Source organism: Cryptomeria japonica, chromosome 1, assembly GCF_030272615.1.
Source record: "Cryptomeria japonica chromosome 1, Sugi_1.0, whole genome shotgun sequence".
NCBI classification, from domain to species: domain Eukaryota; kingdom Viridiplantae; phylum Streptophyta; class Pinopsida; order Cupressales; family Cupressaceae; genus Cryptomeria; species Cryptomeria japonica.
Window position 1 is genome coordinate 658,785,406 of NC_081405.1, and position 60,948 is coordinate 658,846,353.

Sequence of the window (60,948 nt, forward strand, 5' to 3'; positions counted from 1 at the left end):
GATTAAACAGTTGTTGACTTTAGGATTCAGAAAAAAACAAGTTACCTTTAGTCTGCTTGTTGGTTGCAATCAGTTCACCTTTGCTCCCATAGATTTTGCACATACCATTCTTAAACTCCAATGGATATCCTCTGTCATCGAGTTGTGCAACACTCAAAAGATTGTGCTTTAGACCTTCAACCCAGTAGAAATCATCTACACTGCTCTTTCCATTAAAGGTTATAGTTACTTTACCTTTAACCATGCAGGGTGAGTCATTACCAAATCTTACAACACCGCCATCAAATTCCTTCAAAGAAAGAAATTTGCTCCATTCACCGATCATGTGATATGAACAACCACTATCAATGATCCAATCATCAGAATTATCCATGCGTGAAACTAAACCTTTTTGATAAGATGTTTCCTCTTTAATGGCTACAAACACAATGTCTTCATTAGCATCACCATCAAATTCCTCATCAGTGATACCACCATCAATTGCAATAAGACAATCTCTTTTGCATTTTCCCTTGTACTTCTTGAATTTCTCTCGCTTGTGCTCATTATCACCATTAGGATAGTTAGTTGCAATGTGTCCAATCATGTTGCATGCAAAATATTTCAGATGTAATTTACCTCTATATTTACCAGTACCTCTGGGCAACCACTTGGCCAACAATGCTTCAAGCTCAACCAAACTGTCTTCATCATCAACTTCTTTGCTAGATCTAGATTCATAACTGTGACTGACATCTCTACTTTTCCTCATAGATGGGTTAGAAACTAAAGCTCTAAATGTAGATTCAGATTTTTGAACACTACCATCATAACCATTTAATTCAAAAGCAGTAAGCTTACCAATGATGGAGTCAAGGGTTACCTGAGTTTTATCAATAGATTTTAGCTCCTGAATGGCTGCAACTCGGATAGCATAGATCGGTAGTAGGGTTCTCAACACCCTACTAACTACTGTGGCATCTTCCACTTTACCACCTGCACTCTTGATCTCACCAACTATCTCTTTTATCCTCTGACCATACTATTGCATATTCTCACCTTTAGCCATCCGCATGTCATCAAACTTTCCTCTTAGACTCTCTTCCTTGGCAATCTTCACATGTTCATCAGTGCTATAAATCTATTAAAGTTTCTGTTAAGGCTCAAATTTGCACCCTACTAAACTACAAGTTTAGTAATTTGGCCTAACATGGGATTCACTTCTGCATGTGGGCAATGCGCAACTTGAAATGAAACCTCCGATTCCTAGGCCGGTTCCTATTGGATAATCACCTGATATTCTCTAATATTGGACTAACTTTGCAGGGTAAAGGGTAAGAAATTACAGAAATGGTACTTAAAACTGAACTAAAATTAACTAAAACCTGGTGATACACCAAAATGTGAGAGATAAATAATAAGAAAATGATCTCAGTCTGCAATATTCTTCTTCAATTGATAAACACTTCTTTCCTGTTATACGTTTGCATAAGTATTTCATAATAATGTCTTGAGACGAACCAATGAGGAAATAATAATGTTTCACTCAAAAATTTTGAACTTTAAAACACATACTATGACCTGCAAACATACATACATTCCTATATTAAGGTACTGACTGAGACAAGTAAACAAGGAGTAATATAACTCACAAATTTGGCTTCATCAATCATGCTTGTACACAAAAAAAAATGGAAGGATAACAAGGTTTGATTCCATTGAAAATTGCTCCAAAAGATGCTGTTTCATATATCATATCTCCAAATCTGAGTTACAGAATCTGTACAAAAGAAAATGCTAAGGACAAGAAAAAAGTCTCTCAAAACACTATTCTTGCATAAATCTGAACTCCTTTCAAATGAAGTGTCTTTAGGCACTAAGTACAAAAACCCCCAACTGATTTGGGTCGGATACAAGAAAAGTGCCTCAAAAAGAGGAGTCTAGAAGACACCAAAAAAGGCTATAAACCTGGAAAAGTCTTCCTTAATAAATAATCAACCCAAAAGATCACCAGAAACAACCTCAAAACACTTAACCAAGTAATAAAAGCCCCCCAAAATGGTGGAAAAGTCCAACTTCGACCCTTTACCTAAAAATGCTCCAACCTCCCTAGATTTGCTCCATTTGGTTTCAAACAAACTCATGTTCCTATAAAAACGTTCTTGTCTCCAAAAATATCTCAACTCCTTTTGAATGTTTCCCAAGTGGTTATGCGTGATCCTATATGCTCTCCTTATGTCTCCAAACTGAAAAGACTTCTTCAATGAGAGCCTTATCTCTCCTGAATTAACTCCTCCTTCAAAACTAAGTCAAAAGACTTAGTCTCTTTCTTGCATATGGATAAACCTTTGATATTTCGAATAATAATATTCAATTACAATTTATAATTGCATTGTAATTAAATATCTTTTACAAATAAATACCAGCTTTGGACCAAAATGAAAACAAAAATATAATAAAAGTAAAACATATTTGATATATTAAAAAACATCTATTTATCAAATATGTTTGATTTTTATTATGTTGAACAAAATAAAGCCCAGCAGACTTGAGGGAGAATATGAAAAATGATAAAGGATTTTTATAACCCTAAAAGTTTTGCATTCCCATCGCATTTTTCATTTTGCAAAGTGCGAATAGCGAAGAAAGTTCTGGAGGGTTTGGTGCCGCCATTGACAAAGAATGCTGGGCTTTCAATGGGCTTCTCTCTAAATGCAAATCTTTTTCTCTACAGGTATGCTCGCACCACATTTACCAGGAAACTTACTGTGTTCGTTTTTTTACAACTTGCATACACTGCATTTTGCATATATTTTTACCAGAAAAATAACGTGCTGTGTCTGTTTTTTTACATCTTTACCATATATATTGTTTCCTCCTCCTTCACGCTGTGGCTTAAGAACAAATGCTTCTGGCATTGTGATTGCATCCTGTATAATTTTTGCATTGGAATGCAAGCTCCATAATCCAGCAAAGCATTTCCGAAGTTTGAGTGCATCATCTTTATTATTGATAAATCTCTCAGTATAAGTGTTTGTGTGTTTTCTTCAACCATTTGATAAGGACACTCCTCTTTTTGTGTTGTCCACCTGTGTCCAATCATCAGTCCTTTTCAAAGGATTTCTTCTAGTCCTTAGACCATCATATAGTCTATGCTTGGCAGTGTCAACAAATGAGGGAGACTCACCCAAAAGAGAGGAACTATTGTCACCCTTGATAACCAATGTATGATTAGAAGAAAGTTTATGTACACATGTATTGAACCTTTCAAGAACATTGGGTTTAGCCAACTCCTGCTGAACCTTTTTTCGAGCCAGCAAGATGATATGAAATTGATGGGCATTTGATGGCAGAAGACATCTCCAACATCAGCCTGCCCCTCCACTCTGCTTCAGAGGGATAATCAATGGGTGTATAACCAGCCCTGAAGTAAACAACAGCAACAACTCGCTGTCCTATTTGTAGACTTCCATTTGATAAAATTTCTCCCTCAGCATCAATTTCAGCTAAAGTCTTCCGGACCGTTGACACCCCATATAATTCTTTTAGGAGCATACAAATCCAATGTTGATCATACATATTGCGCTCTTCTGGCTGCACAACTACCAGCACAATAGAACTTAAGTCATTAAACTCTTTCCAGGCATGGGCTAATGCCTCTACATATCTCTTCATTGTAGTATTTTCAGGCACTCTTTTCAAATCCAAGCAATGTTGATCCCCAAAATGTTTGATCAAATACCTGTGAAGCTGACTAACAAGGCATCCAAGTCCAGCAAAAGATGATGAAATCGTATTTAGCTCTATCTGTAGTAATGATCCTGTTTCAGTATCTAGCATATAATCTGAACGGTGTAGACCAAGGCGTATTTCCTATCTTATGTTATCTTGCAATGTTTTAGAATGGATATCTAACAGTTGAGCAATGAAGTCGTCAACCTTCCGTGTCCCGGATAGTGACTCTTGCAAGAAAATTCCATCCATGCTTACTCTATCCATGAGTTCGTTGAATAAGGGAACTAAATCACAGGCCTGACTCCAACAAGTTTCAGGAAAAGGTGCTGGAAAGAGAGAAAATGGAGCATGTGTCAAGCCAACACCTGGTATATGTCCAGATCTCTGTACAGCCTTGTCCCCAACAACAAAGCCATGTAGAGAAGCCCACACAAGGGCATTTGGAAGGAGCTCTTTTGCTACCTCGAAAGAAGGAATAACATTGTTTGGATCAACTTCTGACTGCTTCTCATTGCCCTTTGTCGCCATTATCTGGGGCTTGAGTTGTTCCATAGCTGGAATGACAGTCCGCCTCCCACGAGTGTAAGGATCGCGCAGTCTAGCAATCCCCTCTCTCTTTATGTTGCAAATTGGATAAAATTTGTGAGACCCGATAGAATGCCCTATACGCCCATAATCCACTAAACCAGCATTCATTCCTTATTCGTTACTATGTGTCTGCCTACCGCTTTGTGTTGACAGCGAAACTCCCTTATATAAACTTTAGCTTCACTGCAGAGTAGAGCCAGCATAATACACCAAGTGACACCTTCGACTAGCAAACTTACAACCTTTTGATGAGATTGTGTTTTATCCTTATTAAATTTCTGACTTTGGCACATGCTGTGATTGATCTTATGTAGAAATGAAGTTCGAGCACGGGCTCGTGACACTCATTTCATTACCAGTTGATTCTGATTTCATTGAAGTTCACTGTTTGAACATGCATTTAAAACTCAAATACTCTGTTTCTTTACCAACTTGCTGCATTGAATTGTTTATCTTCACGATGTGGTATTGACCCTTTTTAAATACTGTAAGGTTTCACATTGAAATAATATGTCCCTTAAAACAGTTTATTCATTAATATCTTCTTTTATGCACATCATGGATAGTAAAGTAAAAGGTTTCATATTTAAAACAAACATGTCCCTTTGATACTTCAGTTGTTTTCTTCATCATTCCACTTGATATTCTGAGATTAGTTACTCTAAAGGGTATGTCGGGCTCATACCCGAAGGGAGCCTCGGTCAGGGGCACATGCCAATTAGAGTAACTAATTATCTGCACATGAAACAAACACATTAGCATAAGTGTTTGTTTTTCCTGAAGCAGTGATTTGTCTTTATCTTTCCCGCCCTCTCAAAACAGAAATATGATAGGCTATAATAAATGATATGTTGTAGGATAATCTTTCATTGCTTAGATCGGTTGGATCTAACACCTCTTCTTGTTTGTGCAGGAAAGTAGGAGTTTTTCAAAGTCTGAAGATCGAGAAAACATTCATAAGGGCAACGGAGCAGCCAATAACCAGTCAAAGCAACCCAAGGCAATGACTGGTTATCCTCACACTCATTATTTGATTCTATCCTTTTTTGTTTTGGATATGTAGGAAAGATAGAAATGCTAAGCTCACGGCTTGTGTGAGGTTTTAAGAAACTCAGTGTATATAAATATGCTTCAGATGCATGAACTCAATTTGTAATCTATCATTGTTCAATACAAATGAAAAATACGCCCTTTCTTCCTTTTAAACACTGCAATGTACCTTTTGTAAATGCAATCATTTGATAAATATGCATCCTTTGGCTTTCATTACATGGGTAATGAAATTTTAGATAACAATTTGGCGACTTCTACTATATGTATGCCTGCTATACAGGACCCAGTAGCCTTAGAAATCCATTGGGCAGTGAGTCTTTTAGGAACAACTTTGGACTAAGGTAAATAGCTGAGATAAAATAGTGTAAGATAGAATTCTGAGTGCAGATTTATGGCTCTGAATAGCTTGGCTCCCCTATCCTGAGGGATAGGTGTACATTCATAATCTTATATTGGACTATTTTGTCTCAGTTATCTATCAGATTTGAATATTTAACAGCAACTTTTGTTCAAAACACTTATTGAAAACAGGGAAACTAAAAGTTAGCTAGACATTACAGATACTAATAATAGGCAAGGTAGTATTAGGTGAGAGGGCTGTGTAATGAAGTTCTTCATGATGTATGCATGTTGAGTATACTCCAGCATATAGAATGCAGGATTTGATTACACAACCCCCTTAGTTGATATGAGCCTACTATTATTAGTATTCCTACTGCCTAGCTAACTTTTAACTGTGCAACAACACTTAGGAACACCAAAACTGAAAGTAAATAGTGCAGCAGCACTTTATTCCTCCACTAATCTATTACTTATAAAATAGGACAGACCTCAAAACAAGGTTTGAGGTAAATACCGTTTACCGGTAATGGCAAATTTTCCCCTTCCAGCGTGGCCAGCTGAAAAGCATTGTGTTCCTTGCATTTTGTTATGACAAACGAACCTCCCCAAAATGAATCAAACTTGGTGTGCTTGCCTGGTCTGCTCTTGAGCTCATCCCACTTGAGTACAACATCTCCCACATTGAATTCTCTGGCTTTAGCTTTCCTATCAAAACTCTTCTTCACCTGCAACTGTTGAAACTCCATTGTTTGTCCCGCTTTTCTCCTACTTTCCTCCAATTCCATTAACTGTGCATAACGCACTTGCATAGGATCTTCTTCTTCAAATAACACCATCTGAGCAGCCATATCTAGTGCTGGAAATTCTGTTTCTATTGATAACCTTGCTTCCTTCCCATAAACCAACCGATAAGGTGAGTTTCCAATAATTTGCTTTGGTGTGATTCTGTCCACCCACAAGGCTGCCTTCAGCTTTGAATGCCAATCACGCTGATTCTCTTGTAAAGTCCGTTTGATGATTCTGATTAAGTTCTTATTTGTGGACTCTGCCAATCCGTTGTCTTGAGGATAATAATTTGAGCTAGTATTGAGATATATGTTGTGTTTAATAGCCCAATCAGTCACCCTTAAGCCTACAAAAGCTAGTGCATTGTCTGACACTATGGAGTCGGGAACTCCAAACCTGTTCACAATATCATCATAAAAATTAAGAACGGCTGTCTCATTAGCATCCTTCAGTGCTGCAGCCTCAGTCCATCTAGTAAAATAATCGGTTGCAGTAATGATCCACCGGTGGCCTGCACTTGACGGTGGGTTAATAGGACCAATGAAATCAACACCCCACCTGTCAAAAGGTTGTTCTCCTTTTATAGGATGTAACGGTAATGCTGGCAGCCGTTCTTTCCCTGCAAACATAACACACTTAACACACTTCCTTACATATGCATGACAGTCCTTGAAAACATCTGGCCAATAGTAACCAGCCCTTAGGATTTTATATGCAGTAGTCTTGGGAGAGAAATGACCTCCCGAATGGCCATCATGGAATTCATGCAAGATTTTTGTAATCTGATTTGAATCAATACATCGAAGGAGGACACCATTGTGATCTTTCCTATACAATATATCATTAATCAAGACAAAAGGAACTGATTGTAACCGATAGTACCTTCTTTTTGCCTTATCTAGGTTTGCTGGACACTCACTAGTCCTTAGAAAGTGAACCATATCCTACAACCAGCTTGATGTACTGTTATCATCAGCCATCAAATCAATCACCAGAGCTGTTTCTACTCCTTCTTCTTTTCTTGAAATTTCATTTGTAACAATCTGTTCACACAAGCCTCTTCCTCTAACCAATTTGGTGACCTGGATGTCTAAGTCATATTCCATAACCCGTGTTATCCAACCAGCTCTTTTCTCATTGAGATCTTTACTGAGGAGAAACTCTTTTACACTTGGATGAGCAACCTTCAGGTGTACCCTATTATGAGACAACAAGTGCCGAAACTTTTTAAGGCTCTTTACAACAGCAAGGATGTGCTTTTCAACAAAGCTATACCTCTGCTCATAATCTTCCAATCCTTTGCTAAAAAATGCAATAGGCTGTTCCAATCCTTCTGTGTTTTTCTGGACTAGCATTGCAGAAATAGCCTCATAACCACCATATGCATACAAAATGAAATCCTTGCTAAAGTCTGGATTTACTAGAGCAGGTGCTGTTGCAAGTGATTCCTTGATAGTTTGAAAATTTAACTTTGCTTCTTTTGTCCAGTGGAAAACAACATTTTTCTTCAGCATGGCTGTAAGTGGTTTCAATAAATCTGCAATATTAGGCAAGAAACGCCTAACAAAATTAATCCTCCCAATGAAAGATTGTAATCCCTTCTTATGATACGGCAGGGGTATCTCCAAGATTGCTGCTATTCTTTCCAGATCCACTGTGACACCTTGCTTAGAGACAACATAACCCAACAAGTTTCCTTCATGAACAACAAACATGCATTTCTTAGGGTTGAGTGAAACACCAAACTCCTTGCAGCGCTCAAAAATCTGCCTTAAGTGCCCAAGATGATCTACGGCCTTCTTAGAATAAACTGTGATATCATCAAGATAAACCAAAACAAACTGGTACATCGGATTACTAAATGCCATATCCATGGCTTTCTGGAATGTTGCCCCTGCATTGGATAAACCAAAAGGCATTCTTTTGTAGGCCATGGTACCCCATTTAGTGGTAAAAGCTATTTTATATTGGTCTTCATTTCTGACCAGAATTTGGTTATATCCCGAATAACCATCTAGAAGTGAGAATCTTTCCGAACCAGCCACATACTGCAATATTTGTTCCATTGAAGGAAGGGGATGCTCTATTCAGGTCTCTAAAATCGACACATAATCTAAGCTCTCCATTCTTTTTCCTAACAGGTACAAGATTGGACACCCAGCTGGTGTGTTTGATGGGAAAGATAATGCCACTTTCAATCAGCCTAAAAACTTCCTTTTGCATTAATGGCTCTATCTTTGGGTTGATAGGACGCTGCCTTTGTCTCACTGGCTTAGCATTTGGTTCTAACTCGATGGTATGCTGTGCTAATTCAGGATTGAAACCTTTCAAATCACCATATTCCCATGCAAAAATGTCTGCAAACTCTTGAAAAAGCTGAACATAGGACTCCTTTTCAGTAGGGGAATTCACTTTACCTATCTTTAAGCTCTTCCCAGGTGCAACCTCCAACTCTTCATAATGCTCTTGCGGAATCACCAAATTGGTCTTATTCTTTTTAGCTTGATCATCTGAATTAAAAATTGACTCCAAGGTAACAAGACCCTTAGGCAATTTATTTGACTTCAATTGAATGACTTGATCCCCATATTGTTGCTGAATTCTGTTTTGATTTGAGGCAGCAAACACATCTTCCTCCAGTAGGAATTGTAAAATTTGTTCATCCGATTCAAACACTTGCCAATTAATATTATTATCCAGAATTGAGGGCCGGATAATAATCTTGATATGCTGCTGATCACAGGTCCCTTTTATACTGTTTGGTATATCATATTGGGCTCCAACTGTAGCTAACCGATCAACATGCTGATTTCTACTTCTTGGAACAGCTATAATGTTAAATGCATCAAAAACTTCAATGGAATCCCAAACCCTGAGCTTGTATGCTTTTAAAGTATCATTTTTTACTGCATTCAAACCTCTAACTTGGTTAACAATTAGCTCACTATCACCATGCACCTTCAGGTTTTTAATTCCACGTTTCCTTGCCCACTCTAAACCTTGAATCAGCCCTTCATACTCTGCTGTATTATTGGTACAGGCAAAACCAAACTTGAAAGCTGCATAATATTTTTCACCCTTAGGTGAAACAAGCATAACCCCACCTCCTGAACCATTCCTGCTTCGTGACCCGTCAAAGAACATCTCCAAAACATCATTCTGGGATTCAATATTAGCTTCTTGTCCTTTAACCAGATTAGGCATAATTAAACCAGCTTCTTGAAACATATAATTTCCCAAACCAGCATCCACAAGGATGCTAGTTTCATCTTCCAAAACATTCTTTGCTGCCCATTCATCTAACAGGACATCCGGTATTTCACTGACCTGAGTTACAGGCTCATGAACAACTGCATACTCATCATGCTCAAAAATCATACAATTAGCATTAATGATGTTAGGCGTATAAGGCTCTATATGATTCTTAGACAACAGTTCAGATTTGATAGTCACTTTGGTTCCATATCTAGTTCGGAACAGCATGTGTGACCAATCGGATGATAAATATCCTCCTATTTTGGCAGTAAATTCTCTTGACAAACACAGGGCAAAATATGGGGGCAAATCTATGACATAAATATCTTGAGATATAGAGAAGTTAGGACAAGCATGTAAGGTTAAACTAGCATCTTTGATAAAGCCTGTAGTCCTAACAGCCGAACCATCAAGTTGTACTACGCCTTTCTCTAATAAATCATATTTTAGACCAAGTTGGTCAGCTATCTTTTTAGGCATAACAGAGCATGTAGCTCCGCTATCCACCATGCAGTTGTGTACCAAATTATCACCAATAATAAGAGAAACGTAAAATGAGGGAGGTTTCACGCTCTTACCTTGGACTGAAGTTGCTTCTTTATTGCTGTTCCCCTTTTCATCATTCTGGACAACAGTATTAGTCAACACAGCCTCCTTACCAGCATCAGCAAATGTCACCTTAGGAGGAATTTCTTCGTTCAATGCCTTCTTCAAACTATTGACTTGTCCAGGAATAGCTAAAGAATCCCACATGCTCATGGTAACATTCATCTTTTTCATGGTGTCCACAATGCTGTAAGGTACAGCTGAGTGTACTTTCTATTGTGTCTTGACAACAGACGTATCTGCATCCTTTTGAAACTGCTCCTTAGCTGCTGCAACAGGTACTTTCTTCAGAATGCTTGGTATTTGCGTGGTTTTGAATGACGATTCTTCGGTTGCAGGTCCTTTACCTTTCTCTGATGTTTGGCCTATGTCAAGAGCTCTTTTCTTAGCTCGAGTATTGGCTGCAATCGGTGAATCGCCATTCATGCCATTAAATTCTTCATCTTGCCAGTTAAGTAAACCAGTTTCCATAGTATGCATATCCTGCTGTTGTTCAGGCACAGTTGGAGGTATATCCGGTTGTGAGCTTGCAGCATTTTGTACCATGAGAGCTTGATTTATCATGCCGTTAGAGCATGTAGACTGATTATGAGCTTGGTTGCAAGGATAACACCAGTCTACCTCTGATATTAAATTGTTTTGAGCAGGTACAATGTCTCTTACTGCATTTGTGGCATTCAAAGGTGCTGGATTGTAAGGCTGATAAGACCTTTGATTAATATTTTGCCTCGCACCTTGATAATTATTTTGATAAGGCTGTCTATTCTGCTGATACTGCTGATTGTAGCCTTGACTTGGTTGCTGAAAAGTTGGCCTTGGAGCTTGGTAATGCTTCTTGAGACTTGTCAACTCATTTCCCAGAGTCTGCAAAATATTTTCTATCTTTTGCTGGCTGCTCCTTATCTCATGTATTTCATTTGACGTGCCTGCTACCGTTGTCTCTTGAGGAGCAGCAATAGGCATTGCTGGTATAACAGGCAAAGAGGCAAGAGGTGGTATATTGATTGGCATGTCAGGTTGAATAGCCGGAAAATAAGGCATTGGAGGCCTAGGTGCTATCTTACCAGCCTGTATAAGGCTATTTTCTGCTCTAATAGCAATGCCAAAAGCTTGGGGCAGCGAAGTACCACCCATTGATTGAATCATAACTGAGATATCGCTATTCAAACTTTTTAGAAAATACAAAAATGCATGATCTGCACTTGGTCTTACTGCTGCTGGTATTCGTTTCCATGTTTTTTGAAAACGAGAGTTGAAATCTGTCATCTGCTCTTGAGGAGCATGCTTGATAGTTGTGAGCTGTTCCACCAGGGACAAGTGATCAGACTTGTCTTCAAAAAACTTGGTTAACAGATCCCCAAGCTCATCCCATGAGTTAACTGACCCCACAGCCAAAGTTCTGAACCATTCTAAAGCTTTTCCTTTCAAGGATGCTGCTAACAATTTCACAGCAACATCTTCTTCTGTAACGTGGTGCACATTACATAAACTTGCCACATCACGGATGTGGTCTATTGCCAGTGTTTGGCCTTCTCCAGTGAAATCAGGTAAGCCTTTTAGTGCTGCCAAAGGCACGTCATGATGCTGGGCGAAATTCAATGGGCTTCCTTGATCGAAAGGCACGAAAGCAAAGGCTCTTGGTAAGGCCATAGCACTAAGCTGAACTGATGTATTTGTTGCAGCAACTCTACAAGTAGGCGAGGCTGAATGTCTATTTCTTCGATTCTTGTTTTCAGCTTTACCTTTTCTTTGATAAACTCTTGTAGGAGGTAATGACTTGCCTCTTTTTGTATATATGGTTCTTTTGGCTGATCTTCCTTGTCTTTTTGGTGAAGAAAGCTGTAAGTATTCAAAGTCTTTGGAACTTCTAGTTTCAATTCTTCTCATAAGGCAAAAAAATTATGCTCACTTGATCTTTTCACCAGGGAGTCGCCAGATACACAAATTTACAACCTCTTACAGGTCTTTATTATGCTGATAGTGCATCAAAATCAGCATAAAATATGAAAATGAACCTCCTTTAAGGTCCCACCAGGCGTGCCAAAACTGTTAAGGCTCAAATTTGCACCCTACTAAACTACAAGTTTAGTAATTTGGCCTAACATGGGATTCACTTCTGCATGTGGGCAATGCGCAACTTGAAATGAAACCTCCGGTTCCTAGGCCGGTTCCTATTGGATAATCACCTGATATTCTCTAATATTGGACTAACTTTGTAGGGTAAAGGGTAAGAAATTACAGAAATGGTACTTAAAACTGAACTAAAATTAACTAAACCCTGGTGATACACCAAAATGTGAGAGATAAATAATAAGAAAATGATCTCAGTCTGCAATATTCTTCTTCAATTGATAAACACTTCTTTCCTGTTATACGTTTGCATAAGTATTTCATAATAAAGTCTTGAGACGAACCAATGAGGAAATAATAATGTTTCACTCAAAAATTTTGAACTTTAAAACACATACTATGACCTGCAAACATACATACATTCCTATATTAAGGTACTGACTGAGACAAGTAAACAAGGAGTAATATAACTCACAAATTTGGCTTCATCAATCATGCTTGTACACAAAAAAAAATGGAAGGATAACAAGGTTTGATTCCATCGAAAATTGCTCCAAAAGATGTTGTTTCATATATCATATCTCCAAATCTGAGTTACAGAATCTGTGCAAAAGAAAATGCTAAGGACAAGAAAAAAGTCTCTCAAAACACTATTCTTGCATAAATCTGAACTCCTTTCAAATGAAGTGTCTTTAGGCACTAAGTACAAAAACCCCCAACTGATTTGGGTCGGATACAAGAAAAGTGCCTCAAAAAGAGGAGTCTAGAAGACACCAAAAAAGGCTATAAACCTGGAAAAGTCTTCCTTAATAAATAATCAACCCAAAAGATCACCAGAAACAGCCTCAAAACACTTAACCAAGTAATAAAAGCCCCCCAAAATGGTGGAAAAGTCCAACTTCGACCCTTTACCTAAAAATGCTCCAACCTCCCTAGATTTGCTCCATTTGGTTTCAAACAAACTCATGTTCCTATAAAAATGTTCTTGTCTCCAAAAATATCTCAACTCCTTTTGAATGTTTCCCAAGTGGTTATGCGTGATCCTATATGCTCTCCTTATGTCTCCAAACTGAAAAGACTTCTTCAATGAGAGCCTTATCTCTCCTGAATTAACTCCTCCTTCAAAACTAAGTCAAAAGACTTAGTCTCTTTCTTGCATATGGATAAACCTTTGATATTTCAAATAATAATATTCAATTACAATTTATAATTGCATTGTAATTAAATATCTTTTACAAATAAATACCAGCTTTGGACCAAAATGAAAACAAAAATATAATAAAAGTAAAACATATTTGATATATTAAAAAACATCTATTTATCAAATATGTTTGATTTTTATTATGTTGAACAAAATAAAGCCCAGCGGACTTGAGGGAGAATATGAAAAATGATAAAGGATTTTTATAACCCTAAAAGTTTTGCATTCCCATCGCATTTTTCATTTTGCAAAGTGCGAATAGCGAAGAAAGTTCTGGAGGGTTTGGTGCCGCCATTGACAAAGAATGCTGGGCTTTCAATGGGCTTCTCTCTAAATGCAAATCTTTTTCTCTACAAGTATGCTCGCACCACATTTACCAGGAAACTTACTGTGTTCATTTTTTTACAACTTGCATACACTGCATTTTGCATATATTTTTACCAGAAAAATAACGTGCTGTGTCTGTTTTTTTACATCTTTACCATATATATTGTTTCCTCCTCCTTCACGCTATGGCTTAAGAACAAATGCTTCTGGCATTGTGATTGCATCCTGTATAATTTTTGCATTGGAATGCAAGCTCCATAATCCAGCAAAGCATTTCCGAAGTTTGAGTGCATCATCTTTATTATTGATAAATCTCTCAGTATAAGTGTTTGTGTGTTTTCTTCAACCATTTGATAAGGACACTCCTCTTTTTGTGTTGTCCACCTGTGTCCAATCATCAGTCCTTTTCAAAGGATTTCTTCTAGTCCTTAGACCATCATATAGTCTATGCTTGGCAGTGTCAACAAATGAGGGAGACTCACCCAAAAGAGAGGAACTATTGTCACCCTTGATAACCAATGTATGATTAGAAGAAAGTTTATGTACACATGTATTGAACCTTTCAAGAACATTGGGTTTAGCCAACTCCTGCTGAACCTTTTTTCGAGCCAGCAAGATGATATGAAATTGATGGGCATTTGATGGCAGAAGACATCTCCAACATCAGCCTGCCCCTCCACTCTGCTTCAGAGGGATAATCAATGGGTGTACAACCAGCTCTGAAGTAAACAACAGCAACAACTCGCTGTCCTATTTGTAGACTTCCATTTGATAAAATTTCTCCCTTAGCATCAATTTCAGCTAAAGTCTTCCGGACCGTTGACACCCCATATAATTCTTTTAGGAGCATACAAATCCAATGTTGATCATACATATTGCGCTCTTCTGGCTGCACAACTACCAGCACAATAGAACTTAAGTCATTAAACTCTTTCCAGGCATGGGCTAATGCCTCTACATATCTCTTCATTGTAGTATTTTCAGGCACTCTTTTCAAATCCAAGCAATGTTGATCCCCAAAATGTTTGATCAAATACCTGTGAAGCTGACTAACAAGGCATCCAAGTCCAGCAAAAGATGATGAAATCGTATTTAGCTCTATCTGTAGTAATGATCCTGTTTCAGTATCTAGCATATAATCTGAACGGTGTAGACCAAGGCGTATTTCCTGTCTTATGTTATCTTGCAATGTTTTAGAATGGATATCTAACAGTCGAGCAGTGAAGTCGTCAACCTTCCGTGTCCCGGATAGTGACTCTTGCAAGAAAATTCCATCCATGCTTACTCTATCCACGAGTTCGTTGAATAAGGGAACTAAATCACAGGCCTGACTCCAACAAGTTTCAGGAAAAGGTGCTGGAAAGAGAGAAAATGGAGCATGTGTCAAGCCAACACCTGGTATATGTCCAGATCTCTGTACAGCCCTGTCCCCAACAACAAAGCCATGTAGAGAAGCCCACACAAGGGCATTTGGAAGGAGCTCTTTTGCTACCTCGAAAGAAGGAATAACATTGTTTGGATCAACTTCTGACTGCTTCTCATTGCCCTTTGTCGCCATTATCTGGGGCTTGAGTTGTTCCATAGCTGGAATGACAGTCCGCCTCCCACGAGTGTAAGGATCGCGCAGTCAAGCAATCCCCTCTCTCTTTATGTTGCAAATCGGATAAAATTTGTGAGACCCGATAGAATGCCCTATACGCCCATAATCCACTAAACCAGCATTCATTCGTTATTCGTTACTATGCGTCTGCCTACCGCTTTGTGTTGACAGCGAAACTCCCTTATATAAACTTTAGCTTCACTGCAGAGTAGAGCCAGCATAATACACCAAGTGACACCTTCGACTAGCAAATTTACAACCTTTTGATGAGATTGTGTTTTATCCTTATTAAATTTCTGACTTTGGCACATGCTGTGATTGATCTTATGTAGAAATGAAGTTCGAGCACGGGCTCGTGACACTCATTTCATTACCAGTTGATTCTGATTTCATTGAAGTTCACTGTTTGAACATGCATTTAAAACTCAAATACTCTATTTCTTTACCAACTTGCTGCATTGAATTGTTTATCTTCACGATGTGGTATTGACCCTTTTTAAATACTGTAAGGTTTCACATTGAAATAATATGTCCCTTAAAACAGTTTATTCATTAATATCTTCTTTTATGCACATCATGGATAGTAAAGTAAAAGGTTTCATATTTAAAACAAACATGTCCCTTTGATACTTCAGTTGTTTTCTTCATCATTCCACTTGATATTCTGAGATTAGTTACTCTAAAGGGTATGTCGGGCTCATACCCGAAGGGAGCCTCGGTCAGGGGCACATGCTAATTAGAGTAACTAATTATCTGCACATGAAACAAACACATTAGCATAAGTGTTTGTTTTTCCTGAAGCAGTGATTTGTCTTTATCTTTCCCGCCCTCTCAAAACAGAAATATGATAGGCTATAATAAATGATATGTTGTAGGATAATCTTTCATTCCTTAGATCGGTTGGATCTAACACCTCTTCTTGTTTGTGCAGGAAAGTAGGAGTTTTTCAAAGTCTGAAGATCGAGAAAACATTCATAAGGGCAACGGAGCAGCCAATAACTAGTCAAAGCAACCCAAGGCAATGACTGGTTATCCTCACACTCATTATTTGATTCTATCCTTTTTTGTTTTGGATATGTAGGAAAGATAGAAATGCTAAGCTCACGACTTGTGTGAGGTTTTAAGAAACTCAGTGTATATAAATATGCTTCAGATGCATGAACTCAATTTGTAATCTATCATTGTTCAATACAAATGAAAAATACGCCCTTTCTTCCTTTTAAACACTGCAATGTACCTTTTGTAAATGCAATCATTTGATAAATATGCATCCTTTGGCTTTCATTACATGGGTAATGAAATTTTAGATAACAGTTTCTTCCATACCTCATATGTAGTCTCTAGACCATGGACATCTACATACTCTGAATCAGACAAAGAACCGATAATAGCCTCTAGTGCTTGATTGTTTTCTTGTTGGTATTTCTTTTGATCATCAGTCATAATCCCACTAGGTGCAACATATTGAGTACCAACATGTTCCCATTATTGATTTCCTAGACTCTTGACATAAATTTTCATTCTATCACTCCATATTCTATAATTCTCTCTATTAAACTTCAGACCTTCCTTCTTCATCATGTTCTACAAGATCTTTACCTCAAGCTGTTAGGCTTAGACCTTAGAGGACCTGAGATGCTCTTATACCAATTGATGGTATGATGAAAGAATAAGGATCCAATCAGCTATTGAGAGGGGGGGGGGGCGTGAATCAGTAGATAGGAAAACTGATATAAACTTTCACCAATCTCAAAAACAACCTCTCAAAGCAAACTCTAAACTGACAAGTTAAACCACTGAACTATAAATGCAATTTATCACTGTCAAGTTTAACCAGTTGACTGTTACAATAGATTAACAGTAAACAACTTGAAACTCACAAACATCCAAATACTTTTACTAACATAAGTAAAACCTCATTTCATATTGCTGCCGGTTATCATGACTTATCAAAGTGGATTAAGTAGTTAAGTAAATCAACCATAGCAAAAAAAACCACAAAAACATTCACCACTTAACACAATATTTTGACGTGGAAACCCAAATGGGAAAAACCATGGTGAGATGAGACTCACAAGATAACTATTTGAAGTTCATCTTGTTAGGAGCCAAGCATGTTAAAGCTTTACAAAAAGTCCTATTAAGAATAGATCCTGTTAGGGACCACCCGGTTAAGGGATTGATTGTAATGCCTTGTTAGAAGCAATACCCTATGAGGAGTAACCTTGGAAGAGGATTTGAAATCCAAGCTAATGGACCACCTGGTTAGAGGATTTGAATAACACTAATCTTGTTAGAGCGTACCCAGTTAGGGGATTTCAATTTGCTGTAATTGTTAGAAAACAATAGGGGTTTTGATATGTTTGAATAGCACTACACTTGCTTGTTCAAATCCTTTTCATGCTCCTATCTGCCTTTACTCAAACTGCAGATACATCATCTGGTTCGACAACCACACACTTAACTGAAACTTTGCCAACTCTTAAACAAAACAACTCATCAACCTTATAAACAAATCATTAGGTCGGTAACACAACAAAAGCCTAATTATCTCATAGAGATTACAAACAAGTCGGTTCAAGTATGACCGTTGGATTACATAACAATCTCTACACATCATTCAAGAAAGCCTCGACCGATTCTTGATCACCGCTCCATCGAACTTAGTAATTCATCACGCGCTTTGCATTACATGCAATATACTTGCTCATTCCCAAGATAAAAACCGTTATCTCAATGCACCAAAATCACTTTGAAACTCTCTTTATACAATATGCATACGTGTCATAATCATTACCGCTCATCATCAGATCATAAACCAATACAACCAATTCACCAAACTTAATCGGTTAGGGTTTATCAAATCAACAGGTAGGATTTACCGGTTCAAGTCTCCAATACTTAGCAATACCGGTTCACTCCACAAACTTACCTATCGGTTACAGTTCCCTTCACTAGCTCTTCCTACCGGTTACAAAAGAACATTATAACAATATCAGTACCAGTTAATTGACATCAATGACAACATAACATTTAATTAATGCAATCTTCATACAAATGCCAGATACATTGCACCTAGGAAATTGTCGAAATGCATTCTAGTAGGAAGGTCATACTAGTTAGGAGGTACCTATTGTGTGTGATCAACTAGAGTTGTGTAGGTTTCTAAACACTAGGCTTAGATGACAATTAGACCTATTCTTGTGTATGTACCCTCGTGAATGGTAAGGCCACTTTTGTAAGGAAGATGTGTGGGGGATTGCCAGGTCTACATGGTTGGAGGAAAAGTACCTTGATGATGCTCTCCCTCATGCAAATTAAGCCAAGACTTGAAAGAATTCAAGATTGGAAAGCACACTTCTGCAAACTATATACCCTTCTTGCTTAATTATTGTATGATGTTTATGATAGAATAAAGAGTAAGTTAGCTTCTTTGTTTCATGTAATTTTCATTTAGTTGATACGTATAATTACTTGATATCTTTTGTTTAAATAATTTAAAATGTTAAAAGAAAATTGTTCATGCAATGTTTAGCATTTTTTTATATGCGAGTTGTAAGTTGTATTATATTTTCTTAAAATTTCCTTCATTGAAAGCTTGTTACATTAATTTTCTAATCAACATGAACTTTTTACACCACACAAAGACCTATGTTTGAAAGACATGGAAAAATAAAAAAGTATGGAAAAAATTAGAAAATATAATTGCATCGATAACGATGTTCTTATTGAAAAACATATGGATGTATAAAAAAATGTATTATTATTTTGATTCATAATAATTATCAATTAAAAATAATAATATAAAAATAAATTTAAAACATACGTACACTTTAGATATCAATGTTCATGATCTATATTTAAGAAACTCTATAAAGATCTTAGTTGTAAATCAAATTATGCATTATGAAGAACTATTATTCTTTAAAAATACCATAAAATATAAAAAATGATTTATTAATAAATATTTTAAAATTAAGATTAATATTTTTTTAAAGATCACAAGGGTTTAGTTTTGAGGCTCATATCTTGTTATAACATGTGCATTAAAGTACTTAAAATCTAACTTGCATGAAAGCTATGCTAATTAATTTCATTAGATTTAGGTAGTTGACTCCACAATAAATTATTATTATTTGACCTATATTAGATTTAGGTGGTTGACTGCACAATAAATTATTTTTATTCTTTGACCTATATTAAACTTAGGTGGTTCCCTCCAGAATAAATTATTATTATTTTTGATGATAATAAAGATTATTTTATTAATATTAAATAGGGAAATTAAAATTGATTGGTCTGTTATTCAAAATGACCAATACAACTCCCCCAAAACAACCATCAATGCAATTCATTACTCTTTTTATTGCCTTTCTAGACAAGGACATGATCTGTTTTTATGCTTATTTTGACAGCACAGATGTCCCATTTTAACAAAATTTCCAAGTGGTATCTATCATTCCTTGCTAAACACATTATCTAACATTCATCAAAAACATATCTGCCATTCAATTGATAGCTAAATACCGTCTGGTCGGTTTAGAGAATGTCAATTAATTTTGAGTGTTTAACACTTTTAAGTCTAGAAGTCAAAGCTTAGTGTGTGAGATTTAAGCTGTCTGAAAACTGTAAGAGCAAATCTATCAGTCATATAATGATATTGCCTTTCTTTTTCGAATAAGAATCTGTTTTTATACTCATTCTGAGAGCATAGATAATTTCTAAGCTCAAATTTTCGAATAAGAATCTGTTTTTATACTCATTCTGAGAGCATAGATAATTTCTAAGCTCAAAAGTATTAAACACTCAAAGTTGACTGACATTCTCTAGGCTTAATATGTTGCTTATTGCAGTGTCATCAGATAAGCATTTATCTTTATAATGAATGATTTTTTTTTTTATGATTCTACAAGACAGTCTAAGAGATCAGATATTCTATCCTAAAACATCTTCAGATGCTTTTTGATACCAGCTCTAAATTTTTTAATGATGTCTACAAGATCAACTGTCTAAGATGATCCTAAACTATCTTCAAATTCTTTTCTATATCAGCTCTTCGATTAGTCTAAAAGTACATTATTTTGACAATGAATAAATTTTTTTAACGATATCTATAAGATCAACCATCTAAAATGATCCTAAGCCATCTTCAAGTTCTTCTTGATATCAACTCTTTGATTAAAATCTTTATACAGAAATTCATCATCAAACACATCATCTATCATTCATCGTAAACAGTACATCTACTTATGTACAATTCGTCCTCATCCTAAACCATAAAAAATTCTTCTCGATATCAGCTCTTCGATTAAAATCTTTATACAAAAATTCATCATCGAACACATCATCTATCATTCATCGTAAACAGTACATCTACTTATCTACCATTCGTCCTGAACACCTCTATCTACCATTCGTCCTAAACACCTCTATCTAGATCTAACATTCGTTGTCAGATAGTGCCAGAGCATTTGAAAATCTATCAGCATAAACTAATGCTAACAAGAAAATGAGTGGTTTCAAAGACACAAGCCCAGGAATTAGCACGAGGGAAATTAATGACTTTTCCTACCCTTCAAAAAACATTGAATTAATGCTAACACCCAGTCCCACACTGAAATTGATGTGCGTACCTGCATTACAATTCCTAGATAATGCAATGGTTTGTCTTATCCGAATCGAAGAATCTAGAGACCACTATGAATCATTTAAGTATATGAACATCAACAATCTTCTGTGGTTTTATACTTGCAAAGACAGCTTCTGCAAGAATGTATTGTAACAAATGCACTCAGGAAGCTTTTTTATGCATTGTTATATACATTTTGTTAGTGGGTTCACTTCAGGTGGCTGAAGAAGCACCAGCAGATGCATGGGTCGAGTCCTTCCCTGGCTACATTGGAAACCAGACTTACAACATATATACCGGGTATGTATCCATCCTTATACAGTTCTAAGTATATATTCAATGTGTATATCAATATGTCAACATAGTTGTATGAATAGTTCAAGTCTGTATTCAGTTTATATATGGAGAGTTCAGAGAAGTTATATGGACAGTTAAGTTATATGAAATTATCATATGGAGGGGGGACAGTTCTAATTGCATATTCAATGTATGTATTTTCAGTTCAAAGCGTATATAGGTACTTTAAAGTATATGTGGACAGTTCAGAGAGTATTTTCAATCCATATATGGATAATCCTATGTAATTCGATTTACATATGGTGCAGAGAGCATTTTGAAACTGTCCCATAATATATGTACTTGAAAGCAATGTCTACTAAAACTGGGCTAAAGGTTAAAAACATTATTATAAGCATCCCAAAAAACAATGTCTACTAAAACTGGGCAAAAAGTTGAAGACAGTATTTTAAGCATCCCAAAAAGCTCTGTATACTCAGAAAGACAAAAAAAAAAAAACAGAGATACCAAAAGACTAAAGCTAAACTCCTGCTAATGATGGTTTTAGTAGTAAGTTTGTTAACTATGCTTTGATTTGGATTGCACCCAAATGAGATTGCATGCAAGTTCCAAATAAATTTTGCAGAATAGAAACCCCTTCAACATGGCTTATGAACCTAAAAGTGTTTAAAGTTTGATGATGCATTTCAGTTGCAGAAGGTTAGGGTAGGGTTATAATTTATTGAGAAGTAAAATTTAAATTTAATATAAATCTTGTTAAAGATGTTGAATTTATACAATTCACAAAAATTGATGATGTAAGTAATTTCTAAATTCAACTGTATATAATTTGTTTTATATTAATGTTTTGAATCACAACATGTGATCTATCATCAAACAATAAAGAACAAAAAGAAAAAAATCTTATTATGAAATATTTTTATTTACCCTGTACTTTAGCTGAAAATATTTTTATTTTCAAATTCTATGGGAGGTGGAAAACTTGAAATCTGGATTCCTTAAACAAAGTCACGCTGTCATTTCTGCATAACTGACCTTTTTAACTTTGGGTATCTCTTCATTCGATGATATCTTAATCAATGGGGGCATGTGAAAAGTTGGAGACTGATATGAATCATAAGCTCTTAGATCATTATGATTGTACACAATCCAATTAAGCTCTTAGCCATAGAATTTGATAATCAGGAGCTTCAGGCCAAGGGGCAAATATGCTTTAGGAGTGCCCATAGAACTTGAAATATTATATTCACAACTCAAAGATGAAAAATCTAACAGATAAAGTTTATTATTTCTTTAATGGATTTTAAAGATCCTTTTGACATTGAATCAAGACATCTGTCATTTATAGATGGCAGATTTTGTTTTCTTGTCATGAAACTATGGGAGAGGATTCTTGGATGGGTTTGCATAATAGTTGAGGAAAATTGATTATATAAATTGCAACTTTTCGAAATTTTGATGAACACTTCAAGGCTCATTGTTCATATGAGATAAGGTCATATGAGATAAGTCAATTTGGCATTCAACATTCAATTCAACTTTTTCTTACCTTTGGATCATATCGAAATGCATAAGCCAACTCTATTGTCTTCTACTACAACGTTCATCTTCGAGTTACATTATTTTTCTTTTTTGATTCCCCACTTAGAACTTGAGTTCTAATCTCTTTGGTTTTGTAATAGAAACTTCTCAAATTTTCCTTTCTTCATTTTAACTTACTATCTTGCAATCACATTTTAACATATTGTAGTTAGAAAATAGATCCAAGTACATGATCTAAAGACCTTTCTATTATAATCAAGACAAGTCAATACAGACAAATAGTAATTATCTCTCATACAAGGTTCAAAAGTATATACAAGGTTCAAAAGTATATCTCTCATACAAAGTTCAAAAGTATGTCCTAAAAAGACGGGATTAAGATGAAAATTAATTTCTAAAGAGATAAATACAAATTTAAAGCACAACTCTATTTACAAATCATCAGCAATTCAACATCAGATTATTTTTTCAATATTAAAAAGCTTCTATCTAACAATTAGAATCACACAAATTAATGTATTGAAAAAAATAAAATTAAGAAACATCTTTTAAATTAATTAATCACTTATCAAATGCCAATTTGACATATGCAAAGCTAAATACTTAAATCCATAATTACCAAAACAATCAAACCGTGACCCTTGAGTCTCATCTCCTATACTAGAAATGCATCCTTGTCTTATAGACCCTTTTGGGGATACTTCCAAATTTTAAGAGATTGTCTCTATGTGGATTTGAAACATACCTTGAAAATATGAGAACTTCATATTGAAGTTTTTCAAATATATTATATAAATTATATCAAATTTTCTTAAAGTGTTGTTACATGGTTGACAAAAGATGAAAGAATTAAAGACTTATATAAATTTACATAAAAAATTACAAGTTTTTTTAATTGTGGTAAAAAAATTTCTTATCAAAACTGAAAGAGGTAATAGTATGAAGACAAACAATAATAACACATAAGGTGTGTACATAAAATTAAAGTTTTTTTCAATTGATTTAATATATAGTCATTTGTAAGGAACTTTGTACCATCTTGTTAAAAAAAATTATGGTTGAAATAATTTTTTATATCATGATAATAATTATCAAATATTAATGTATTATTTTTTCAAGGGTTTTAATTGGTTTTCGAAAGAGCTCCAAGCCCTCACATAATGAGAAAAGCATAGATGTAAAGAAAATCATTGAAAGAGAATCCTAGTGAAGATCTAGGCTGAAGAAACAAACTGCTACAACAAAGATAAAAGAAATTAGGAACCCAATACCAACATTAAATAATAGCAAAACACAAAGAAGCTAAAGGTAAAAGGGTAGAGAATTGAGATAAAAAAAAGTTGCTTCTCAGTTATCTTTAAGAAATTGCAAGTGATTAGCCATGAAATTATTTTATGATTCATTGATCACAATCACCTTGCTCTTCTTTTAATTGTACAAGTTCCCGAGATTGGACCTTCTTGCATTGGGCTTTCCTATTTCTTCATACCTGCTTGAAGTGTATTGTTGGTACCAAGTTTGGTTTTTCCTTTCAATCATGTTTGTAACGAAATCAACAATTTCAATGTTTATCAAATATTAAGCTCTCTATTTTTATTGATTTTTTTATAAAATTTTTCACTATATCAAATTAAGGAGTGAAAAATGAAAATAAAAACTTTGTACATTTAGAAAGATTCTTTTTTTAACAAAATGTGGTGGATGGTAGAGGCAAAAAAGTTACTTGAGTAGTTTGAAGCTCCATCATTTGAAAATGGAGTGTAGAAGGATGAAAGGCAAAGCAATTTAAAAAAATTAAAATTAGTGTAAATAAATGAAATATGAAATAAATTTAAAAGAAATTCAAAGTGATGAGATAATCATTTGAAAATTAGATTTGATGGAAAAAATTCCAAAAGTTTCATTGTGTCCACTCAAGTGAAAACACTCCATTAAGTACCGACTTTCCTAGTTTATACAACTTGGCGTTGATGGAAAAAAATTCCATAGGTTCCAATTTGTGACATCAATTGGAGAAATTTCCATTGAGTGCTAACTTTTCTAGTTTTCACAACTTTCATTGATAGAAAAAACCTCCATGAATTCCACTTTTTGGTGTCAAATGTAGAAAGTTTTGCAAAGTGCCAACTTTGTCTGTTTTCACAACTTGACATTGGTGGAAAAAACCTCCACAAGTACCACTTTTTGGTGTCAAGAGGAGAAACCTTCATTGAGTGCCAAATATTCAATTTTTCATAACTTGGTCCACAATGATGAAAAGTTCCACTAAATACCAAGTTGGAAGAATTTTGCTAGCTGAGATCAATATAGAATGAGGAAAAAGTGAGTGCCCATCTTTGTTAGATTCTAAGGATATGATAGAGGAGAGAAAATAATGGATTTTTTTTATTTAACACACGAGGTTTCATTCATTATTCATACAAATTTGAATCTTCTTGATAGGAATTATGCTAGAGCTTTCATTTTTAATATTTTATAGTTGTAGTGCAAGAGTGGAAGTGCCTATTATAGCTCAAAATTCATAGTTTTAACACCATTCATAATAAAATCCATTGATTTTTAATGGTCTCTAGTACTTTCTAAGTACCTTTTTGTTGCTTCAACAATTTTACACTTACCCAATCATTGGTATTGCATATGTACCTACAAATCACCATGTTTTAGGTCTTCCATAGTAATTTCACATAAGAGAAATCTCTTCTTTTTAAACTATTATAGAAATTGTACTTGTAAACTCACTTTATGATAGTGACTGTACCTATAAAATACAAGGCTATGCACCTTTATACAATAAAAATTGCTTAACATATAGAGTATATACAAAGTGCAAGTAAACAACTCCTATTCTTGTTATATCCTCATACATTGAATAATGGACAAACTAACACAACACAACTGAAAGAAAATGATGATGATTACTTTTTTTAATGTGTTGGGGTGATGAGTGTTAGGAATAGGTGTTGTGCATCTTGCATAAGATGGAGAATTTAATTATGCAATTTTTTTTTTAAGTGGCTAAACACATCTCCTAGATGCACCACAACTAAATATTTATTTAAACTACATAGTTAAATTCTCCATGTTAAACAATATTTACAACACCCATTCCTATCATTCTCCCACTTGTTGTATACATTGCATAAGAGCCAATCGAAGAAATTATACATCATCATAGTTATACATGAAACCACATGAATCTCCAACATCCTTATATGCTCCATCAAGATACTTGCAATAAAATCAAGATGATCACCATCTCAAGCAAGAACTCCTCTCATCCTCCAACATGTCGCATATGAAAGAAAAGAAATAAGTCAAGGTGAATATGCACCAATCCAAAGAATGAAAGCATAACATGCAAATGACAACAAAGACTCCAAACTACTATAAAAAAAATCCACGACTAGAATATCGCTAACAACATATGTTTTTACATCCAACCATCCATACCTCTTAGGTATCAACAACAGCACTAAACTTTTTAAGCTAGAGGTATCCCCACGACCCAACCCAACGCCCTTATGCTAACACATATGCAATTGCAATTGTAATCACAAATTCCTTGTAGAAAACCTATTATACAAAAAGACTGCAATCATTTTTTTTTTGTGAAGTTTGGACTTTCTCTTCAATTGAAAATGCTACAAAGAAAACCCTAAGAGTTATTGGCTTTGGAAAAAGATTTTATCTATGTAGTGGTGGATTTAGACAAGATTCACAATTGTATTGAATTTGTGTGGAATAAGAAGTTAAGATGAAATAATATATGTGGAATAAGAATTTAAGTTGAAATAATGCATCTTTCTAATTTTGGTTGAGCTTGCCATTCACAAATTTATTGAAAATTTGTAAGCAAATAATAGTTTTGAAGAGTGAGTGATTTATTGTGTTTGTTATTCCCATTTTTGGTTTCCATCACTAGAGCTACCTCCTCCATTCAAAATTTTAAATATAAAATAATGGTCACTAGTATGAATGTGGACGCCATGGTTTGAAAATGAGTTACATTGAATATATTTGAAGTTGCAAACTATTCCAGCCACTCCATGTTTGGAGTAATTACTAGTCAACATTATTGAAGGTAGGCAGTTCGATGAAGGAGGCGGGGGGAGAATATGGATAAAATTGTTTGTTTTGTGAGAAGTGGGTGTCTCCCAATAGTCGAGTCCTATTTCAAAAAGGTATAAGGAGAGGTGTAAACCACCAAAAAAAAGCGATTCATCAATAATTTTTAAAATTCACAGAGCTTTTATTCAAGATATATAACAAAAGATCTAACATGGAAAATAAGTTGAAAACAGTTTAATTTGGTGCGTCTTGGTCCCTTAGACTAATGGATTGTTGAAATGTGGTGACCGATCAGCAAAGTACTGTACACTCAGCACGTATCCTCGCCGGGGTTTTGCCGTTTTTCATTGATGAAAACTGGCATTGTAATAAAACCCTAAAAAGACCGACTTTGTTTGTTGCCCTAAAAATGCATGTTATAAGCAGCTGGGATGCTTAAGGCATTGTAAGGTTGATGTATTGTTTTTGCTGGATAATAAGAAAGATTGGACGACTGTGTATGGTAGACATAACCCATTCTAGGTGAACCACGTTAAATCTCTGTGTTATTTGTGTCCTGTTTTATTTCTTTATCTTTTGTATTTAAATCTGCATATAATTGTTAGTTCATATTTGCTTCAGATCTGCTTGAAACCCTAACAATTGGCATCAGAGCGAGGTTTTCTGTAAATTGGCAGGACTTTCAGATTTGAGTGGGAGCAATGGAGGATTCCAAATTCAAGGTCAAAAATTTTAATGGCCAGAATTATCAGTTATAGAAAATGCAGATGGAGGATTACCTGTATCAAAAGGATTTGTGGCGGCCATTGGAAGGAAAGGCAAAGAAAGCGACCACAATGTCAGATGAAGAGTGAGACATTTTAGATAGAAAGGCACTGGGATCCATTCGATTGTGCCTTGCACCGTCTATAACATTCAATATAACAGAAGCAAAAACGACTATAGATTTGATGGCGACATTGGCTAAGTTGTATGAGAAACCCTCGGCTTCGAATAAGGTATTTCTTATGAAGCGTTTGTTTAATTTGAAAATGAGTGAGGGAGGATCTGTAGCAGAGCACTTAAATGAATTTAATACAATTACCAGTCAATTGTCTTCGGTAAAAATTATTTTTGCAGAAGAGGTTAGGGCTCTCTTGATTTTATCTTCTTTGCCAGAAAGCTGGAATAGCTTGGTTATGGTTGTAAGTAACTCTATCTCTGGTAAAAATACCTTGGTATTTGATGATATTGTTGGTGTTATCCTAAGCGAGGAAATGCGAAGGAAAAGCATAGGTGAGACTCCAACATCATCGGGTAGTGTTTTGAATGTGGAGAATAGAGGAAGATCAAAGGAAAGAGGAAAAGGCCCTGGGAATGAGAAGTCACAAGGGAAGTCAAAGAAAGGACGCTCTCAATCTAGAGGAAAGAAAGATTGTTGGTACTGCGGAAAGCCTGGTCATCTAAAGAAAGACTGTTGGTCTCGGAAAAATAAAGAAGGAGGCAAAAATGAAAATGACAGTAAGGAAGCTAATATTGCAAGTAATACTTTACAAGATGCTTTAATCTTATGTTTGGATAATGTTAATGATTCCTGAGTAATAGATTCTAGGGCTTCATTTCATGCTACACCCCATAGAAAATATTTTCTAGATTATGTTCAAGGTGATTTTGGACAGGTATATTTGGGTGATGATGAGCCCTGTCAAATTGTTGGAAAAGGAAAGATAAAGATCAAGTTGCAGAATGGAAATGACTGGTTTCTGCAAGAGGTAAGACATGTTCCTAATTTAAGAAGAAATTTAATTTCTGCAGGGCAACTAGGTAGTGAAGGTTGCATAGTTACTCTCTCAGACAGTATGTGGAAGGTCGCTAAAGGATCATTAGTAATAGCTAAAGGTGCGAAGGTAGGCACATTATATCTGTGTACAGGTAACACTTACTCTACCCTAGCTGCTACAGATAAAGTTACTGCAGAGACAACAACAATAAATGTTGCAAGAACATATTCGATAATGTGGCACCATAGGCTTGGGCACATGAGTGAGAAAGGGATGAAAACCCTTCACTCCAAAAATCTATTGCCAGGACTAAAGAAGATTGATTTAGAGTTCTGTGAAAACTGTGTTTATGGTAAACAAAAAAGAGTCAGATTTCTCAAGGTTGGGAAAGAGAAGAAGAGTGAGAAGTTAGAGCTTGTACATTCAGATGTATGGGGACCGGCTCAGGTATCATCTCTTGGTGGCTCTTGTTATTATGTTCTTTTTATTGATGACTCAACCAAAAAAACATGGGTATATTTCCTAAAACAAAAATCAGATGTTTTTGAAACTTTTAAGAAATAGAAAGCTTTGGTTGAGAATGAGACAGGAAAAAAGTTGAAGTGTCTCAGATTGGATAATGGAGGTGAGTATTGCAGCAAAGCATTTGAAGATTACTGCTCCTTAAATGAGATTCGAAAGCAGAAGACAGTTCCAGGAACTCCACAGGAAAATGGTGTGTCGGAGAGAATGAATAGGACTATCATGGAACGCGCGAGGAGCATGAGATTGCATGCTGGATTGCCCTTACATTTTTGGGCAGATGCTGTACATACTGCTGTCTATTTGATAAATAGAGGACCTTCAACCTCTTTGGATGGTGGTATTCCAGAGGAGGCATGGACTGGTAAAAAGGTAAATTATTCTTTTCTAAAAACTTTTGGTTGCGAAGCTTTTGTCCATGTTGATAAAGAAAACAAAATCAAGCTTGATGCTAAATCTCAGAAATGTACCTTCATTGTATGGGATAGATGAATATGGCTATCGGTTATGGGATTTTGAAAATAAGAAAATAATTAGAAGTAGAGATGTTATATTCAATGAGAAGGCTATGTATAAAGAACAGATGCAGGAAAAGAAGCATGAACAGGACAAACAAGAATATGTGGTGTTGGATGAGATTCCTGAAAATGAAATGCCACAGGTATCTGATGCTCAGCAACAACAGATTGTCCCACAAACTCCTGTAAGTGTTAGACGTTCTACAAGGAGAAGTAGACCCCCTGAAAGATTTTCGCCTTCTTTGTATTCTATTTTATTAACGGATTCTGGTCAACCAGAAGAATATGAAGAAGCAATGCAGGTAGATGCCAAACAATAGTGGGAGCTAGGCATGAAAGAGGAGATGGACTCCTTGATGAAAAATAAGACTTGGGACTTAGTCCCTTTACCTGCAAAAAAAGAGCCTTGCCTAACAAATGGGTTTATCGACTAAAGGAGGAGGAAGGAGGTCAGAAAAGATATAAGGCCAGACTTGTGGTAAAATATTTTGCACAGAAAAAGGGTATAGATTATGATGAAATATTTTCTCAAGTTGTAAAAATGACTTCAATTAGAACTGTACTTAGTCTTGTGGCTGCAGATGATTTACATCTTGAACAATTAGATGTTAAAACAAATTTTCTCCATGGAGATTTGGAGGAGGAAATTTACATGTTGCAACCACAGGGATATGAGGTCAAAGGTAAGGAGAACTTGGTGTGCAGGTTGAAGAAAAGTCTGTATGGCCTAAAGCAAGCACCCCGACAATGGTATTTTAAATCTGATAGTTTCATGGCTGAACACGGTTATCATAGATGTCATTCTGATCATTGTGTATATTTTAAGAGATTTGATAATGGCAGTTATATTATCCTGTTGCTTTTATGTTGATGACATGCTTGTTGCTGGGTCTAACATGCAACATATAAATGATCTTAAACAGAAATTAGCCAGGTCATTTGCTATGAAGGATTTGAGTGCAGCTAAGCAAATTCTCGATATGAGGATTACACGGGACAGGAACCTTGAATTTGTCCCAAGGTGAGTATATAAAGAAGTTGTTGAAAAGATTTAACATGCAGGATGCAAAAGCAGTTAGTACACCTTTGGCTAGTCATTTCAAATTGACTAAGGAGATGTGCCCAAAGACACAGGAAGAGGTTAATAAAATGTCTAACATCCCGTATTCATCAGCTGTTGGTAGTCTGATGTATGCAATGGTATGCACAAGGCCAGATATTGCACATGTAGTGGGAGTTGTGAGCAGGTTTATGAGTAATCCGGGTATGGAACATTGGAATGCTGTGAAATGGATTCTTCGGTATTTGAAAGGAACTACTACGAAGGCATTATGTTTCAAAGGATCTAATGCTGCTTTGAGTGGATTTGTTGACTCTGATCTGGCGGGTGATATTGATTCATGGAGGAGCACTACAGGGTATGTTTTTACTATAGGGGGAACTACAGTCAGTTGGATTTCTAGGCTGCAAAAGGTTGTTGCACTTTCAACCACTGAAGCTGAGTATGTTGCTGCTACAGAAGCCAACAAGGAGATGATTTGGTTGTAATGTTTTCTAGAGGAATTGGGTCAGACACAAGAGGATAGCCCATTGTATACTGATAGCTAGAGTGCCATTCATCTTGCGAAGGACTCTGCTTTTCATTCAAGGACAAAGCACATTTAGCTCAGGTACCACTTCATCCGGACTATTTTGGAGGAGGGTCAATTACGGCTTGAGAAGATTCACACAAGTGAGAATCCTGCCGATATGTTCACGAAGGCAGTTCCACAGGAGAAGTTGATTTCTTCATTAGTTTCTGTTGGTCTTCTTGATTGATAATTGTGGAATTTATACTAGTTGAGTCCTAGTGTTTTATCCAGCGGATGTTGCATGTACAGTGGTGTTGTGTAGTATCAGTCTCCAAGTGGGAGATTGTTGAAATGTGGCGACTCATCAGCAAAGTACTGTACACTCAGCATGTATCCTCGCTGGGGTTCGGGGCCGGGGTTTGGGGGTGGCAGCCCCTGAGAAAAGCGGGGGTTCCGCCCCCGAGAAATTTTTTTTGCCGTTTTTCGTTGATGAAAACTGACATTGTAATAAAACCCTAAAAAGGCTGACTTTGTTTGTTGCCCTAAAAACGCATGTTATAAGCGGCTGGGATGCTTAAGGCATTGTAAGGTTGATGTACTGTTTTTGCTGGATAATAAGAAAGATTGGACGGCTGTGTATGGTGGACGTAACCCATTCTGGGTGAACCACGTTAAATCTCTGTGTTATCTGTGTCCTGTTTTATTTCTTTATCTTTTGTATTTAAATCTGCATATAATTGTTAGTTCATATTTGCTTCGGATCTGCTTGAAACCCTAACAATGGGTCTCATGAATATCATTAAAATTTTTTCATTCATTCGTTCATTCATTCACTCATTAGATAATAAGTTTAACAACAAACAATAGAATCACAACACTCTAAGAAGGGAGTCCATGGATATTCAAGGGAATCCTGGGTCTTCAAGGATAGTCTCTTGCCTCCAACCTTTAAACTTTTCATTGTCCAAATGGAGAAAGTTCCACTTAATTCCAACTTTGCAAGTTCTCATTACTTACATTGATGGTGGAAACCTGCACTATTCCTTTTTTTTCTTATCTTTCTACATTGTTTTAAATATATCATATACTAAAATAGTAGTATAAAAATAGATTAAAAATAATATTATTAATTATGGGATATTGAAATTGTCCCTACATAAAATACACTTTTTGTCAAGGATAAGGATAATGGGGAATATAAAATAAAAATATAATGATATAATAATAAAATTAAAAATAAATTGATAGTAAAGATTTTTCTTTTGTAAAAAAATTAATGAAAATATAAAAATATAATAACACGAATATACTAAAACATAATGATATAATCATATCTAAGAATAATTTATTATTAATTATAATATCATAATATAATAACAATTTAATATTAATTACAATATAATATTATAATAATTTTTTAAATAAAATAATAAACAAATAAGATATCTTTACTATATTCCTTAAAGCATAGTATGCTAGTATTTAATTAATCATATATAATCAACTAAAGTGAATCTTAAAGAATGATTACTACTATTTACAGTTACATTCATAAATAAATTTATAAAAAAAATAAAAATAAAAATATAATGATAAAATTATAATATAGTGTTTTAATAGATATTTATTTTTATAAAAAATTTAATAAAAATGTAAAAAATAATATTAATATGTTAATTTATTTTTTATTGTGAAGTTTGGACACACTATTCAATTTCAAATCCTAGAAAGAAAACCTAGGAATTTTCAAATCTTATAAAAAAACCCTAGGCATTTTTTTCCCCTTTTTCTATTGAATCAATGCAAAAATTTATTAGACGAGTTTAACAGTCAACAAATGAATCGCAACACTCTGAAAAGGGAGTCATTGAATATTCAAGGGAATCGTGGGCCTTCAAGGAGAGCATCCAGCCTTGAAAACAGGGTTTCATAGTAGCCAGAGTCTACAGTCGTATCAGCAAATATAAAGGCCAGAATTAATCTACCCTTCATCTATTTTGTGATTATTAAATAAACTACCAAGCAGATCTGAGAATATGGTTGTTGTGAAATTCAATATTTGCTTGTGTTCCATTTTTATCTCATGTATGATTAGATTATAAACAAAGGAGGAGAAAAATATAGTCCTACATGTAAGATATTCATCATTCAGCTCTGAAAATCCCATCAAACATATGTGTTTAAGGCATAAAACAGTAGTCTTATTTACAACGATAAATAATAGGTCACATCAACATTGCATAATTGAATACAGAAAGTGGCAATGATAACCAAGGACACCAGGTTTTATATAACCCCATTACAACGCATCTAATTTGGATGTCAGAATTATATGTTAGTGAGCTAATAATCATGTAAAAGGGACTCCAAACCTTAGAAACAAGGGATCAATATGAAGCCATCAAGTTGAAAGAAGTCACAAAATCCAATTGGAAACTAGTAAGAGAGAATGAATTGTTTAAAGAACAAGTAAACAACATGCTAAACATCATGGAAAATTTCTCACAGAATTATCAATTGGTATTTATCTTTATCACTGCTATTGATAATTGATGAAGTGTCCTACTATCAAAAGTATTTACAACAGCTGTACCAAAACGTACTGTACTGAAGATTTTTTCTTTTTTTGCCATAGCAGCATACTAGTACCCTGAACCTATACCACATCCCGTATAGAACCGGCAACTTACTCGTTAAATTATATTCGATAAGAATATCAACAATATAAAAAAGTTAGCGACTTAGTAAACATCAAATTGTAATTTCATCTTTAGTTGAAACAAAACCCATTAGTAGAGAAGATTTTAAACACCTAAACCCTAGCTATTTTAGATTTCCAAAATGCCAAATAACAAACAAGGTCTATTTACATTCAGCCTATAGCAACCATTTAAACTTTTCATTTAAAAGAATAGTAGATGTTTCAATCAAGTTGGGCATTTGAATGTGTGGCTATTTAAGCTCTTCCAAAGAAAATTTAATGTGAGACAATTCAATATTTTATAATTAGATTTCATTTAACCAAAAGGAAGATATTTCTATTCAAAATGAAGATTAAGCCCATTCTTATGGATGAATTATAAAGAACATCAAACAGTAAGAGAATTGTCTACAAGCCTGATGACAATTTGTTTGAAGAAAGAATGGAAGCAAAGTGCTAATATCAGCAGTAAACTGTCTCCCTTAGAAGCTGAACTATCTATTAGTGCCTTCATGTTCACCTCCTGCCATGTATGGATTACGTTTCCTTGAATAATTACATAGCATAAACCAATAGATTGTGAAAAAACCCATTTTCTGAGTGGTTGATCCATAAATTTGAGGAGTTTTTCATGTAAATATTAATCTCACTTTCCGAAAATTTCTATTAAAACCCAAACTAATTTAAAAATATCAACAACTAAATAGTTCATGAAACCACATTGAAAAAACAATTTTAAAATTTTTGGTTGTTGGAGTTTCATATTCCACTGAGCTGAAAGCTGAATTTTGTGTCTCTATCATGTGCAAGGAATGGGCCTTGACTATTTGGTAGTTACAACATGCATATATCATATATTCTTATGACTGTTGCATTTACAAAACAGACCACAGATTAATGAACGATGAGAATACAAATTACAGTCTTCTTATTTGGAAAGGGATAGGTCTCTTCACAAGGATGATTTCTATTTTCTTTGCTTGCTTGGCATAGACCCAAGTGGCAATCAGTTGTTCCAGCATAGTAATAAATAGATACCCTGCAGTACAGACAATGAATGCAAGGGATACACTTCCTCTTCCAAATCTTTGAACATTTCTGCAGAATCACTCAAAAAATGCATTAAGGTCATCATCAAGAATACCTTTCCTGTGAATTGAGAGCCCATCGAAAGAAACTCTGATTCCTTATGTTAAAACATGGAGATAACCCTCCAGTGAAGGTAATAACAAAAATGAAGAAGAGAAACCCGATTTTCATGAGAATTAAAGGTCTTTCTCTTATGTTGGGCTTCACATGACCATGCTGATCAGCAATTGAATTACTTCCTCCTCCATGAGCTGCAATCATGGAATTAGTGAGCCCACAAGTATAATAACAGTTACAAAGAACACTTGCAAAAACTTGAATGCTGCATATTTTGATAAATGCAAAAGTTTTTTACAGTTAACAAAGAAAGATCAGTATAGAATGGCCTATCGGCCAAATATTTTTTTTCAAATTTTTCCTGTCCCCAAGACTCCAAGTACCTGTCTCCATCTCCCATACAAGTATAAGTTCTTGTCTCCTACTATCTATGGATAAATCATAATAGACTGATTTCAGATAGCGGACCAAACGATAATACAAAGTTAATCAGTGAATCAGGGATGCTTCCATGAGTGGATTTTGAATAAAAAGCTGTTGTTGGTTCAGTAGACAGCTTTGTTAATATAGAACCTGTGAGTTTCATCAGTAAATCCAAAAGGTGCAAGTCTCTACTTATGGAAGTTGTTTGAGATATTTCAATTATTCAGTATGCATTGCATTTAAATAGTATATTCATTCCAGCGAATTATATATGAACTGAGAAGATTTTTAATGTATATAATACTTAAAAGAAGTTTTAATTGAATCCATACACTAAGATTGATCTTGCCGTCTTCAGAATCAGAGTGAAAATTTGATATTTAGAAGAAAATTGAAATATATGATTCTCTAATGCTCATATTTTATTGAATTATCAAATGAGTAGCCATTTATGGAAATAAGTGCTTTCAATTAAGTTTTAGCTTATTTTTGGAGCTTAGATTTACTTGTTGATGTTAATTCTATTGGTTGTACTTTCAAGTCCCATTAACCTGTTTTGATCATCTACATGCATGAACATAATTCCTTTCTTTATATTGCTCAGGTATATAACGGTCAGCGAGGCTCATGGTAGGGCTCTCTTTTACTATTTTGTTGAATCCGAAAGTAATCCATCCAAAGACCCAGTTCTTTTGTGGCTTACTGGTGGTCCTGGTTGCTCAAGTTTCACTGGATTTGTCTATGAGATTGGTTAGTTAATTGAAATCAATTACCATTATTGGCTTTTTTCTAATGCTCCAAAATTGCCATATTTAAAAAATCGTTTTACATTTTCCAATAAAACTCATATCAACACTGAATGTTATTTATAAATTTCCACTCTTGTCCCATGTTGGTAAGGATCGAGAATATAAATCAGGAAAACTATAGTAAAAAACGAGTGCCTTCGATCCTTCTGTTGCCTCTCAGAATATGTAAGATGTAACAGTGCCTACTAACACAACAGTCCTGATATAAGATGCTACTTTGGAGCTTAATTATTGATTATATTATATGCGATTCTCACACACTACTGCATTTTCCTAATAAGTAGATTGTTGACTTAAGCCCCCATTGTATTCATCCTGACAACTTTAAGTAACACCAATGGATTTCCTTATTCTTCATGAAAAGTTTAAATGGTTGCTATAGTCTTTTTGCCTTTCTTTTCTTTTTATCTTGACTTTGATTGCAATTGTCTTTCATTTATTGCAGGCCCAATGTATTTTGATCTCAATTACACTTGGGGTTTACCCAAACTAATCGACAATCCACATTCTTGGATTAAGGTCTGATTCATTATCCTGTTTCTGTTAGGACACTTTTAATGACAACTTCCTATTAGCATTCCATGGCACATTTTTATCTCTTATATTGTTTACTGAGGCCAAGAAGGCCCGTTAGATTGTAATATAACCCTAAATAGCTCTTTGCAGATCAGGTCTTTCAACTTCAATCTCTATAATCTGTTTCCATGTCCAGTTAACTCTTTCATTTGTATAAATAATTACTCTAGTGCAGCGTGTATTCCTAATTCAAGATTTTCTGCGTGCCATTGAATGTAATGTATCACAGCAGTTTTTTCTTTCGTGTAACATAACTGCTAAATCGTTTGGCACTCTTAGGTGTGCAACATCATTTTTCTTGATTCACCAGCTGGGACTGGGTTTTCCTACTCCAATACAACCACAGACTACGTTTATGGAGAATTTAAAATTGTCTCAGATGCATACGCTTTTCTTATTAAGGTATTAAGCTCTATCCTATCAGGAAATTAATTTTAAAGAGTTTCAAGATTTATCAATTTCAAGAGTTTCAACAAGCTGAACATGGCTTACTACGTACGACGCAGTGGTTTGAGGCATACCCTGAGTTTCTATCTAATCCACTATACATTGGAGGAGATTCTTATTCGGGTCTTATTGTACCAATGTTGACACAGAAAATAGCAGATGGTATTACATGGACTCTGCACTCTGTATTATTTTCTTTAAAATATTTTATTCTTTTCTCTCTCAAGTGCTCTGAGGTTTTTTAGTGCTGGTTGTATTAGAAGTTGGCTTGCTTCAATATTGCTCTGAGACGTAGAATGCAAATTATTAACACAAAGCATTATGTTTAGTGATCTGAGCCTGAAATCTGAGATAAGCTTTAAGCAATCAATTTTTTTTAAATACCTGACACAATGGAAAGTGTTTTAAATCTAAAAATGAGATATATATTGTTGTTTATTTATTTTTATCTTTTATTTAGGATAAGTTAGTTCTGGTTTTATCGGACCACTGCTCTTGAAATTATGAGGATTTATTCACGTGAATGACATCCCATAATTCTTCTTTGTGGTGATATCACTTTAACTAATGCTCTACCACTAGGGCATTCTATTGCAATTATGATTCAATCTACTAGCTCCTGTTACGAGACTTTTGCTCTCCAGCTCCTCTTCCTTCTCCTTGCAGGATCTTCCTCCCACAAATCTCAACATAATTCTCCAGTATGAAAGCTTTTTTCTGAGCATGTTCCTTTAGCTTGAATGTTTTCATCTTCTCACCTCCACTCTCCTTTGACAAGGTATCTCCTCTTCAGCATATTCCTCTAGCTTGAATGCTTTTCATCAAGTGCACTCCTCTAGATTGAACACTTTCATCTTCTTACCTATAATCTTCTCCTATAGGTCCTCACTCCTTTGGCTTGAATGCTTCTCATGTTTGATCTCCTACTACAGGACAGCTATTCCTCCTCACTTCCTCCTACTTTTGTCCAATGTGCTTTACTAGCATCACCTATAAGATTACCACTCTATCAATCAATTGAAGTGGGACTACTACTTTGGCATGTCTAGCATGCTAAGATGCCATTTGGGGAAAATTGAACCTTGGTTTTTAATGTAGTATTCCCACAATTTTGTTTTGATTTTTAAAGCAAGATTACAATCACACCAATCACCCGTTAGGGTTAGAACAATGTAATCCAAACAACTGAAAGGAACCCTACACCTTTTGATCACCGAGAGCCCAAATTGGGAGGGTGAGAGCATACGGTAGTAGGGGATCGTTAGCCACAAGCTGCTGAAAGTAATGATTACAATAATGGACAGCAGGCCAGCCCCTTCCGTTTATCTAGCGGGTAAACAAGATACTTGGCGGTAAATCAGCCAAGGCAACAAGAGCATACTCAACATGAATCACTCTACTGCAATCTTTCAGAGGGAGGACTGAACACATCAATAAAGCTCAACTCGACCGCTTATGTAGCGGGAGGATCATTACAAACATAATATCACTCAACCACTAACTCAGTGGGAGGATAGAGCAACAAACTGAGTTACATAACAAGTAGGCGGCTAGGCCAGCCTCTTCCACTTATGCAGTGGGCAGGCAACACTCCAGGATTGGTTAGTAGTACTGCTACTTAACCTTACAATATAGAAAGAGAAGATTAGAGATGATATCCAATGCAGATTACAGCAATAAACAACCATCAAATTATTTCGAATAAAGCTACTACTGCTGAACTGAAAATTTGAAGTCAACACACACATGACTATTGTAAAAGTATTGTAATTTCCAATTTAATGAAAAGGTTATATGCAGGATGGTGTATTTTAATTTTGATATTATGACTATGACACTAATATTGCTATCTTTCTTTTACTGCAGGTTAGGAGGATGAACATGTATCGATTTCAATGTCATCTCCTTTGGTTTGAATGATGTATAAGTAGTAGGATGGCCACGATCAAGTGGCACCTTGATCATGTCCGACCAAGATGTCACTTGGTTGTGACCCTTACCAACATTAACCGATCCATAACTAATCGATGCTACAAACATTAATGTATCGGTATAATGATAACAGTGCTTATACCCGATGATGAATCGTTTAATGCTTATGAACATACTCGATGGTGAATCGGTATCACTGTTAATGATAATAGCGCTTATAAACACATCCGATCATGAATCGGTATTTGTTAATTGTTTCAGATAAAACATACCCGATAATGAATCGGTATCAAAGCATATAATAATGGATCAATATAAAGTAAACAATAACAATTACGGTTAGCATTATATGCTATCGGGTTAATACCCCGATAGCATATTAATGCCGATTCATATATGAATCGACATTAATATGCTATCGGGTTAGTAGCCCAATAGCCCTTTAGATTGACGCTTAACATATGTTAAGTAGATCGTCAATCTAATCCATCATTATCCAATAACAATATCATAATTATGATCAATGTTATAGTCTGATAAACATAAAGCATGAATGAGTAAACTAATAACAGAGTAGAGAGTTAGGAGAGTCTTATCTTGCAGAAGCTACTAATGCATTAACAACTATTCTCAACCGGCAACACCAAAATGATCATAACTCACTCAAATGAAAGCGGAAACACACCAAATCAAATGCGAATGAAAGATATAACCTGGATGATAATTCAAGAACATAAAACCTGCAATCCAGTCGCCTCAAAACAACAACACATCCCAATGCACCTCTGGAATGGTACGGCCCAGCTAGATGGTACGATTTGCAACTAAAAATCCAATTCTCTAAATCAGCAGCTATAAAATTGCAAACTATATTGCCTCAATGCCACGATTTGATAGAGCAAAGACCCATAATGAAAGATTCACTTGTCCAAGAGGTATGAGAGAAATATGGTTTCAGCAACTCTGTGACCAGTAGCAAGAAAACACTCCAAACCCACACAAAAACACTTCACAATCTGCAAAGCACTCTCTAACAACACTGGAAATACAAGAACATAGCTAGGTACTATCTCCCAAGTACGAAACTGAGGCTTAGCTAGGAAGCCACACTTTGAAGCTTAGATTTCAATCGCCAAACCGACAGCATAACAGTGTAAAATTTTCAAGATACCAAATGAGAGGCCAAGCACCTGTATTTATAGATTTCTCCCTTGAAATTCAAATGCAAATGGCACCCGAAAACTCTTGAAACTCTTGAGATGGCGTCCACTTTCCCCATCTCCCTAGGCAAAGTTCGAACTTTTCCTTAGGTGAACAACTTGCAATTTTAAAAATAATACAAACATGAAATGTTTTATCATTCTCAACACCACCAAACTTAGGAAAATAATAATATTAATGGCAGATAATTATCCTTTTCCCTAAGTCGCCCATAACACAACTATTCAGTAATAAAATAATTAAATATTAAACCTTAGGATAAAGAAATAATATTTAATTCAGTAACTTATAACTCTATAACTGATTATCATCAAAATCAAGGACGAAGTTGTGCGAGGAAGACCACTGAACTGTGTTGAATCAGGACCCTGTTTGAGACTGCTAAAAATAGAAATGCTCAACACAACCACTTACTAAAAATAGTAAGTCAAGAAATGCTGCTCCGAAAAACATGATCTTCGCACCCAGAGAAAGAGCTTGGAAAGTTCAATAGAACTGCATCATCCAAACAACCAAACCCTATCTTACTAAAAATAGTAAGTTCACACTTCACCGAAGAGTCAATTGCATGTTATGCCACCCTGGAGTTCATTGAAAACCCAGAAGGAAACCATAGACAAAACTGAAGAATTCCCTCCTGACAAATCCTAAAAAGCTCGTGCAGAACTCCACATAAGTTGGAAATCCTAATTCTCCTTTCCAAATAGCCTACGGGTTTCTGGAATAGGCCAATGGACCACTGAATGCACATCACTGAGAAGGGGACATTACATTTAACGTAAGAACCAATCTCTTTGATGAGAAATATTTAGCTTGTTATTTAATCTTTAATCAAGAATTTTTTTTATATATTTTAAGTTTAATAGATTTGGTACAAAATTCAATTACAAATATGAGAGATAATTTTGTGATTGTCATATCTATTTCTACTAGAAAATACTTAATGAATTAGCGAGGAATAGCCTAGATGAATTTACCTATAAAAGACTTAATTCAGGACACAAATTACAAAATTCTAGGCTGGGATGTCCCATCAATATTGTATTTTGGAGAAATATAGGAATTCTAAATGGTCCATTAGTTGCATATAACATTGTAATATGTTGCTAAAATAGTTTTATTCAGTAAGAGAGAAGTTGTTGCATTTGTTTTTTAGATTAATATTTTCATGGTTGCTTTTACCATGTATTTCCTTCAGGTATTGAAGCCGGTGCAAAACCACTCCTAAATATTAAGGTCAAATTATTCAACTGAACTAAGTAAAGGCCAAAGTTCTTTTTTTCAGTATCTCCAATTTGTGTTTTTGGCTATGGACCAACTATTTTTCTTGCATTACCATTTTTTAAGGATTAGATGGTCTAGACTAATATCTTAAATTACTATTTTTCAGGGCTATCTGATTGGTAATGGGGAGACAGATTATATATTTGACAATGCACAAGTGCCCTTTGCACATGGAATGGCCCTCATATCAGATGAAATATATGAGGTTTCTGTAGATAAGATCCACTGAAAGCTTAAATGTTTGCAATTTATGCCTTTTTTTGTGCACAAATGCCAATTACAAGGCAACTTTGTGGTACAACATGAATTCTAGTTTGAAATGGACTTTTTGGATAAATATATACCATAATGTCTCAAATATTTCAATCATTTATTATTCTAGAAAATACTTGATATGACATTTCTGATATGACAGGCAACAAAGCAGGCTTGCAATGGTATTTATACATCAACAAATCCTTCATGTCAATCCAAAGTACAGTCAATATATGAGGTGAAATTCACAACCGCTACCTAACTTCTATGACTGCTACATTTTAGTAATATAAATTTCCTGGTCTCTTTCTAACACTCGTTTTAATATATTGTTTTGAAAAAGCAATTTTTTTCTCATCTCAATACTGCTAATATCCTCGACCCAAGTTGTTACCCCATCACTATGAAGCAAGAAAATTTAAGTGGCCAGAAAGAACCAGCAAATGGATACGAGAAATTGGAAGTACTAGATCAGCTTAATGAAGCAAGGAGAAAAGTTTGGTCCACAAGGTTTACAGTTGAAGATGGTTTTCACCGAATCCCCCTTCATTTTGGCTATGAAGACAAGCCTTGCCCTTCTCTGGTAAATCGAATTCATCCTTTTTATCTATAAAATCAGAGGCTTGAATAAAAAATGCAGATGGTTTAACTTTAATACATCTTTGCACACGATACTTGCATTTAATACTTATTATAACCTGCAAAAAAGCTGGGAATTTACATATTAGCGTCCAATAACATGGTGCCTTCATTTATTCATGCTAGAAGTGCTAGGAGATCTAAGAAAACAGCATCTTTGTTTGAACAAATTTTCAAGTTATGGCATAGCGCACTTTGCACTCAGGCATATATTTAAAGTATATTATATTTGCAATGTAGTAAGATTTCATCTCCAATTTTATTTTGGGCTTCTTGTATAGCTATCCAATACAAGAAGAGTATAATCTTTGTATACGCTTAATGTTTCAATCTATGTAACCTTCAGACTGTAGCTGTTAGTTTTTAATAAAGATATCTTTAAGTTTAAACAGAACAGTTTTTTGTCTGGAATGATAAACAAAATGCAAATGCTGGTGTTAAAGAATTATCCACTTGCCGTACTGATAGGAATTGTTTGTGCTAAATGTTTATCAAATACTGTATGCATTTTATTAAAGTAATGCTTCATGTTGTGAAACAGGACAAATATAACCTTTCGGATATCTGGGCAAAAAGTCCTTTTGTCAGGAAAACAATTCATGCTCTGCCGGTAGTCTCTTTAACTCATTCCCTGCCATGACAGGTGAACCAAATTTAATGTCCTTATTTCTACATTGTTCGAATTATAGGGTGCTAATACTCTTTTGAATTATTATTATTTAATATGTTAGAGTTATGATATCTTTGTTACTTGTTGAAAAATGCAGGCAAAATTATTATAAAATTATTTAATCTATAATGTGCACAGTAATAATAAATAAAATAATATTATTAATCATTCAGAATTACAAAGTATCATGCAAATGTTTATATATAGACATTGTGTTCCTGTACAACTTCCCAAAGGGAAGCTAATTCCTAACCAATTACTAACTGTGACTTAAGTGACTTTATTTAAATGTAAACCTTAATTTTTCCAACAACCTCCCTTAAGGCTTACATTACACACAACAAAAACTAGTGATTGAAAAAACAGAAATACATATTCTTTGGAAGCTTTTCTTTGAAAAATAATTGTTGGACCATGAGTAACCCCATCAAGCTACCTCATATTTCTCATAAAGGTGTAGCTACTGAGCTAATATCCAAATTGCCGGATTAATACCTCCTTGAACTCCAGAATCATAGATCTCCCAAATTATTTGACTACAATCCATGTCGAGTTACATCCACAGTGCTTCATTAAGTTGTTTTTTGAGTCTCATAAGGATATTATTCCCAAGATCCATGGACTTTTGAATTATTTGGACAACAATCCATGTTGACTTTATACTAGATCCCTTCCTATTTGGAATTATTTGGGCAACAATCCATGTTGACTTTATACTAGATCCCTTCCTATTGTAGCGTCCTAAAATTGTGACACTTGCAATTTCGACCACATTTGGGTCTTCACGATGGCGATGCAACACGGAACCTGAATGGAGACCCCGAAACTTGTTCACAACATCAAAAACTGCATTTTTCCAGCACCCTGCCTGATCCCTCCTTGCACCCTGCTGTCCTGGGAGGTGGGACCAGAGCGCCCAGCGCCCTGGTCCTTCAGGACTAGGGCGCCCAGCGCCCTGGTCCCCCAGGACCATGGCGCCCAGCGCCCTGGTCCCTGGCCCTATTTTGGGCCTGGTCTCCTAGGGGACTTCGGGTCTTTTTGTTTGCAAATTGGAAAATAACATTTCCTGGTCGGCCTAAGGTCGGGAAAATCAGTCTATCAACCCTAATTGACAAGTATATAAACTACTTTTCCTCTCTCATTTTGGTATGAGGGAAAAAGGCGTGGAAACGATACTCAAACATTCAAGCATTCAAGCATTCAAGCATTCAAACATTCCTTCAAGCAATTGATCATTCTAAGTCTCCATTCAAGGCTAAGTGTTGCATTCAAGACAAGGATTCAACCATTGAAGAGGAGATCACATGCTACAACATACAACATACAACAAACAACAACATCTATACCTTCGCATATAAGGATACATTACAAACATCCTTACAACAAGGTACTAGTACTTGTTTTACATTACAGTCATTTACATTTACAGCATTTCTCATTTCTTGGTTAATTCCAAAACCAGGTTTTGACCTAAGGGCAAACCCCTAATCCCTAACCCCCCAATCGTCTTCGCTTTTCTGTGTGTAGGTTGCAGGTACGCGGCTGAAATTGAAGATCTGGAATCCTTGTGCAGAGACGAACAGATCCCCCTTCGTTTCGCGGATTTTTCGGAGGACCGTGTGCACGCCGGGCGCCATCGGCCCGTCAACTTTTGCTCAAATTTGTAGAATAGCACCGTCCCGACATTTTACTGCTAATTCCAGGTCCGCAGCTTCATATCATATCCCTATCTCAGTTTATAAGCGAATCTTTCTCACTTTCTATGTATTCCTAGCTTAATCCTTCTATCCACATTTCTTTACAAAAGAGGGAAGCCTTGCTGTCTTAACCCTTGAAACTCATTTAGAATCCAATCTTGCTTTGTGTGGGATTGGATCTTGTGGGTTTCAACCCCTCTTTTGAATGTAAAGTCCCTCCTAAGTGAAAACCATCAACCCTAGTGAATCTCCCTTCTCTCTCCTTGGAGTTGGGGAGGGGAGAACAACTAGGGTTCGATTTTTTCCGCTTTACACCTATCTTCAAAAAAAACTTTACCATAGATGAATTCTTTAATGTTATTAACATCAAAAAATAAAACAAAAACATTTGCCTCTTATAAAAGCACCATCTTTGAGCAAGAAGTTGTCTTGAGATGATGAATTGCTCTAGCCTCTAGTGCCTCCAGCCTCCTATTTGGCACTTGTTAGTCCTTGCCCTCCAAATGTAGCACTACAATTTGTCATTTCCCCATTTTTTGGTTCTCTTGTGGTGCATCTAGTGTTGGCTTTCTAGGTGGTGTCAGCAGGATCATAGGGGTATTTCAATGTTGCCAGTGTGTTTAGACGGATTAACGGAGATGAATGACACTCTTTGGAGCGACTTCAAACAACTTGTTTGAGACTTATTATTTTTAGTAAGTTATTATTTTAAGTAAGCGTTAGTTGGGATACCAATTGGTTAGTTGAGAGTTTTGGTTGACTTACTATTTTCAGCAATTGTTATTTTTAGTAGTTGCTATTTATAGAAACCACTATTTTTAGCAGTTGATTATAGCTTTAGTCTCCTATGAGGTTCAATGTGCAGTATCTTCAGTTTCAGGGTTTGGGTAGTTTTTTCTATGTTTAGCAAAATGCTATTTTTAGTAAGTGCTATTTTTAGCACTTAGTCATGGTCTCAATTCCTCTATCAGTTCAGTATAGGGTTTAAACTGGACTTGTTGAGTTATATTGCTTTTAGAAAAGATTTATTTTATTTTATTCAGTAAGTCTTTCTAAAGTACTTTTTAAAAATATCCCCATTGACCTGACATGAAGTTGTTGAATTACAAGCACAATTAGTGTGTGGTTCCTTAATATGAAATCTTCTAAGTTAATAAACAATATGATGCTCTTTTCTCCTCTTTGTTTAGGATCTACTACTGAACTTCCCCAAGCTAGTGCTAGGGTAACAATAAGAAATGAATTATTATTTATAGCAAGCAAGGATGCAATGTTTTAGTGTTGAGGAGAAATATGGTACACTAACTTCTTAGAAATATTCTTATTAAACTAATGGAATAGCATATGCATTCATAGGACACTAATAAACACCTCAATTTTCATTTCTTCCATTCATATCAATGTTTTTGATATCCCTTTGCACACACTAGTATAATTAAAATACCTCCCCATTTTCACTACATATCCTATTTACTTATCTTTTTGGTTATATTTTTATATCCTCTTATTATTTGTACCCTATCAACTGTAATGTCCCCTTTTCTCCAAGTTGGATTAATTAATTAAATGTTAAATAGTATTGAGTCCGATGGGATTATTTAAATTTAATTAATTAGCAAATAGACATACTTTATTTTATAAAGGGACTTTATAATAATGTCAATGACAAATTATAACATAAAGTCACTTTTGAGGGGAAAAGTAATTTAAAAGAGAAATAAAATAAAGTATTAGCTTCGAAAAGGAAAAGTATCATAAAAGGAGGAAAATGTGCAATGAGGATTCATTCTTGAGTTGTTATTTTCAAAGAAACTTTTCCTTGAGAGCTTGAGAGCTTTAGCTTGCAGGTTTTGTAAACCGTAGGACATAAACCCTAGAGGATTTGGCTATTTGGACGGAAACCCAGATTAGCCCACTTGGTGAATTCATCTCAGGATTCACAATTGCACATCATTGATCAGTTTTGATAGAGATTCGATGATTTATCTTGCAAATTTTTAGAGGGTTTGTTATTTTATGTATGGAGGCATTCCGACTATGTCTTACTTGATGGCATTAGGCATTTTCTGATTTGTAACAATAGCATGTGTTTGCAAACAACAATAAATTTCTATATCAAAAGAATTACATTGGCTTATTTAGATTCTCCATATTTCACTAGTTTGATTTCCTTGAAAACCTATATTGTTCATCTTGCATGTTTGCATGTCGCAAGATTACATTATTATGTGACAAAACATGAGCAAAAACGAAAACCCATATCAAATTTGAAGCAATATTTGAGTTTGGGATATTTAGATTCTCCATATTTCACTAGTTTGATTTCCTTGAAAACCTATATTGTTCATCTTGCATGTTCAATCTGCATGTTTGCATGTCACAAGATTACATTATGATGTGACAAAACATGAGCAAAAACGAAAACCCATATCAAATTTGAAGCAATATCCGAGTTTGGGATATTTCATCAACTATGCTTATTGCCCACACCTACATCTAACTCAAAACTAGTTTTGATTACCATCCATACATTAACTTCTTGATACAAAAAACATAGATGAGCTCTAACAAATATGTTTGTACATAAATTTGGTTTAAAAGTACTTATACATCTCAATCCCCAAACCCTTGCCACTTGAACTCTAATAGTGAATCCCCTTAATAAAAACTATCTCAATTATATTATACATAATCTAAATTCTAATGGAAGGGTTCTAGAGATACCAAGTGATTCTTTTAGGTAGGGTCACGGTATTACCAAAAGGTTTGCAATAATTGGTTTTAGGAAGTATTGTATTGAACTTGCACTGTTTTGGTGTGATCATTGTTTTTTTGTTAACTATATTGGAGTTGAGATTAAGTAGAAACCCTCAAGATTATGAGGCTTTGACATAATAAAAGATTATATGGTGTAGGAAAAAGCTAGCTTCATTACCTTAGCAAGATCAAAATGGTGAATGAGACACTTTAATTGGCTTATGCATAGTGACTTGTAGATGATTTGGAATGTCACTTATATACACTCCTCCCCCTTCTATGCATTCTTCCTAACCCCGAATACCTACCCATATCACATTAATTAAATTTTTGTCTTTCTCCATATAACGATATTAAATGATTTTGCCTTCATTCTTCACAAGGGAATGTGTACATGATCCCTACTAAGATGATTATACATTAAAATTCAATTTGATCTTAATCATCAACTTCCTTGGGACCAATAACCTTATGAATGAGATTAAGAATTGGTCCGAGATTCAAATATTTGATGCACAACTAAAGTAGACCTTCCTCCAGTGAATTTGACAAGTAACATGGCATTAGCCAATGAGAAAACAATCTATAATTATGTAGTCTTTTAGAATGCACCTACTATACAAATGGATACAACATAGTAGAAATACTTTTTAGTAGTTTATTTTGTGAATGTGGACTATAGAAAGAATAAAATTTTGTGATGATAATTTACCTTTGCGGTAAGAGTTGATGACTATAATACGTATAGGCGATCTGCATAACAAAACAAACATGAAAGAAAATATTTTCAATTGATGCAAGATTGTTCTTACACCTTAAATGTTCTTGCATTAGAAACTCATAGACCACAACTTATATACAAACATCAAATTAACTAGCTTGGTTTATGACTGAATTATCATGTTCTCACAAACATAAATATATTATATAGAAAATATATACAAATACACACTCAATGAACATAAGCCTTTAAAGGACTAAATTATCATGTTCTCACAAGCATATATTGTAGTGTTATAATCTGTTCTCTATCATTTTGTTAACTCTTGTTGTTTTATGTGTCATGATTGTATGTTCAAATATTGTAGCTTAATGAGACATTAATGGCCATCGCTTGCTTTTTTATCTTCATTTCTTTGTAGGAGAACATAACAGGGGTGTGGAAAAGATGTACTCCTCGTTTTAAATATAAACGTGATGTTACAAGTGTGATTATATATCACAAAAATCTAACCAAGAGAGGTTATCATGCTTTGATCTACAGGTGAAGTGCTGCTATATGAAAAAAATCCTTTTGCTTACATGTCATGTTTGTTAGAAGGCTTTCAACTCATCCAATTTGAAGTTACTTGTTGCATTTACTTTTGAGCTGCCATATATATATATACTCAAAAATCACAACTACATTAGATAGATTTTGATGTGTCTAAATATTGTAACAGTGGTGATCATGATTTGGTTATCCCATATGTTGGAACTGAGGCCTGGGTGAGATCATTAGGGTATTCAATAGTTGAGGAATGGAGGTCTTGGTTTGTAGATGGACAGGTTGCTGGGTAAGACTATAAAGTTGTTTTCTATTCAATTGTATGAAAGGCAAGATTTAAGTTGGTGGTATGGATCCTTATATTTGTACCCAAAAAATGCTTATTTAGTTTTAGAATGAAATAATGATGCCTGCTGCATGTGGTGTCTAGATACACAAGAGCATATGATCACAACCTTACATTTGCAACTGTGAAGGTGAAATTTTAATCCTACTTTTAGTTAAGATTGTTGAAAGGTTTGTTTAATTATATCTCTGATTAGAAAGCCATTACTTTTTGATATTGAAGAGTTGATAATGAAACGATTTTTTTTATAGGGAGCTGGACATACAGCACCAGAATACAAGCCCAGAGAAGCATTTTCGATGTTCATATCATGGATTTCTGGAAAACCTTTTTGAACATTCAAGAAAAATATTTATCGTGTTACTAAAAAATTCCCCACTTGACCATAGTGAGATATAACATCCTTTTTCAAATTATGAACCTCTGGGAAGCTTCTGTGAATATTTAATTAAGATATTATTATTGTCTTATTTTTTTAATGTTTTTTAAGCTTCTTGTTCAAAAATTCTTATCGAAGTATGTTTATGGAAATGATATCTAACCTCCTTTTTGAAACTATGTAGCTCTGATGAGCTTTTTTGTGAATATTTCAATCAAGATATCATCATTGCCTTACTCTTCTGTATGTTTTTAAGCTTGTTAAAAATAAATTCACCTGAAATTTGTTTATGAATATATAAGATCAAACTTCCTATCTCTCATAAATATGTATCTTCTAAATCTTAAGAAATTAGGGACAAGATCAAGATATTGAAATTTATTCAAATGTATCATTTTCTTGTCCCTGATTTTTTTGATGAATATGTATCTATATTACTTTATAAACACATACTTACAAAAAAGGTGGTGGAAAGAGTCACACCCCAAGAGTTCAAATAGAATAATAGTCCAAAATAAAATATAAATTAATGCATACGCTATATGGGAAGAATGAGAATACTTAAAGAAAATCCCAATTTTGGTTGTAGAAGATATTTTTGATAAATCACAATGAGGCATATTGATTAACTTGCACAAAGGAGCTAAACATGAGGAATATAGATTATAATTTATGTTACTGGGTATGTTTATTTAGTTCCGAGTTTCGGCAGCAGTTTGATTTGGTCTCACTGTGCTCATACACTTATGCTGTCCCAAAAAAAAAATTATGAAAAAAAAGTTATATTTTAAAAACAGTATTATTAAAAAACAAATGCATGCATACATAATTTCACCTTCAAGTGATAAAATTGTGAGAATGGCATGTCTCATGAAGGTTTGCGATGTTTCAAAAGCTTTAATTCGAGCTTGGTGGCAGGTGTGCTACCCCTCGACCTCGTCATGTATCACAATAGGGAATGCGTCAAGGGCACTATCCTAGATTCTGTGAGGGGCATCACCCCCAAATCCCATTGTGTGTGTTGGTCCTAGATCCGCACGAGGGGTGCTAGCCCTCAATATTGTTGGGGGTGTTGCCCCCAAAACAGCATGATGGGTGCTACCCCTAATCCCCATTGTGGTCTCCACTCCCAGACACACTCTAGCTTTTAGGATCTCGTCACATAAGAAACTTGATTACATTGTAGGAGTGATGAGGAATTGGGTCTAATTCTTGAGTGTGTTGACTTAGACATTATTGTTGCACAACTTGCCAACAAATATATTTAGATGAGTAGCTTGTATAGTAATGGCTAGTGGAAGTGGCATTGTAACTTATTGTGGTTCAAGTGAAATTGAACCAAATGTTAGATTGATGCATTTGATGAAGACCAATACCAATATTATTCAATGTTGATTGTTATTTTCATTATGTATTGACATTTGACAAATAATTGAATTATCAATTTATGAGCATTTTTTACTTTTGCAAATTATGAGATATTTAATATTTTTTATTGACAATAATGACAATCATTGTTTTATTTATTACACAAACACATATGCACATACACATACACACATGCACACACACATATTCTTGTACTCATATCCAAGTATTTTTTAGTCATATTGTCATATAAGGTTTTGATACCTATACCTGCATCCATGCTAGAATTGGTAACTTAGATTATAACTAAAGGCAAGGAAAATATTCCAAAGAGTAAAAGACTTTGAGTGTTAAGACCATGATAGATGTCCAAGGGTTCTTTGAAAGAATAATCTATCATTACTATTTTTTAATAGAACTGAATCAATTCTGGCAATAATTTTTAAGAATAAGAAGGGAAAACCACCAAAATTATCAAGCGTTGATGTAACTTGAATTGTCTAGTTTGTCCAACTAAATAAATTATTTAGTGATTTTGAAAGAAATATAAGGAATCATAAAGGCATCTTTAATAATATTTACATTCATATCATTCACAATAATTGATAAAAATATTCGTATGGTCCAAATTAGGCATTCATTAACAAGGCAGTTTCCAAATTAGCCGAAGTTCATCAAAGAGCTAGAGATGCAAAAAAGGAGCTGATTCAAGTTGATGAAAAATACCTAAATTATACTTTTTACTCAAAGGATGTGTTAAAGGTCAAATGACTTTTAACTATAACATGAAATATAGTATTATAATAATAGGCTTTTTTTGAATATTCATTCCATATGAGGCAATTCTTCTAGAATATTTATTACAATATTACTAAATTATATTTCAATCAAGTATGTTATTGCTTTTTATTATGGTAAGTGGGCAATTGGGGTTCTAAGCCCGTTACAAGAGTAGTCTAAAAGGAAAAGCAAAAACAACCCAAAACATGCCATAGCAACACTCTAACAAGATATTAACAAAAAGAACAATGTTTAGATAGATAAATATTAAACAATAGGAGACAAAAATAGTCTAGGAAATGAGAGAGACCAATCTTCATAGAGGAACTTATACATATTGTGAAACTTTTGCAAACTATCCTCTCCTTTTGCCCGCTTCTTCAAATCTTGACCATGAAGGACTAAGAGGGTAGGACACTTATGCATTATCTTGGTGTTGAACTTCATCATAAGCTTCATCTTGTTCTCCATCTCATCCAGCCTAGTCTTCACATTCTCCATCTCCTCAAATATACCATTGTTATGTATTACAGTGTTATTGAATAACATCTAACATGTACCTTATTCAACCGTTTACTTTTCTAGATTCAAAGGTGATTGGTTATCCATGATATAGTTTTTCAAATTCATGTTTGACAATAGATTATGTTTTTACCTCACATAAGTATTATTTTTAATAAAAAAATATTGTGCATATAGTACTTAACCATTAATTTGTTCAAACTAGAATGTTCTGTTGTTATGTTAATTTGTCTAGACTATGTATTATATTGTTACTACATTAGATCCAAAGTTTATCCAAATGAATATAGTATCATGTTGTGAACATCCAATGCTATGTCAATTTATGTTTAAATGTGAGCTATAATTAGTCCTTTTGTGAACATTCAATGTAAAATTAGGGAGACTTGAAATGGAAATGCTTGAATGTCATTTGGTAGTGCGTGTTTGAGAGAAGGTTCAAAGGCTATAATTGTCCTTAATAAAGGTTCAAAGGCTACAAGTGTTTGTAGTTGGCATCATGAATGATACATATGGATGCCCAATTGATTATATAAACAACAGTGTAATTGAGAATTGTGAGTTTTGCCTATTATTTGCAAAATTTCAAATGGGAAATAGCTCAGATGTTGGCATGAAATTTATGATAATCTTGATGGTTATTGTTGTCTTTTAATGCACTCAATTTGAGTGAAAAGATTATTGATAATAAAGTTAAAAGAGTGGTTCATAGAGTGATAAAAAAATCAATATTTATTTGAATATATTTGACATTTTAATCTTAGATTCTTATCTAATATTAAATAAAATTTAAATTAACTATCTCAGAAGTGCAAGTGGGATATGGCATGTTGTTAGTGCAAGTGAGATGCTATATTTCTAATTAACTCTACTTGATTTTGTTTACAAACTCAACAGTACCAACTAGGCTTGAAATTTAATGGTCTAAATGATCGTTTTTTCACTTTTGGATCGTATATGAAAGCTTAAAAAATTATTGAACTATATGTATTGACATCCTATAATTTTCTAAAACTGTACATATGACATTTCAAATTATTAATAAACCATAAAAAATGAAAATATGCATAGGATTCGATATTTAATAATGAGGATGAATTTGGCTTTGAGGCGAACAACGGATGAGGTGTGAGAATAGGGTTTAACCCTAGCGTAGGGGTCGCCGATTCTGTGAAGGAGGGATTATGGCCTCCTCCACGCAAGTAACTAGCCTGTCTTATCTTTTTTTTTTCTCTACATTCAATTCTTCTGTATGTTGTGTGGTTTTCTCTCAGTTCATCCAAGCAGACTATTAATGTCATGTAGTCGATTGGTGGCCTCCGACCAATATGGATGGAAATCCGATTAATTTAGCAATTAATTCAACTAGTGAAGGTAGTGTAGAGGTTCCCTTGCAAACGAAACCAAATCTTTAAAGTTTGCTCTCATAGAAATGCGTATTTCTATTCCTAACTTTTCTAAATTCAAGTCTAGTATTGTTTCCCTTTTTGGAGGTAATGGAGAATTAGAATGAGGAGGAGGTAAGCAACCTACCTCTACGGTTTCTAGGCTTTGTGTTGTTCCTAATCCCGAAATGGTTAATGTTTTGAATCATGATAAATCTTATTTGAAAAGCATTTTTGTATTTCTGGCAGTCGTGGACGTTACTAAGTGCTCGACTTATAAATTTCTTGATGAATGGCTTAAAAGTGTTTGGGCTAAGAATTTGGGGTTTCAATTTTCCTTCTGTAGAATGACACAAAAAGGTTTTATTTTTTATTTTTTTAAATGATGCTAAATCTCAGGTGGGGGTTGTTGAGAGCAAAGAAACGGGACTCGGACTCGGCGCGGATTCGGCAAGGGTGACTCAACTCGGGACTCGGGACTCAGATCGGTAGGACTCGGCAAAGTGAAAAACCCAAGAAATTTAGCGATTTTTGAGGATTTAAAACTTGTTTCATGCACCCTTTATTAAACAAACCTTAAATACACAATAACATCATCAAATAGAAGTTAATTTGATCACATACACAAGTATACATCGATCACATTAGTATAAACGCAAATTGTAGCTGAAGGAAATAGCAACCAATAACCATAGATATATAAATAGTGTCAAATGTAAAAATATTACAAAACTCATGGAATATCAAATCCATGACATCAAAATTCAAATGTTCCAGTTCCACACATATATCAAAAGTAAAACAACTACAAGTCTATGGCTCAAAGGAGCCTGGGTCCTTCCTACGAAGGCGTCTAACCCTAAGGTAGGTCCTGGATGCATCAACAGCCATACTCTCTGCTCGTGACTCCATTCTACCCTCACAAAGATCAGTTGTGTCTGGCTCTGGCTCTGGCTCTGGCTCTCCTCGCGCTCTAACCTCCTCCTCTGCCATGGCTACAACCTCAGCCTCTCTATCTACCTCGTCGATCCAATCTAAGTCCTCATCACCAAACATAGGATCTGTAGCCTCACTGATCCACTCAGATTCTGGATCAACCTCCTCTAGCGTGATCGGGGTGCTGTCATGGTCCATAACCTGTTTGTGTCTAAGACGGAGGTTGTAATGAACAAAGACTGGATCATTCAACCTCTCCATAGACAATCTATTGCGCCTCTTGGAGTGTATGTGCTCAAACATACTCCAATTGCGCTCACAACCGGAAGCACTGCATGGTTGGCTCAAAATACGAATGGCTACCTGTTGAAGATTTGGTGTTTTAGGACCAAACATCTGCCACCACCTATCTGAGATGAGAAAAAGGAAAACAAAATCAGCCTCATTTAATAATTAATAACAAATTGAATAACATATAATTAAAATTATGCTCTTAATTTCTTAAAATATACATTTTACCTGGTTGCATTTTTGTCCGATTTTCTTTGCAAAGCATACGAGAGAAGACCTCCCCTTCAGCATTAGAAAAAGCCTCTAGCTCCTGGACTATATTGCTGCTATGACCAGGCGACATTCGCTCTATCACTGAGTAGAGCCCACTAAGAACCTCCTCATCCGCCTTGAAATCAGGGCGGAAATGGAATGCCGGATTGAGGTAATAAGCAGCTGCATGAAGGGGCCTGTGAAGCTGGGTCTGCCATCTCCTGTCAATGATATCCCAAATGGGACGATACTTACTCTCATCCCCTTCATAGGCAGATCTGATGCCCTCCTTGGCCCTATCCATGCCCTCGTATATGTAGCCCATTGCGGGCTTCTCCCCGTCAGCAACACGTAGGAGAACTAACAAGGGCTCAATGAACTGCAAATATTGTGAAACAATATGTAATATCAGTTAATGTAAGTGTGAAATTGTAAATGAAAATAAGCAAATAAAAGAAAAATACGAATAAAAATAAAAACTTAAAACTTAAAACATAAGGTAGAGATTAGAATGCTTAAAAATTTTACCTTCACGATCTCAGCACAAGGGGTCCAAAAGCCTGGCTCATCAAAAATGTAATCTGCAACATCAACTCCTACAGCACTCGTAGCATAGGATGAGGAAGTCCACTCCTCACCAACAAGCATACGTCTCAAAGCTGCCTTACTGCGAATCAAGGATTGCAGTGTGATGGAGTTAGTGGCAAATCTAGTGATTCCAGGACAAGCCAACTCCTTCTGCCCCGTGTATTGCCTCATTAAGTTAAGGACCCATGCATGATTGTATACAAATTTGCAAATATTTTTTGCCTTCTCTACACATGTCCTGATCCATGCAAATCTTAGCAATGTCCTCCAACATGAGGTCAATGCAATGGGCAGCACAGGGAGACCAAAATATAGATGGGTGCCTCTCCATCAAAAGTTTACCTGCAGCAACATAATTTGCTGAATTATCGGTCACCACTTGTTCTACATTCTCCTCGCCCACTTCATATATGACCTCCTCTATAACCTCACATAGGTAAGTGGCATTTTTAGAATGTGCGGAAGCATCAATGGACTTAATGAACATGGTGCCACCTGAAATTTGAAAACAAAGCAAAAACAGTGATCAATGATCATTCAATAAATCTCAACGCAAAAAAAAAATACGAATAAGAATCATTTAATAAAATTCAAGTTATTCAATCACCTGCAGAAGAAACAAGAAAATTTAGGAGTGTCCGATTTCTCCTATCAGTCCAACCATCGGTCATGATGGTGCAACCCTTCTTCTTCCATATCTCTCGATGTTCCTCTAATGTGGCTTTTACATCAGCCACCGATTCTATCAAGATTGGGCCACTTATCTCGGAATCAGAAGGGGCTTTGAAACCTGCCCCACAAATAGCAATGGCATCAACCATGCTTTGCCAATAAGGAGACCTATCACAAATAAATTAAATAAGATAAGTATAAAATTATAAAATTAGAGTCTTAGACAATCACAAAGTCACAAAACAAATTAAGAATATTAACAACTTAAAAACTTAAAACAATCAAATAAAAACTAAAAGGAATTACCTGGCTGCGAAGAATGGAATATTGCAATAAAACCAAAATCTTCCAATTGCAGCTTTAGCCTTATTGTGTACCTCTTTGTTCCAAGCCATGCTCTCAAGTGAAGGTTGGGCACCAGGAGTAGTGCGTGGCTCAAAATATGAATCCATCCTAGATTTACGAACTCTAGGACCAATGGTTGGAGTTGCATTGATACCACCACTAGCACTGACACTACCAGCAACAGAAGCACTAGCACTCCCACTAGGACAATATGAAGGCATGGAAGAGGCCTCTCCAACACAACCAATGCTAGCTTGAGCCAACTTCTCCCTTTGCCTCTTCTTTATTTCTTTTCAAGTCTCAAATGTTTCTAATAGCACTTGGCACTCGCGAATAGCCTCAGGAAGTGCTTTTGTGCAAGGCTCTGCATCATGGCCACGTATGCCGATAAGGTGGTATTTCAATCTATTTATGCCTCCATGAAAGATTGTTTTGCAAAATTTACATTTTGCCTCTCCTTTTTTTTGCCCAGGAAAAGGTTCTGTATATTTCCAAGCTGGATCTTTTCTACCTGGGATTGCTCTATGAGGAGGACTGGAAGTAGACATTGTTTTCAAAAGTTGAAGGTTGCTGGAATAAGACACAATTACAAAAAAAATGAATATTTGTCCATTGTTAAATTATAAATTAATACAAAAAAAAATATAATAGCAATGTTCTGATTTTGATACAAAAAACAATGTAATAGAATTTGCATCATTTTTTTCAAAGAAATTAGCAAACCTACCATGTAGATTGTTTTTTCATTTCAAAACATAAAAAAATCAGCAAACCCTACAATGTACATTTTTAAACAAAAAAAATGTACATTGTAGGGTTTGCTGATTTTTTTAAGTTTTAAGAAAACAAAAAAAATGTAAATTTTGCTTATAAAAGACCAAAAAAACCAAAAAATATAAATCTTACCTCTTATAAGAAGGTTGAAATGAAATGCAACCTCTTTCCAATCCTCTCTAATAAGCTTTTGATGCACCAAATGCAAGTATTAAGAAATTCTACTCCTCCTCCTTGCTGGTTGCCCTACTATGCTCTCTTCTTTTTCCTCACAACTCACTCTTCTCCTCCTATTTTTTCAATAGAATGAAATGAGATGCCTTTTACAACTAAGCTAAAAATATAAATGAAAAAAAAAGCAAGCAAAACCATTTTTTAAATGTTTTTTTTTTGCTTTTTTCGGTTGTTTACGCCGGCCGAGTTTTGGGCTCAGGACTCGCCGGGTCCGAGCCGAGTCACCGAGTTCCAGGACTCGCCAGGACTCGGCCAAAACTCGCCGAGTCCGGGTTTGAGCCACCCAGGACTCGCCGAGGGTGACTCGACCCGTGACTCGCCGAGTTTTGGTGAGTCCTGGAACTTTGGTTGAGAGACATTATTCGATCATTGGGAGTTGCACTTTTAGCGCCCTCAAATGGTCGCTTGAAGCGGTTTGTGATGAAATCTTGGCGCTATCTTGCCCTAGATGGATTGTGGTTAAGAATCTCCTTCCTCTGTTTTGGAACATTATCCCTCAAATGCTAGAGTTTATCAGGGAGGTTCTTAGGGTGGATAATACCCAATCCCTTGTTCCCCACATGGATACCAAGTGTTAATTTCAATTAACTCGAGCAAAGGCCTCCCCAGATTCATTAAAATTAACCTATTGCATGTGTTATTGAAACCCTTGGTGGGATTAATGTTTGCTTTTTATGTAGATGTGAGGGCCATATCTAGAGGAGTTTCCATATTCATATGAAATACAAGCCTCTTGGTAAAGCGAATGACACCTCTAATGGTTTACCCCCTGAGTTCCCTAATGACAATCTCCTAATGAGTCCCCCTCTATCTTCCATTTATCTGCTCCAATGGATGATGACTCTCAACCTAAGTCGTCGGTGGTTAGTGTGATTGAAAATGATAATTACTCCCTTGTTAAATCTATAGTTAGGAATATTGAAGAGAAGAGTTAGGTTATTATGAAGCTAAGTGAAATAGATAGTTTGGTTAACCCCAAAGGGAGAATTGTCTCCCTAAAGCTTTTAAACAATTTTAGTATTCTTGCAAAATCTAAGATGGTGATTCCCCAAGATGGTGAGATCGATAGTTGCAATTTTTCGCCCTCGGAGGAAGATCATATCTCTCCCCTTGGTGAGAAGAAGACTAAAGCCATCAACTCAATTCTATAGTATCTTGATTCCTGCCAATGATATCCTTCACTCTAGTCTTGGTAAGAATGAATATTTTTTTGATATTATTACTGATGATCCCCTTGTTAGACATGAGGTTCCTAATGAGGCCCATGAGTTGACCATAGTACCCTATGAATCCTCTAGTGTGGGTCTTAGTGCAATCACCACTGATACTCACCCATTAGAGTCAGATCTAGAAACAAAGTTGATATCCAGTGATTTTGTTTCTAAGGAGGAGCAACTTTTAGGTCAAGACATTAGAAAAAATCCTAAGAAAAAAAACCACGAGATCTTAATCGTTGTCGAAATGGTCAGTTCATTAAACAAGAACAAAGAGCTTCCTAAATGCTTTGACAACTTTAAGGCTGCAATTCATATCTCTTTCTAATGTGTCTTGTGGAATTACATTGCATATCATGGAATGCTAGGTGGTTAGAATCCCCAAACCAGAAGCATGTGGTCAAGATATTCTTGAACCAACACAAACATACTAATATTATGTTGTTTTAGTAAGTAAAAGCCACTAAGTTCACATTGGATGTTAACCTCAGATACATCTGAAAATATGAAAGCCAATTTTCCGCTAAACATGATAAAGGAAAAGGGGGGGTTGTTGTCCTAATAGGTGGCAAAATGGGGTAATTGGGTCACTGATAATGGGTCTTCCCCATGTAATAGGGTTCTATCGTCCATTATCAACAATCATGATGCTAAAGTTGGAGTGTTCTCTCTGTACACATCAAATGACTATAGAGGAAGAGTTGAATTATGGAAATGGATGTGTACACTCTTGGATATCCACTAGATAATTGGAGGGGATTTCAATATGATTGAGCATTAGGAGGATAAACTAGGAGGGCTGGGTTTAGAGTGGAAATGTGGTGAGAAGGTCTATTGGACAAGGATGAAGGTAAAGCTTAGACACTTTGATCCTCTTGAAGGTAAAAGGAATCGATATAGGTCCATTTAGAACACTTGGTGCAACTACCAACAAGGGAGGAAGAGGATATATTGTAGGATAGACAAATTATATGCTAATAGAGATCCTTCTTCTCTTTCAAGCGGGAGGATGATGAGACTGTAGTTACAGTATGCCCATACACTCTACCAGATCATCATCTTATCATTCTGACACATCTACTAAAAGAGAGGACAACTTTATTCTCAACACTAGCCTATTTAAGGACCAAGATACTACGTGTGTCGTCTATATGATTAGGCAAATTAATAAATGGGATTGCCACAGTCCATCTTCCATTGATAGGTGGATCAACAATGTCAACTGTCGGAGGGTCCTATTTCAAACAGCTAGGAAGAAGAAAGCCAAAGATGAGAGGAAGCTAGAAAGAGACCTGGTTGAGAACTTATTAGTTGTTGAGTCCCAAAACCAGATGGACCTCGCCAAGCTTGACCTCTTAACTTCTTTGGCCCACTAGAGATGTACTTAGGAGCCTTTAGACTAAAAATATCTAAGGGCTCAAGGTGAGGGCCAAAATGAATTGGTTAGAGCAAGGGGACAAGGGATCCAAGTTCTTTTTCAATATGTCGAGGCAGAAATAATTTAAGGAAATAATTGATAGAATTTCAAGGGAAGAGGGTAAAGAACTGGTGGACAAGGGTGAAATTAAAGAAGCTTTTTTCCTATATTA

At 35.3% G+C, this 60,948-nt stretch overlaps 3 protein-coding genes and 1 pseudogene across 5 annotated transcripts; 1 reads left to right on the forward strand and 3 right to left on the reverse strand.

Moving 5' to 3' along the window:
* LOC131063726 (glutathione synthetase, chloroplastic-like) overlaps positions 1-4,449 on the reverse strand; it is a 22,025-nt pseudogene extending 17,576 nt beyond the window's left edge.
* A 9,660-nt stretch (positions 4,450-14,109) lies between these two features.
* Positions 14,110-15,707, reverse strand: LOC131876103 (glutathione synthetase, chloroplastic-like). Its single transcript, XM_059220891.1, has 2 exons — positions 14,502-15,707; positions 14,110-14,255 (listed from the first exon to the last, which is right to left on the reverse strand). Exon 1 carries the CDS (start codon positions 15,522-15,524, stop codon positions 14,520-14,522), a length of 1,005 nt encoding a protein of 334 aa, XP_059076874.1. The 5' UTR covers positions 15,525-15,707; the 3' UTR covers positions 14,110-14,255; positions 14,502-14,519.
* Positions 15,708-21,122: 5,415 nt separating this feature from the next.
* On the forward strand, positions 21,123-50,108 carry LOC131050422 (serine carboxypeptidase 1). Of its 3 annotated transcripts, none has more exons than XM_057984597.2 (14): positions 21,123-21,471; positions 36,324-36,469; positions 36,974-37,047; positions 37,384-37,506; positions 37,611-37,713; positions 41,903-41,940; positions 42,095-42,193; positions 42,404-42,481; positions 42,587-42,826; positions 43,424-43,492; positions 49,149-49,270; positions 49,449-49,562; positions 49,704-49,789; positions 49,871-50,108. In XM_057984597.2, exons 1-13 carry the CDS (start codon positions 21,314-21,316, stop codon positions 49,759-49,761), a joined length of 1,422 nt encoding a protein of 473 aa, XP_057840580.2. In that variant the 5' UTR covers positions 21,123-21,313; the 3' UTR covers positions 49,762-49,789; positions 49,871-50,108. The 3 variants fall into 3 exon arrangements, with proteins under 3 accessions (XP_057840580.2, XP_057840581.2, XP_057840579.2); XM_057984596.2 differs by having other exon boundaries at positions 21,130-21,471; positions 49,704-49,749; XM_057984598.2 differs by lacking the exons at positions 37,611-37,713; positions 41,903-41,940 and having other exon boundaries at positions 21,125-21,471; positions 49,704-49,749.
* A 4,758-nt stretch (positions 50,109-54,866) lies between these two features.
* On the reverse strand, positions 54,867-57,358 carry LOC131858317 (uncharacterized). Its single transcript, XM_059211516.1, has 7 exons — positions 57,099-57,358; positions 56,728-56,960; positions 56,463-56,615; positions 56,061-56,347; positions 55,509-55,911; positions 55,258-55,399; positions 54,867-55,173 (listed from the first exon to the last, which is right to left on the reverse strand). Exons 1-7 carry the CDS (start codon positions 57,356-57,358, stop codon positions 54,867-54,869), a joined length of 1,785 nt encoding a protein of 594 aa, XP_059067499.1.
* Between the last annotated feature and the right edge of the window lie 3,590 nt (positions 57,359-60,948).

What these genes read in the sequence shown, in the direction of transcription:
- LOC131876103 (XM_059220891.1), bottom strand. Translation starts at nt 15,524, where the DNA reads ATGGAACAACTCAAGCCCCAGATAATGGCGACAAAGGGCAATGAGAAG.
- LOC131050422 (XM_057984596.2), top strand. Translation starts at nt 21,314, where the DNA reads ATGTATTGTAACAAATGCACTCAGGAAGCTTTTTTATGCATTGTTATA. An exon ending in AACCACTCCTAAATATTAAG is followed by an intron (nt 41,941 to 42,094) that starts GTCAAATTATTC and finishes ACTATTTTTCAG; the next exon opens with GGCTATCTGATTGGTAATGG. An exon ending in GTAGATGGACAGGTTGCTGG is followed by an intron (nt 49,563 to 49,703) that starts GTAAGACTATAA and finishes TGTGGTGTCTAG; the next exon opens with ATACACAAGAGCATATGATC.
- LOC131858317 (XM_059211516.1), bottom strand. Translation starts at nt 57,358, where the DNA reads ATGCCTTCATATTGTCCTAGTGGGAGTGCTAGTGCTTCTGTTGCTGGT. An exon ending in TTTTCTTGTTTCTTCTGCAG is followed by an intron (nt 56,616 to 56,727) that starts GTGATTGAATAA and finishes TTCAAATTTCAG; the next exon opens with GTGGCACCATGTTCATTAAG. An exon ending in CTTGTGCTGAGATCGTGAAG is followed by an intron (nt 55,912 to 56,060) that starts GTAAAATTTTTA and finishes CAATATTTGCAG; the next exon opens with TTCATTGAGCCCTTGTTAGT.